We start from the raw sequence: 72,089 nt of genomic DNA on the forward strand, positions 1-72,089 counted from the left end.
GTACTGCGCCTGCGGGAGAGTTAATGAATCCACCCCAATGGGCAACAGCAGCTATGTCTGTGGAAGAAGATCAAAAAATAAATAAATGCCAATTGACTCTCCTTCGGCAGGAGGCAGGCAAATGGGAAATGCCAGCCTGAGGGATTTTCCTGGCAGATAAGATTTCCAACTCTCCCGGACCAGATGCCATTGCCACAAATGGTCTTTGCTCCAGGAGAACTGGCAACCCTAGTGTCAGATGAAAAATTTTCTTCACAGACCCTAGAAGAGGCTGAAAAGTTGACGAAGAATCAGCTCTGGTCTGAGCATGAGCAGCAGGTATAACAGGCCAGGGGAAGGGAGGTAAAGCAACAGTGGTTGAAGCATGAAGGGACATAGGAATCTTTGAAGCATCTGGTATGTCAATATCATGCGACTCCAGCTGCAACAGTGTCATAAGATTGCCTCTTTGAACTTGCAGCATTACCTCCTGCAAATGGAAACAAACTTCTTTGTTTAAGCAATTGGCTGAACAAGAAGTAGCACCGGGTGGAGTTGTGGACTCTGAAATTTTACATCGGTTAATTTTTGAATGAAGGTATTTTTTACGTAATTCTCCATTTGTAAGTTCAGCTTTCATGATCAAGGGATTGCACAAGAGTGCTTGTGATAGGTGAATTGAAAGATATGATTTCTTTTGGGAGTGTTTTAAGGTGCAAATACTTGTAATTAAAAAAATAAAGGGATCTCTGTACGCTTTGTATTCTGTGTTGTAATTGAAATCAATATACAGTAACTACTCGCTTAAAATCATCCCTGTTAATGTTGTTTCATTGTTCCATTGCTCATCAATTTGGGAACATGCTCATTTAAAATTGCGCAATGCTCCCTTCTAACGGCATTTGGCAGCTGCCTGCTTTGTCTACTGCTTGCAGGAAGAGCAGCCCATTGGAGCGAGCTGGTGGGGGCTTGGAACCAGGGTGGACCGGCAGCCCCCTATCAGCTCCCCACTCCCCTAAGTTCCCTGTGCAGCAGCTGCCTGCAGTTCAGCTGTGTCCCAGCCCCCACTGCCATGTGCTGCTCCTGCCCTCTGCCTTGGAGCTGCTCCCCAAGTTGCCTGCTTGCTGTGCCGGGGAGGAGGGAAGGAAGATGAGGGCTAATGTCAGGGTGTCTCCCTCTCCCCTGCTCCTGCATCCTGCTTACCCCATCTTCCACAGAGCAGGAGGGACACACCAGGGCTGCAGTCTCAGCAAGCTGATCTAATTTACAAGGAAGAAATTAAGTGAAAATGCCAGCAAGTTTTCCAAGCCAATAGCTTGCCTCAACAAGCTTACCAGTGAGCTGGAGGGGCAGGGCCAGCAGCCAGCAAGTGAATTTCTGCAGGTGAGACTTTTCCAGCCACCCAGATCCCTGCACAGAGACAGGACAGCTCCTGAATCCTGGGCACTGGAGTCCAGCACACACAGATCGCAGCAGAACTCGGTGTGTGCATGGCAGAGATGGGAATTATAACTCTTCTTTGCAAAGGTACAGATGTGCAGATGTTAGAGATGAAAAGCCCCATTCGCTCAGAGAAGCCATGGCTTTGGGGCCAGGGCAGGGTCTCTATTTCTGGTGTTTGCACCATCCCTTCTGATCCCTGTTGATGCCTGGCAGTTACCCTTTCACTGCTTTGCTTGTTTTCCCTAATGACTGTTAGAAGGGAGCATTGCACAACTTTAAACAAGCATGTTCCCTAACTGATCAGCAACAGAACAACGCAACATTAACTGGGACAACTTTAAGTGAGGAGTTACTGTATTTGCCTTCTGGTTTCTCCAATCTTTCAAATGCGATCTGAGCGCAGCCTAAAGTTTTTCTCTGCAACTAAGAAAGCCAGAAACTTCCTTTGTTTAGGAAAGGAAAGCCAAGAGTCTCAACTCATCACATGGTTCCAGGAGCTGAGGCTTTCACAAACACATCAAATACAGTGAGACTCCTTATAAAATCGTGAGTGTTGGAAACACCGCAGCTTCTTTACATTGAGCCAGAGCTGCCTTAGTGTACATGAGAATCAGGCCTTTGAAACATTGATATCAGCTTAACCTAGGGTTTGTCTTGTGAATTTCATATCACTGGACTTGGAAGGATTAGACTTTTATTGGTTGGTGTCTGTAAATGTTGATTTCATTGTGCACGCACAAACCAGTAAAAAAATTTACTTTGCATATTTTGACATGGGATGTTGAAAATCTCTATTTAATGAAGCTGTTACTTTTTGAATCTGTCTCTACTGTCATTAAATAGTTTTTGTCTGTCCCAAATATTGTCTGATCCCGCCCTAAATCTTCCACCACTGTGAACATTTAAAATGAGAACAAGTGGAATGAGATGCTTAAAACCCAGATTTTTCTGCAACGGTGAAAGTTTAAATCAATAAATATAAAATTGCTTAAAAATAAACATCTGTCAAAATTTTATATTACAAATGAATTCTACCAAGCCTGACTATCCTGCCTTAGACACACAGCTCCTCCTCCTGCAGGCTCATCCTCACAGGGGGATGCCTCTGATTGCAGGACCAGAGCTCTAGTGCTACATGTTTCAGTGACTACTCCAGAGGGAGCCATGGCCGCAGAGAAACCCCTGGAAAGTCTCCAGTAGGAAGCTCCACGTCCCATTTGTCTGCACTATTTCACAGAAGCTGTCACTCTGCAGTGCAGGCAGGTCAGACAGTGCTGGGAGGGATCCCATACAGCCGTCTCCTGTCTGCAGAAACTGTGCAAGGGAGAAATGTCAGGCCCAACAGGCAGCTGGGAAACATGGTAGAAATCGCCAGTCAGCTGAGTTTCCAGGGAGCAAAAGGAGCAGGAGGGAACAGGGTGTGGGGGGGGGGACACCAGAAGGCTCTGAAACTTCTGTGAAGAGGATCAAACTGACATCTGTCTGGTTTGCCATCTGTCCCGGGCTCAGAGAGCTCACACGGTGGTTCCCAGAGAAGGCTACCCAGGAGTACAAGGTAGGGAATTGCTGTCAAGTTTAATGGGTAATAACTTTGGATTTTAATTACAGGCTAATTTCACTGAAAGTTCCCTGACACAGGCATGACCCATCATTCAGCTCTGTAAACCCTTCATGGTATGGGAGATACTCTAACAAAATAACTGATTTGACAGAGTGGCAACAGAGGCAAGTCTTTAACCATACCTGATGTGGGAAAATGTCCTCTGAGATTCTGATGGGGATTCCTGAAAATCGTCATCATATACAGAATTCTACCAATCCCAAAGGATCAGACACATCACCCACCAAGTTAATGATACTTCATGTCTTCCCCAAATACCCGCTTACAGCCAATTCTTGTTAACGAACCTTCGATTTACTAAAAGAAGAAAAGACAGTATTGGCTCAAAGGTCATTAGACATAGAAACGTGAACAGAGACCTTAGGTCAGTTTCACCACAGAGATGGTGCGTTAGAATTGAAAAGAGTCCTTTTCAGAATCATTTTGTCACATTCTAGTCCAATGTCCAAATGTTCAATATCAGGGCAGTGCAGAGGGGACTGGAGATCTCAGTGTTACGGTTCAAATGCCCCCTGAATAAAGCTTAAGAAGATCGGAGATAAAAGGATCAGGCCTCAAGAGTTTAGAGACACATTTCTGCAGCCTCTCGACAGCAGGCAGCCCTTGGGTGAACAATAGCTTTTGGAAGTAACCTTCTATTTCGCAAACATCACAGGTAATAAAACTATACAGATTAACATCAGGTAATTATCCATAAGGCCATTCATAGACAGTTTACCACAAACTTTAAAGAGAGAGAGATATACAATGACGTTATTACACCCAAGTTTAATCTAGGTGTTATTTCCCTTTTGTGTGGATTCTCTGATGTGAAACAAGGGCTGACCTCAGTATGAAATTTCTCCCACAAATTAAGCATTGATGGGATCTCTCTCCGGTGTGGATTATGTGATGTTTAACAAGGCTTGACTTCCATATGAATCTTTTCCCACAGTCAAAGCACTTATGGGATCTCTCTCCGGTGTGGACTGCCTGATGTGCAGCAAGGTGTGACTTCTGTATGAAACTTTTTCCACAGTGTAAGCACTTATGGGGCCTCTCTCCTATGTGGATTCTCTGATGTGAAACAAGGACTGACCTCTGTATGAAATTTCTCACACAGATTAAGCACTGATGGGATCTCTCTCCGGTGTGGATTGCTTGATGTCTAACAAGGTCTGACCTCCGTATGAAAATTTTTCCACAGTGTAAGCACTTATGGGGCCTCTCTCCGGTGTGGACTGCCTGATGTGCAGCAAGGTGTGACTTCCGTATGAAACTTTTTCCCCAGATTAAGCATTTATGGTGTCTCTTGCCAGTGTGGACTGCATGATGTGCAGTAAGATTTGATCTGTGTGTGAAACTTTTCCCACAGTACAAACGTTTATGGGATTTCTCTCCTGTGTGGATTATCTGATGTTTAACAAGATTTGACTTCCATATGAAACTTTTTCCACAGTCTAAGCACTTATGGGATCTCTCTCCGGTGTGGACTGACGGATGTGCAGCAAGGTGTGACTTCTGTATGAAACTTTTTCCACAGTCTAAGCACTTATGGGGCCTCTCTCTAGTGTGGATTGCCCGATGTGCAGCAAGATTTGATCTGTGTGAAACTTTTCCCACAGTCCAAACATTTATGGGATTTCTCTCCTGTGTGGATTGCCTGATGATCAAGTAGGGTTAACCTCCATATGAAACTTTTTCCACAGTCGAAGCACTTATGGGGTCTTCCCACAGAGGTTCCCTGCTATTCCCCGTGCCCAGGAACTTCCTGCTGTTGATTCCCCTCCTCGTTCTCACTCACTCTCTCATCAACTGCTGGGAGAGAGACAATCCAGACAGAAGTCATTGTGCTGGGGAGAAATTAAGAGGAATATCACCGAGGGAAAAGCCAACATACTAAAGCTGCACAGATGGAGAAATTGGATTCTGCCTCCACTTCCCACTCAAACTTTCACAGAGAAGGAAAGTTGGGAAGGAAACTCCTGCAGGTAACAGGACACATGGAAAGTGATGTCAGTGATACCTGCTGACTGCAGCCCTGCCCTGGGGGAGATGAGGAAGGAACTAAGGGCACTTATTGAGACTAAATTTTGCGGATTTGCAACTTTTTCCTTCATTCCCCAGATGGTTTTAGTGTCAGTCCTCACCAGTTTGGGTGCCTCTTGAGATCCCTCTTTCCTCACTGGCCTGGAGATCGGCCACCCACGGCTCTTCCTCTCGTTCCAGCCGGGTGATTGGGTCAGGTTTGGGAAGGGGAAATCCTGTGCAGGGAGTGAAATCAGACCAGATCAGGAGGAGTGGAGGATTGAGAGAGCATCTGTCAGAAAGGACATTCCATGGGTAGAACCTGTCCCTGTGTTGTGCTGGGGAATGTGGAATCTAAGAGGAAGGGAACGTGGTCACTGAGTCGCCCTGGGGGAGGCAGACATCTGGCGAGGTGAGGGGAATTGTGACACACTCTCATCTCCAATGTTAAACCCCTGCCTATTTCTAAACCTGCCGAGTCCAGAGCCCTCCACATAGCTGAGCTATTCCCAAGGAGGAGGGAGAAGAGAGATTCTGTGAAAGACCGAGAAACAAACACAGACAGGACAATACATGGCTTCTCCACCTTGCAAGCTAGGAGGGCTGGCTGGGGTGATTTAGTACGCACCTTAGGTTTTGACACCCTGCTCTCATTGGAGAGCAATGAGGGAAGAACCTGACCGGTGTCAGACATGCAGACCCGCCTCCAGCTTTCAATAACCAAGGGGCCAGGAATCTCTTTGTGACAGTGTACCTCATAAGGCTTTATAGTTAGGTGCTCATAAATGTATGTATGATAAAATTGGAATAGGGTTTTGCTACATATGCCATGTAACATATCTGTGTAAAAGTTAGGATCTACTGGTTATGTTCATCCTAGTTGTGTGCAGGCACCATTTGTGTGTTCATAACTTCTGGCTCTATAATTGCTTGACTTCTAAGTAGCCTTAGTTAGAACATTTGGTCACTTCTTCGAAAAGGAATGTGCAAGTTCAATGCATAATCAGGAAGAACATAACAGACAAAAGAGCTTGGAAGACTCCAATCCACAGAAGAAGTCTACCTGAGGACGTTCAAGGTAGCATGTGGGTAATGACTGCTGCCTGCAGGTCCTGAATAATGCATGGGCAGGTGACTTGTCTATGTGATTCTGAATCTTCATTTTGTGACTGGATTCTACACAGGGTGAGGAGGGGGTCTCCACCCAGAAGAGAAAGTCTATTTAACCCCCTGGGAGACCCCTCCATTTTGTCTTCAGCTGGCTAAAGAAGGAGCCTCTTCCCCACCCCCCCAGGATACTTGAAGGAAACTGGAACAAAGGACAGGAACTACAGGGGGTGTGAGTGATTGCTAGACCCAGGCTAAAAGGAGATTAGTCTGTAAAAGGGAACATTCTGGAACTGGTGAGGATCTTATCTGTATTTAGTTTGATTAGACATAGATTTGTGCATTTTATTTTATTTTGCTTGGTGACTTACTTTGTTCTGTCTGTTACTTGGAACCTCTTAAATCCTACTGTCTGTAGCTAATAAAATCACTTTTGAGTTACTGACTCAGAGTAGGTATTAATACCTGGGGGAGCAAACAACTACGCATATCTCTCTGTCAGTGTTACAGAGGGCGAACAACTGATGAGTTTACCCTGCATAAGCTTTATACAAGATAAAATGGATTTATTTGGGTTTAGACCCCACTGGGAGTTGGGCATCCGAGTGTTAAAGACAAGTACACTTCTGTGAGCGATTTTCAGATAAACCTGCAGTTTTGGGGCAAATAATTCAGACCCTCGGTCTGTGCTGGAGCAGACAGGAGTGTTTGGCTCAGCAAGACAGGGTGCTGGAGTCCTGAGCGGGCAGGGAAAACAGGAGCAGGGGTAGTCTTTGCACATCGGGCGGCAGCTCCCGGGGGGGGGGGTTCAGTGATCCAGACCTTCACGCTCTTACCCAGCGAGGTCACCATCTGGTAGTTCTCCTGCATGACGTCCCTCTAGAGGGCATTCTGAGCGGAGTCCAGCAGAGCCCCCTGCCCCTGGGTGAAATACACAGCCACCTCCTCAAAGGTCACCAGCATCTGAAACAACAAAATTCCCCGTCTCAGCGCCTGCTGCCCCAGCCACAATTCCACCAGTCAAGGGGGAGGAGGGACAGAGAAGGAGAATCCTCCCCCCACCCTGCTCAGAGCAGCCAGGAGGCTTCAGGGAGTGGGTAGAAAGTGAGAGCTCCTTGTCCCCCCCCCCCAAGCACACGGAGAAGGGCAGGGTCTTCTCGTTTCCCACACACCTGCCAGCCACAGGTTGATAGAAGAAGCAGAGTTCTGAGACAAGGACAGGAATCCCAATAGCTTCCCTTGGTATTTTACGGCAGTCTCTGGCCAGTTGGCTCAGGCTCCAGCACTGGGAGTCAGTTTTCGCAGCCCTACCCAGCGGGGTGTTTCCTGGTTCTGAAACTGACCTCCCACACCACCAAAAGCTCCCTAAAAATCCCCTACCTGAGCTGGCTCCATCACAGCCATTTCCCTGCCCTGTCTCCTGGAAGACTCAGGGCCGGCGCTACCATTTAGGCAGCCTAGGCAATCGAGTAGAGCACCAGGATTATTGGGTGGGCGGGTTTTTGACTGAGGGGGCAGCAGGCGGCTCCGGCTGACCTGGCGCAGGAATACTTGCGGAAGGTCCGCTGGTCCGCAGCTCCACTCTAGCGGCTTCGGTGGACCTCCCGCAGGCATGCCTGTGGCAGCTCCACCGAATCCATGGACCAACGGACCCTTCGCAGAAAAGCGTGCGGCCGGTCAAACGGAGCCGTGGGATCAGCGCGGGGGGTGGCGAAATGGCCATGTGCCTAGGTCGCGAGAAACCCTGGCTGGAGCCCATGTCACTCCCCAATTCACCCCAGGCTCTCTCCCTGCAGACAGACGCGCTGATTCTAGGACTCTGCCATGCTGGGAAGAAACCCAGTTACTTCATTACCACCCCGGTCAGACCCCCTACCCCCCTATTAGAACTAACCCCACCAAGTCCCTTCTAAACCTCCCCAGAACAGCAGCTCTGAGCCAAACGCTGGGAAAAGAGCAGAATCAAAGGTGTCACTTTAGGGCACTGCCCCACGGTGTATCATAACTCCTCTAGCTCTCCCCCATCTCCCTCAGTCAGGCGGTGCTCAGCAGAGTCAGCAACTGGCTTTTCCTCCCTCAGCTCCTCCCCTTCTTCCCAGGAGAGCTGACTGCCCCGGGGGTGCAGGGAATGGAGCCGGGCAGGGCTGGGAGCTAGGAACCTCCCTCCCCACTTCCTGCTCCTGCTGCCCTTCCACTCTCTCTGCTCTTCCTTTTGATCTTCCTCCCTCACCCTGGGAGAACGGGCGATTGCCCCATTGCCGTGGGCCTTTGCTCTCATCAGGCAGCTCAGCTATGGACACCGGTAATGCGGGGGTTGAACCCGGCTGTGCCACTGAGGGAAGCAGCTCTGGGACTCACACATACAGGGAGTCCTTCCCCTTGTAGGCCAAACTCCCCAGCTGATCCCTGAAGCGGGCCCTTTGTGCAGTGTCATTTCCCTGCCCGGCTCCAGCCCTTTCCCCAGGTTTATCCATCATCTGCAGGCTCAGGAGCTGGTATGGTAAGAGGGGTTCCTGCCACTGGAGAAAGTGCCCCTGGGCTGGTCTCAGAGGGGTGGGATGAAATGGGAATGTTCTGAATGGTTTCTGTGAAAACTATGAGTACTCCCCACAGTGCCCCTGCTTCTGCCCCATCCAATCTCCGATAGCGTCCCCTGCTGCCCCCGCACAGTGCCCCAATCTGACCCAACAGCACCCCCTACTGCTCCCATATCAGACCTTCCCCAGCGCCCCCTGCTGCCCCACCAGTGCCCCAAACTGAAACACAATGCCCCCTGCTAGTGTCCCCATCCGACCTCCCACAGAACCCCCTGCTGCCCCCACACAATGCTCCAAACTGACCCCACAGCGCCCCCTGCTGCTCCCTCCCAACATCCCATCATGACCTCATCATGTCCCATACTACTGCTCCCATCCGACCTCCCACAGCGCCCCCTGCGGCCTCCACACAGCGCCCCAAACTCACCCCACAGAGTCCCCAGCTACTGCCCCACCCCACCTCCCACAGTAACCCCTGCTGCCCCCCACAGAACCCCAAACAGACCCCACAACGCCCCCTGCTGCTGCATCCCAACACCCCAAACTCAGTCTCCACAGCGCCCCCTGCTGCTGCCTCCCAACACCCCAAACTCAGTCCCCACAGCGTCACATGCTGCTGCCTCTTTATCATAGTATAATTCCCAATTCTGAACCTTAGCATCCGAAATATGAGTACTAGCATGAATTCCCCTAAGCTTAATTACCAGCTTAGATCCTGTAGTGCTACCACCAATCAGGACTTAGAGTAGAGTGCCTGATAAATTCTGGTCTCCCCCAAAACCTTCCCTAGGGACCCCCAAGACCCAAATTCCTTGAGTCTCACAACAAAGGGGAAAAGACCATTTCCCTCCCCCTCCTCCCCTCCAGGTACTCCCTCCCTGGGCTCCTGGAGAGATATACAGATTCAAGCGCCGTGAATCTAAACAAAGGGATTCCACACTCCTTGCTTCCTCCCAGATTTTTCCAGCCCTGGGTACACTAGGAGATCACTGTGATTCCAACTCCTTGAATCACAACACAGAGAAAACAGGTGGGTTCCGCTTTCTCTCCCCCTCCCTTCTCCTTCCCTGTTAAGTACAGACTCAATTCCCTTGAGCCTCAACAAGGGGAAAAATCAGACAGGTCTTAAAAGCAAAACTTTAAATAAAAGAAAAAAAGAATAAAGAAAATCACTATGAATTCAAGATGGAACATTACAGGGTCTGTCAGCTTATAGAAACAGGAGAAAAAGCCTCCTCCAGCAGAAATACAATGTAAAATACTTCCATCCAAATAGACATTGGCAAATAAAGAAAAACAAATGAAAAGACTGTACGCCTTTCCACCTTTGTACTTACAAAATTGGAATAGAAGATTAGAGAGCCAGTAGGTACGTGTGGTCACTCTCAGAGCCCAGAGAGATCAAAGCCAAACCCAAAAAACACAAACAAAGGCTTCCCTCCACCAAGATTTGAAAGTATCCAAACTGAACCCACAGTGCCCCCTGCTACTGCCCTCATCTGATCTCCCACAGCACCCCGTGCTGCTCTCACACACCGCCCCAAACTGACCCCACAGCACCCCCTGCTGCTGCCTCCCAACACCCCATACTGACCTCAGCATCCACCTTTGTACTTACAAAATTGGAATAGAAGATTAGAGAGCCTGTAGGTACGTGTGGTCACTCTCAGAGCCCAGAGAGATCAAAGCCAAACCCAAAAAACACAAACAAAGGCTTCCCTCCACCAAGATTTGAAAGTATCTTGTCTCCTGATTGGTCCCCTGGTCAGGTGTTTGGTTTCCTGTTTGTTAACCCTTTACAGATAAAAGAGACATTAACCCTTAACTATCTGTTTATGACATTAAGACTCCAAACTGAGTCCTCACAGCGCCCTCTGCTGCTGCCTTCCAACACCCGAAAGTGACTCCTCGCAGCACCCCCTGCTGCTGCCCCATCCAACCTCCCACAGCGCCTCCAGTTCACCCCCCACAGTAAACCAAACTGACTCCACAGCGCACCCTGCAGCTCCCCCTTCCAACCACCCGCAGCACCCCCTTCTGCCCCACCACAGTGCCCCAAACTGACCCCACAGAGCCCAATGCTACTGCCCAATCCAACCACCCACAGCCCCCCATGTTGCCCCCCACAGCACCTCAAACTGACCCCACAGCACACACTGCTACTGCCCCCATCCGACCTCCTACAGCGGCCCCTGCTGCCCCTCCAGAGCGCCCCAAACTGACCCCAGGGCACCACGTGCTGCTGCCCAATCTGACCTCCCACAGCACCTCCTGCTGACCCCCACAGTACCCAGACTGAACCCACAGTGCCCCCTGCTACTGCCCTCATCCGATCTCCCACAGCACCCCGTGCTGCCCCCACACACCGCCCCAAACTGACCCCACAGCAACCCCTGCTGCTGCCTCCCAACACCCCATACTGACCTCAGCATCCACCTTTGTACTTACAAAATTGGAATAGAAGATTAGAGAGCCTGTAGGTACGTGTGGTCACTCTCAGAGCCCAGAGAGATCAAAGCCAAACCCAAAAAACACAAACAAAGGCTTCCCTCCACCAAGATTTGAAAGTATCTTGTCTCCTGATTGGTCCCCTGGTCAGGTGTTTGGTTTCCTGTTTGTTAACCCTTTACAGTTAAAAGAGACATTAACCCTTAACTATCTGTTTATGACATTAAGACTCCAAACTGAGTCCTCACAGCGCCCTCTGCTGCTGCCTTCCAACACCCGAAAGTGACTCCTCGCAGCACCCCCTGCTGCTGCCCCATCCAACCTCCCACAGCGCCTCCAGTTCACCCCCCACAGTAAACCAAACTGACTCCACAGCGCACCCTGCAGCTCCCTCTTCCAACCACCCGCAGCACCCCCTTCTGCCCCACCACAGTGCCCCAAACTGACCCCACAGAGCCCAATGCTACTGCCCAATCCAACCACCCACAGCCCCCCATGTTGCCCCCCACAGCACCTCAAACTGACCCCACAGCACACACTGCTACTGCCCCTATCCGACCTCCTACAGCGCCCCCTGCTGCCCCTCCAGAGCGCCCCAAACTGACCCCAGGGCACCACGTGCTGCTGCCCAATCTGACCTCCCACAGCACCTCCTGCTGACCCCCTCAGTACCCAGACTGAACCCACAGTGCCCCCTGCTACTGCCCTCATCCGATCTCCCACAGCACCCCATGCTGCCCCCACACACCGCCCCAAACTGACCCCACAGCAACCCCTGCTGCTGCCTCCCAACACCCCATACTGACCTCAGCATCTCTGATACTATTGCTCCCATTCGACCTCCCACAGCGCCACCTGCTGCCCCCACACAGCACCTCAAACTGACCCCACCATGCCTCCTGCTACTGCCCCAATCCGACCTCCTACAGCGCCCCCTGCTGTCCCCCCACAGCGCCCCAAACTGACCCCACAGCAACCCCAGCTACTGCCCCATCCGACCTCCCACAGCAACCCCTGCTGCCCCGCACAGAACCCCAAACGGACCCCACAGCGCCCCCTGTTGCTGCCTCCCAACACCCCAAACTCAGTCCCGACAGCGCCCCCTGCTGCTGCCTCCCAACACTCCAAACTCAGTCCCCACAGTGCCCCCTGCTGCTGCATCCCAACACCCCAAGGTGATTCGCCACAGAGCCCCCTGCTTCTGCTCCCATCCAACCTCCCACAGCGCCTCCTCCTGCCCCCCACAGCACCCCATACTGAGTCCCCACAGCGCCCCATGCTGCTGCCTCCTTGTCATAGTATAATTCCCAATTCTGAACCTTAGCATCCGAAATATGAGTACTAGCATGAATTCCCCTAAGCTTAATTACCAGCTTAGATCCTGTAGTGCTGCCACCAATCAGGACTTAGAGTAGATTGCCTGATAAACTCTGATCTCCCCCAAAACCTTCCCTGGGGAACCCCAAGACCCAAATTTCTTGAGTCTCACAACAAAGGGGAATAAACCATATTCCTTCCCCCTCCTCCCCTCCAGGTACTCCCTCCCTGGGCTCCTGGAGAGATATACAGATTCAAGCGCCGTGAATCTAAACAAAGGGATTCCACCCTCCCTGCTTCCTCGCAGATCTTTCCCGCCCTGGGTACACTAGGAGATCACTGTGATTCAAGGAGTTGGGATCACAACACAGAGAAATCAGGTGGAATCCCCCACTTTCCCTCCCCCTCCCCTCTCCTTCCCTGTTAAGTACAGACTCAATTCCCTTGAGCCTCAACAAGGGGAAAAAACCAGACAGGTCTTAAAAGCAAAACTTTTAATAAAAGAAAAAAAGAATAAAGAAAATCACTATGAATTCAAGATGGAATATTACAGGGTCTGTCAGCTTATAAAAACCGAAGAAAAAGCCTCCTCCAGGAGAAATACAATTTAAAATACTTCCATCCAAATAGACATTGGCAAATAAAGAAAAACAAATAAAAAGACTGTACGCCTTTCCACCTGTGTACTTAGAAAATTGGAATAGAAGATTAGAGAGCCTGTAGGTACGTGTCGTCACTCTCAGAGCCCAGAGAGATCAAAGCCAAACCCAAAAAACACAAACAAAGGCTTCCCTCCACCAAGATTTGAAAGTATCTTGTCTCCTGGTTGGTCCCCTGGTCAGGTGTTCGGTTCCCTGTTTGTTAACCCTTTACAGATAAAAGAGACATTAACCCTTAACTATCTGTTTATGACACTAAGACTCCAAACTGAGTCCCCACAGCGCCCCCTGCTGTTTCCTCCCAACACCCCAAACTCAGTGCCCACAGCACCCTCTGATGCCCCCCACAGCACCCCAAACTGAGTCCTCACAGGGCCCACTGCTGCTGTCTTCCAACACCCCAAATTGACTCCTCGCAGCGCCCCCTGCTGCTGCCCCACCCAAGCTCCCACAGCGCCCTCAGTTGCCCCCCCACAGTACCCCAAACTGACCCTACAGCGCACCCTGCAGCTGCCCCATCCAACCACTCGCAGCACCCCCTTCTGCCCCCCACAGTGCCCCAAACTGACCCCACAGAGCCCAATGCTACTGCCCCATCCAACCTCCCACAGTGCCCCGTTGCCCCCACAGCACCCCAAAGTGACCCCACAGCACACACTGCTGCTGCCCCCATCTGAACTCGCACAGCGTCCCCTGCTGCCCCCCCAGAGCACCCCAAAGTGACTGCACAGCGCCCCTGCTGCTGCCTCTATCCGACCTCCCACAGCACCCCCTGCTGCTCCCCCATTGCACCCCAAACTGACCCCACCATACCCCCGCTCCTGCTGCCCCCATTCGACCTCCTACAGCGCCCCCTGCTGCCCCCACATATGATCTCCTACAGAACCCCCTGCTGCCTCCCACAGCGCCCCAAACTGATCCCACAGGACCACCTGCTGCTGCCCCCATCCGACCTCCCATAGCACCCCCTGCTGCCCCCCCACAGTGCCCCAAACTGACCCCACAGAGCCCAATGCTACTGCCCCATCCAACCTCCCACAGCGCCCCCTGTTGCCCCCCACAGCACCCCAAAGTGACCCCACAGCACACACTGCAACTGCCCCATCCAACCTCGCACAGCGCCCCCTGCTGTCCCGCCACAGCGCCCCAAACTCACCGCACAGTGCCCCTGCTGCTGCCCCAGTCCGAACTCCCACAGCACCCCCTGCTGCTCCCCCACTGCACCCCAAACTGACCCCACCATACCCCCGCTACTGCTGCCCCCATCCGACCTCCTACAGCGCCCCTTGCTGCCCCCCCAGAGCGCCCCAAACTGACCCACAGCGCCCCTGATGCTGCCCCCATCCCACCTCCTACAGCGCCCCCTGCTGCCCCTCCATAGCGCCCCAAACTGACCCCACAGCACCCCCTGCTGCTGTCCCCATCCGACCTCCCACAGCACTCCCTGCTGACCCCCACAGTGTCCCAAACTGAACCCACAGTGCCCCCTGCTACTGCCCCCATCCGACCACCCACAGCACCCCCTGCTGCCCCCACACATAGTCTCAAACTTACCCCACAGCGCCCCTGCTGCTGCCCCCATCCGACCTTTAGTGAGGAACTCCAGGGAATTGGGTCTGCAGCTCACCAGAGAATTGGTGGGAGGAAGAAGTCAGAGGGAGATCTGTGTGTGTTAGATTTCCTAGCCTGATTTTGCATTCCCTCTGGGTGAAGAGAGAAGTGCTTTCTGTTTTCCAGGACTGGGAACAGGGAAGGTGGAATCCCTCTGTTTAGATTCACGGAGGTTGCTTCTGTGTATCTCTCCAGGAGCACCTGGAGGGGGGGGAAGGGAAAAGGTTGATTTCCCAATAACCTAGTCCCAGATTTGGACCTTAGCGTCCAAAATATCGGGGTTAGCATGAAAACCTCCAAGCTTAGTTACCAGCTTGGACCTGGTACTGCTGTCACCACCCAAAAATTAGAGTGTTTTGGGGCACTCTGGTCCCCACAAAAACCTTCCCTGGGGACCCCAAGACCCAAATCCCTTGAGTCTCACAACAAAGGGAAATACTCCTTTTTCCCTTCCACCCCCAGGTGCTCCTGGAGAGCTACACAGAAGCAACCTCCGTGAATCTAAGCAGAGGGATTCCACCCTCTCTAATTCCAGTCCTGGAACAAAAAGCACTTTCCTCTTCACCCAGAGGGTATGCAAAATCAGGCTAGTACATCTAACACACATAGATGTCCCTCTGACTTCTTCCTCCCACCAATTCCCTGGTGAGCTGCAGACCCAGAGGTTTGGGCTGACCGCGGCTGCGCTGACCCAGGGGAATCCCTGGGCTGCAGGCAGAGGCTCAGAATCCCTCTCCCTCCCAGAGCAGGGGCTCCAGCCTCTGTAATTTTTCTTGTTGCCCGGCGGGGGAACCGGCGGCTGGGCAGAGCTGCGCAGCTCTGTGTAGGGCACGTGGCAGGGGCCCTGCGACAGCGGCGCAACACCAGGGCTTCGCTTCTAGAAGAAAGCCGCGACTGCCCCCTGGCTCAGCCTCCAAGTCAGCCCCAGCGAGGGGCACGGAGAAGAGAAGAGCCTCAGCAGTTGTTTGGTGGAGCGGAGGAAGAAAGAGGACCCTAGCGCTCATGCATTGGGCAAGGTAAGCAAGTGCCTCCCCAAAGGTCGGCCTAAGGTGCCTGTGCTCCTGCCCCCAAGATCCTTAGCTGGTCCCTGCTCCTGCTCCCCTTGTGCCTGGACGGCTGGAGAGAACAGCAGCCTGCAGAGCTGAGCTGTCCCAGTGCCCCCAGGCACCCCCCTGACCCCATCTCCCCACAGCCCTGACCCCAGCTCCGAGCCCAGTCCCTCTGAGCTGGAAAACCTCTGACCTCATCCCCCCAACAGCCCTGACCCCCAGCTCTGAGCCCAGCCCCTCTTAGCTGGACACCCTCCTGACCCTATCTCCCCACATCCCTGAGCCCAGCCCTTGTGAGCTACCTACAGCTGGCAGCCCAGGGCGCCTCCGGGGTCAGCGTGCAGCCGCGGCAGCCCGGCAGCCCAGCAGCCTGGGGCGCCCCGGGGTCAGCACACCACCGCGCGACAGCCCAGCAACGTGGGGTGCCCCCGGGGTCAGGGCGCAGCCGCAGCAGCCCGGGGCGCACCCGGGGTCAGGGCGCAGCCATGGCCCCCTGGACCCAGAGCCCAGCTCCCCACCCAGCCGTGGGCAACAACAGCACCACCCCCAGGCAACGACAGCCCATTGCTACCAACTATCACAATCACTCAGCAACTGCCCATTATGTAATTGCAAATGTATACATACCATTACAGCTTTTAATGTTTTTAAATAATGTATTTAGTTTATTTTCAAATTATTACAAATTAGTTTTTAATGTATTTCACTAGTTATTTTTTACATTTCCTAATACATGTTACTATAGTATTGCAAATGTTTTACGGAAGGGGCCCCCGATTTTGCTTTGCCCAAGGCCCCCTGAGTCCTCTGGGCGGCCCTGTCTGAGTTTTAAGCCCTGCTGCTGTGTTTTGCCTGCAACAGGCAGGCCTAAGCCTGTGAGTGACCCCCATAGCAGCTGCCTGAAGAAGTGCTTGGGGGAATCATGCAGAAGGAGCGTGATATTTGTTTGAGTTCTCTCCTCATGGAGGCTGTGCTCCACTTGGTGCAGGACAGCAGTCTCAGCAGGACTCTAGGCCCAGCACCTTGCCTCAGTTTGTGGATTTGTAGTGCACCCATCACCGGGCTCAGTCTGGCACCGCTAACCCTCACCAGTGCCCAAGAAGCAGTCAAAAAAGTTGGATGGACTGGTTAGCTTAGTTGTCATGCTGTTGCTTGGCCACTGTAGAGACCACTGAATGCATAGTATTCCTCTATGATATTCTGTCCGGAGCAAAATTGGCATGTTATGAGGTATTGCCTGTGAGGGACAGGTGTCTGTTTATGTATCCAGCCATCATGTCTTAGGTCTTCTGCGGGGGGAGCTTTTCCATCTTGCTTTCATTGGTGACATCTGTGAAGCTCTGGTAGACATCTATGAAGACAATACTCTGACAGGATCATCTGGCAATACATCACGAGTTGATGCAAAGGCTCTTACAAAAGCCATTTCTAGTTTCAAGTTTCTTGTTTCTCTTGTTTTGTGGTATGACATATTGTTTGAGATCAACATAACTAGCGAACAACTTCAGGCAAAAGAATTTGATACATGTGATGCCATTAATCAACTTGGAGAAACCAAGAAGTTTCTTGTGGGCCACAGAAGTGACGCAGCCTTTGAGAAAACATTGGTAGATGCAGGTGAACTTGTGGCGGAGTTGGATGTACCGGCACTTTTTGAACCAGATCCAATCCGTATTAGAAAGAAGAGGAAGCAGTTCACATATGAAGCAGATGACGAACCTTTTTATGATCCGAAAGAAAAATTCAAAGTGAACTTTTACTTTGCAGTCATTGACACAGCAATACATTCGGTTGAAGAAAGATTCACACTGATGCAGCAAATTAGTTCAGTATTTGGCTTCATATATGATGTTTACAGTTTGCAAAATAAAACACCAAAGCAAATTATGGAACATTGCTTGAATCTGGAGAAAGCTTTGCAACATGGTGAATCCAAGGATATTGATGCCTTTGACTTGTGCAGTGAATTGCAAGCTATTGCAAGACGAGTCCAAAGGAGTTCATCACCGCAAGATGTATTGAACTTCATATGGGAAAATAAGCTGACCGATAGTATCCCTAAGACAGTTATTGCTCTTCGCATCCTCTTGACTCTCCCAGTTTCTGTGGCCAGTGGTGAGCAAAGCTTCTCGAAGCTCAAGTTGATAAAAACATATATGCGAACATCAGTGTTGCAACAAAGACTTGTTGGGCTACCTACCTTGTCAATAGAACATGACATTGCTCACAGCATTGACTTGGAGGAAATTGTTTCTAAATTTGCTAAACTTAAAGCGTGGAAACATACATTCTAAATTATAACATGTTACTCTGTGACCGTGTATTGCATATAATGTATGTGACTTGGGAGGCGGGGGCGCAAGATGGAATTTTCGCCTAGGGCGCAAAATATCCTTGCACTGGCCCTGTCTGCAACAGCCTTGTATTCCTTGAATGCTCCTTTAGCCCCTCAATCATCCAGCTGATTATTTGGCTCGCTGCTGCCCCAAGCCTTTATTTTGGCTCTCCAGTGCCTCTGGAAGGCGGCTCCTCCCTGCCGAGCTGCTGCAGCGGCCCAAGCCCAGCAAAGCCAGTGAGTGGACTCGGGGCGGAACACACCGGGGTGGGGTGGAGAAGGTTCATGGGGGAGTGCTGTGCACCCTCCAGGGGAGTTCAGGAGGCGGGGAGGGAGGAACCTGGTCTGGGGACAGCCCCTGGACATGGCTGGCCCCTGGGGTCTATAAAGGCTTGTTGGGATTTGCTCCTCAAAGAACTGAAGTGCAAGGGGTGTGAGCGCAAGGTGAAAGTTTTGCCCAGGGTGCAAAATATCCTTGCACCGGCCCTGCCTAAGGGGGTGCGTGCACCCCAGGTGAAGAACCACTGCACTAAACTGATATCTGCATTTTCATTTAATTTTAAATGAAGCTTCTTAAACATTTTAATAAACTTGTTTACTTTGCATACAACAATAGTTTATAGACTTAAACAGAGAGACCTTCTAAAAATGTTAACATGTATTACCAGCACGCGAAGCCTGAAATTAGAGTGAATAAATGAAGACTCGGCACACCACTTCTGAAGGGTTGCTGACCCCCTGATCGAGACCATTCCTGGCAGGTGTTTGTCAGGTGCCTGACCCTCGACCAATCAATTTTTGCCCCCTGGCTTCCCCCTGGCTGCCCCCTCCTCTGATTTGCCCCCTTTGCCTCTTTTTAACCCCTGTAAAAAGCACTTGGCACAATCTTACACTTAGTAAGGGCGGATGAAGGGCAGTGGCTTCATCAGATGTTACTGAGCATACTCAGTTCACTGGAAGTAGCACCTTCCTACAGGGAGCACTTTTCTGTACTGCACCTGCGGAAGAGTTAATGAATCCACCCCAATGGGCAATAACAGCTATGTCTGTGGGAGAAGCTCAAAAAATAAATAAATGCCAATTGACTCTCCTTTGGCAGGAGGCAGGCAAATGGGATATTCCAGCCTGAGGGATTTTTCTGGCAGATAAGATTTCCAACTCTCCCGGACCAAATGCCATTGCCACAAACGGTCTTTGCTCCAGGAGAATTGGCAACCCTAGTGTCAGATGAAAAATTTTCTTCACAGACCCTAGAAGAGGCTGAAAAGCTGACGAAGAATCAGCTCTGGTCTGAGCATGAGCAGCAGGTATAACAGGCCAGGGGAAGGGAGGTAAAGCAACAGTGGTTGAAGCATGAAGGGACATAGGAATCTTTAAAGCATCTGGTATGTCAATATCATGCGACTCCAGCTGCAACAGTGTCATAAGATTGCCTCTTTGAACTTGCAGCATTACCTCCTGCAAATGGAAACAAACTTCTTTGTTTAAGCAATTGGCTGAACAAGAAGTAGCACCGGGTGGAGTTGTGGACTCTGAAATTTTACATCGGTTAATTTTTGAATGAAGGTATTTTTTTACGTAATTCTCCATTTGTAAGTTCAGCTTTCATGATCAAGGGATTGCACAAGAGTGCTTGTGATAGGTGAATTGAAAGATATGATTTCTTTTGGGAGTGTTTTAAGGTGCAAATACTTGTAATTAAAAAATAAAGGGATCTCTGTACGCTTTGTATTCTGTGTTGTAATTGAAATCAATATACAGTAACTACTCGCTTAAAATCATCCCTGTTAATGTTGTTTCATTGTTCCATTGCTCATCAATTTGGGAACATGCTCATTTAAAATTGCGCAATGCTCCCTTCTAACGGCATTTGGCAGCTGCCTGCTTTGTCTACTGCTTGTAGGAAGAGCAGCCCATTGGAGCGAGCTGGTGGGGGCTTGGAACCAGGGTGGACCGGCAGCCCCCTATCAGCTCCCCACTCCCCTAAGTTCCCTGTGCAGCAGCTGCCTGCAGTTCAGCTGTGTCCCAGCCCCCACTGCCATGTGCTGCTCCTGCCCTCTGCCTTGGAGCTGCTCCCCAAGTTGCCTGCTTGCTGTGCCGGGGAGGAGGGAAGGAAGATGAGGGCTAATGTCAGGGTGTCTCCCTCCCCCCTGCTCCTGCATCCTGCTTACCTCATCTTCCACAGAGCAGGAGGGACATACCAGGGCTGTAGTCTCAGCAAGCTGATCTAATTTACAAGGCAGTGTACTTAAGGGAAATGCACGTATCTCCCTCCATTACTGCTGCCTTGCAGAGTGAGAGAATTAACCCTTGAGAGCTCAGCCAACTGCTATTTCATCATTTAGCAGTAAGGGAAATATCCCACTCTGGTTCCTCCACCTCAACCAAGCTTCACAATCATCATCACTGTGTACCAGGATTAAATTGTTTGTTGAAAACATATATTTTGTGTTTGTGCGTGTGTGTGTGTGTGTGTGTGCACGCGTGCACAAAATGCCCCTGGGGTGGAGGCCAGGTCATGCCTAGCTGGAGAGGTACAGCTTCCCCCAGCTTTCCCTACCTGTCCTTCCATACAATTTTGGCACCTGATGTGGTCCTAAGGCCAAAAAGTTTGCCCGCCCTGCTAGAGAGCCTCCTACCTCTCACTCTGGCCCACGAGTTATTTAGCCAAAGTGCAGCACCATGATCAGAAGAGATTGAGGGGGATCCTCACATCAGAATATCTGAGACCCATGTGGTTAGGGTAGTCACCTGATATGTGGCAAGTCTCTATTCAAACCCTTCCTTCCCATCAGGCAGAGCAGAGGAGAGTAGAACCTGAGTCTCCCATACGCCAGGCAAGTGCGCTAACCACTGGACTCAGTGTTCTAAAGGAGCCTCTGCCAGCACCTCCTCTGGGTTTTGCCTGAACCCTGATTCAAAAGGGGGACTCAGCTCCAGCATTGGGCCCCACAGGCATGATAGGCTTTCCACTGCTGCCTCCTTGGAGGATCCCTCTGGGCTTTAGGTGTCTGGATGCCTGGAGTGAGGCAGCAGCACTGCCCAGGCCCAGAAGCAGAAATTTAGGATCCTTGAGAAATTTTACCATCGAAATGTTGGTGTTGAGTGTGTGTAGGCCCCTGCAGAGTTAGGGGCAACCAGGCAGAGGTTTTCGGGATTTCAGTGGCACCTAATTCTGGGAGTCAGTGCTCGAAACCTGGGCTTTAGGCATCTAAGTCCCATTGGGGAATCTAGCTCATGACCGCTTCGTGCCTCAGTTTCCCATCTGTGAACTAGGGATAACATCACTTACCATCACTGTAAAGTGCTTGAACTCTGCAGATGAAAAGTGCTATGTAAGCGCTAGGGGAGATGAGGGTGATGAAATAGCCCATGAGTCTCCACATGTCCATGACCTGCCATCACAGGGAAAGACAGAAGCTTAGATAAAGGCAATTGTTTCTCATTTTGACTCTCTGGGCTGGTGCATCCAGGACCAAGAGCAATTCCTGCTGGCTCAGCTGGGGGCACTAGACAGGAAGATTGGGAAGAAATTAAGTGAAAATGCCAGCAACTTTTCCAAGCCAATAGCTTGCCTCAACAAGCTGATCAGTGAGCTGGAGGGGCAGGGCCAGCAGCCAGCAAGTGAATTTCTGCAGGTGAGACTTTTCCAGCCACTCAGACCCCTGCACAGAGACAGGACAGCTCCTGAATCCTGGGCACTGGAGTCCAGCACACAGAGATCGCAGCAGAACTCGGTGTGTGCATGGCAGAGATGGGAATTATAACTCTTCTTTGCAGAGGTACAGATGTGCAGAGGTTAGAGATAAAAAGCCTCATTTGCTCAGAGAAGCCATGGCTTTGGGGCCAGGGCAGGGTCTCTATTTCTGGTGTTTGCACCATCCCTTCTGATCCCTGTTGATGCCTGGCAGTTACCGTTTCACTGCTTTGCTTGTTTTCCCTAATGATTTCCATGCATCCTTTACTGTCTCTGAATAGTCTTGTTTCTTTGGCCGCCTCCCTCTTTCCATTCCCAGGACAGGCTGGTTTATCCTCAGATCTCGGGGCAACCCCCTAGGGATCCACTGCCTGATTCTCACTCCTGCTCTCAGCGTTGTCAGCACAGTCACAGGCTGGTGCTGGCCTGGAGTTCAGTGGGCCGGACCCAGCCAGCCATTTTGATGCAGAACTCCCCAGTGTGCTGAGAGCTGCATTGATAACACCTGTAACCCATGTGCTCTGCTGTGCTGGGGCCTTTCCCAGATTGGATTCCGCAACTGCCAGCATGTTTTGCTCAAATCTCTTCGCCTGGTGCTGCTGCTGCAAACTCAGATCCCTTCCCTCATTCTGCATTTGCTGGAAGGAGGATCTAACTTACCATGCACAGAGCAATCGCCCTGTATCCCAGAGAACGACAGCCCCACCCCACTCTGTGACGTATTAGTCTGAGCGCTCTTTTCTCTCTCTTTCCCCTCTAGGACATCAGAGGCACCTCCACCAGACATGTGGCACCTTCTCACTCCTCCCTCACACTTCTTGAGACAGGGCAGAGCTTGGACACCAGGTGAAAGCCACCTCTCCCTTCAGCAGAGTGTGGACAGGAGCCACATTTCCGCTACTTTCACTTTGTTCAAGTTAACCTTGAGCTTCTCGCTCTGTGAACAAAATGGTGGATTTATCCCTCCTGTGGGAAAGATTAGGAACTTGTTACATCCCTGGGGGATTGGCTGCCTGTGGACACTAGGTATGGAATATGGGCCTTTCCCTGCTACGTTTCTGCTTACCATAGGCACTGACTTGGATTTGTCCCTGGAGGTGCTCCACCCCGCTTTGCCCTGTTATATCTGTGGGGGTTTGAGCTCCGGGGCATCCATGGGGTCAGCACCTCTGCTGCTTCCAATCATGGGACCGAGCAGTGATCAGGTATAAACAGTGACTTACAATGAGACTTAGCCACGTCCTGCTGTTAACGGGTAGGTCGGTAAGGCCTAAATTGACAGCAGTGGCCTAATTTTGGGGGTGTCGGTTTATCTCCTCGAAATACAGGAGTTCAAGGCACATGTTCTACCTGCATTTGCAACTGCAGCCGGAGTCAGTGGATGCTGTGGGTGCCCAGCCCCTTGGAGAACCAGCCCCTAAGCACTTAAGTCAGTACCCAAATTTGGACCCTAAATCAAAAGACATTCTTGACCTTTGGACCCAGCCCATCATTGTCCTCTGGCTCCTGGGCCGGCCAGCACAGCTGTTTGTGCCTCCTCCCCAGCAGCTGCAGGCACGGTTAGTGCTCCTGGGAGGGGCAGGAGGGAGTGGGGTTGGGGCAGGGACAGGCTGGAAGAGGAAGGGGCGGAAAGGGATAGAGGAGTGTGGCCAGGGTGAAGCTACATCTCTTGTCCTCTGCACCCTGGCAATGCCTCTGAAGTTAATCAGCAAGCTGCTGCCAGGGAGTTCCCTCCATCCTGAGCCCTGTTGTATGTCCTCCTTGCTCTATAGGGATGGGGTAAGTGGGGGGCAGGAGCAGGGAGGAGGGGGACACTGTGACATTAGCCCCCCTCTCTTCCTTCCCTTCCCCCAACACAGCAAGCAGGAGTCTTGGGGAGGAACTCCAAGGCAGAGGGCACGAGCAGCACATGGCAGTGGGGGAGGGACAGCTGAATGCCACAGCAATTGATAGCCTGCTGGGCAGCTGATGGACAGGGAACTTATGGGAGCTGATGAGGGGCTGCCAGTCCACCCTGCTTCCAAGCCCCCACAAGCTAGTTGCAAAAGGCTGCTCTTCCTGCAAGCAGTGGACAAAGCAGCCAGCTGCCAAACCGTTAGAAGGGAGCATTGCACAACTTCAAACAAGCATGTTCCCTAACTGATCAGCAACGGAACAACGCAACATTAACTGGGACAACTTTAAGTGAGGAGTTACTGTATTTGCCTTCTGGTTTCTCCAATCTTTCAAATGCGATCTGAGCGCAGCCTAAAGTTTTTCTCTGCAACCAAGAAAGCCAGAAACTTCCTTTGTTTAGGAAAGGAAAGCCAAGAGTCTCAACTCATCACATGGTTCCAGGAGCTGAGGCTTTCACAAACACATCAAATACAGTGAGACTCCTTATAAAATCGTGAGTGTTGGAAACACCGCAGCTTCTTTACATTGAGCCAGAGCTGCCTTAGTGTACATGAGAATCAGGTCTTTGAAACATTGATATCAGCTTAACCTAGGGTTTGTCTTGTGAATTTCATATCACTGGACTTGGAAGGATTAGACTTTTATTGGTTGATGTCTGTAAATGTTGATTTCACTGTGCACGCACAAACCAGTAAAAAAATTTACTTTGCATATTTTGACATGGGATGTTGAAAATCTCTATTTAATGAAGCTGTTACTTTTTGAATCTGTCTCTACTGTCATTAAATAGTTTGTTTGTCCCAAATATTGTCTGATCCCGCCCTAAATCTTCTACCACTGTGAACATTTAAAATGAGAACAATTGGAATGAGATGCTTAAAACCCAGATTTTTCTGCAACGGTGAAAGTTTAAATCAATAAATATAAAATTGCTTAAAAATAAACATCTGTCAAAATTTTATATTACAAATGAATTCTACCAAGCCTGACTATCCTGCCTTAGACACACAGCTCCTCCTCCTGCAGGCTCATCCTCACAGGGGGATGCCTCTGATTGCAGGACCAGAGCTCTAGTGCTACATGTTTCAGTGAATGCTCCAGAGGAAGCCATGGCCGCAGAGAACCCCCTGGAAAGTCTCCAGGAGGAAGCTCCACATCCCATTTGTCTGCAGTATTTCACAGAAGCTGTCACTCTGCAGTGCAGGCAGGTCAGACAGTGCTGGGAGGGATCCCATACAGCCGTCTCCTGTCTGCAGAAACTGTGCAAGGGAGAAATGTCAGGCCCAACAGGCAGCTGGGAAACATGGTAGAAATCGCCAGTCGGCTGAGTTTCCAGGAAGCAAAAGGAGCAGGAGGGAACAGGGTGTGTGGGGAACACCAGAAGGCTCTGAAACTTCTGTTAAGAGGATCAAACTGACATCTGTCTGGTTTGCCATCTGTCCCGGGCTCAGAGAGCTCACACGGTGGTTCCCACAGAGGAGGCTGCCCAGGAGTACAAGGTAGGGAATTGCTGTCAAGTTTAATGGGTAATAACTTTGGATTTTAATTACAGGCTAATTTCACTGAAAGTTCCCTGACACAGGCATGACCCATCATTCAGCTCTGTAAACCCTTCATGGTATGGGAGATACTCTAACAAAATAACTGATTTGACAGAGTGGCAACAGAGGCAAGTCTTTAACCATACCTGATGTGGGAAAATGTCCTCTGAGATTCTGATGGGGATTCCTGAAAATCGTCATCATATACAGAATTCTACCAATCCCAAAGGATCAGACACATCACCCACCAAGTTAATGATACTTCATGTCTTCCCCAAATACCCGCTTACAGCCAATTCTTGTTAACGAACCTTCGATTTACTAAAAGAAGAAAAGACAGTATTGGCTCAAAGGTCATTAGACATAGAAACATGAACAGAGACCTTAGGTCACTTTCACCACAGAGATGGTGCGTTAGAATGGAAAAGAGTCCTTTTCAGAATCATTTCGTCACATTCTAGTCCAATGTCCAAATGTTCAATATCAGGGCAGTGCAGAGGGGACTGGAGATCTCAGTCTTACGACTCAAATGCCCCCTGAATAAAGCTTAAGGAGATCGGAGATAAAAGGATCAGGCCTCAAGAGTTTAGAGACACATTCTTGCAGCCTCTCGACAGCAGGCAGCCCTTGGGTGAACAATAGCTTTTGAAAGTAACCTTCTATTTCACAAACACCACAGGTAATAAAACTATACAGATTAACATAAGGTAATTATCCATAAGGCCATTCATAGACAGTTTACCACAAACTTTAAAGAGAGAGAGATATACAATGACGTTATTACACCCAAGTTTAATCTAAGTGTTATTTCCCTTTTGTGTGGATTCTCTGATGAGAATCAAGGGCTGACCTCAATATGAAATTTCTCCCACAGATAAAGCACTGATGGGATCTCTCTCCGGCGTGGATTGCTTGATGTCTAACAAGGTCTGACCTCCGTATGTAACTTTTCCCACAGTCAAAGCACTTATGGGGCCTCTCTCCGGTGTGGACTGCCTGATGTGCAGCAAGGCGTGACTTCTGTATGAAACTTTTTCCACAGTGTAAGCACTTATGTGGCCTCTCTCCAGTGTGGACTGCCTGATGTTCAGCAAGGTGTGACTTCCGTATGAAACTTTTTCCACAGACTAAGCATTTATGGGGTCTCTTGCCAGTGTGGATTGCATCATGTGCAGTAAGATTTGATCTGTGTGTGAAACTTTTCCCACAGTACAAACATTTATGGGATTTCTCTCCTGTGTGGATTATCTGATGTTTAACAAGATTTGACTTCCATATGAAACTTTTTCCACAGTCTAAGCACTTATGGGGCCTCTCTCCGTTGTGGACTGCCTGATGTGCAACAAGGTGTGACTTCTGTATGAAAGTTTTTCCGCAGGCTAAGCACTTATGGGGCCTCTCTCCAGTGTGGACTGCCTGATGTCTAACAAGGTGTGACTTCCATATGAAACTTTTTCCACAGTCTAAGCACTTATGGGGCCTCTCTCCGGTGTGGAGTGCCTGATGTGCAACAAGGTGTGACTTCTGTATGAAACTTTTTCCACAGTGTAAGCACTTATGGGGCCTCTCTCCGGTGTGGACTGCCTGATGTGCAACAAGGTGTGACTTCTGTATGTAACTTTTTCCACAGTCTAAGCACTTATGGGGTCTTCCCACAGAGGTTCTCTGCGATTCCCCGTGCCCAGGAACTTCCTGCTGTTGATTCCCCTCCTCGTTCTCACTCACTCTCTCATCAACTGCTGGGAGAGTGACAATCCAGACAGAAGTCATTGTGCTGGGGAGAAATTAAGAGGAATATCACCGAGGGAAAACCCAACATACTAAAGCTGTACAGACGGAGAAATTGGATTCTGCCTCCACTTCCCACCCAAACTTTCACAGAGAAGGAATGTTCGGAAGGAAACTCCTGCAGGTAACAGGACACATGGAAAGCGATGTCAGTGATACCTGCTGACTGCAGCCCTGCCCCAGGGGAGATGAGGAAGGAACTAAGGGCACTTATTGAGACTACATTTTGCGGATATGCAACTTTTTCCTTCATTCCCCAGATGGTTTTAGTGTCAGTCCTCACCTGTGTGGGCGCCTCTCGGGATCCCTATTTCCTCACTGGCCTGGAGATAGGGCACCCACGGCTCTTCCTCTCATTCCAGCCGGGTAATTGGGTCAGGTTTGGGAAGGGAAAATCCTGTGCAGGGAGTGAAATCAGACCAGATCAGGATGAGTGGAGGATTGAGAGAGCATCTGTCAGAAAGGACATTCCGTGGGTAGAACCTGTTCCTGTGTTGTGTTGGGGAATGTGGAATCTAAGAGGAAGGGAACATGGTCACTGAGTCGCCCTGGGGGAGGCAGATATCTGGGGAAGTGAGGGGAATTGTGACACACACCCAGCTCCAGTGTTAAACCTCTGCCTATTTCTAAACCTGCCGAGTCCAGAGCCCTCCACATAGCTGAGCTGTTCCCAAGGAGGAGGGAGAAGAGGGATTCTGTGAAAGACCGAGAAACAAACACAGACAGGACAATACATGGCTTCTCCACCTTGCAAGCTAGGAGGGCTGGCTGGGGTGATTTAGTACGCACCTTAGGTTTTGACACCCTGCTCTCATTGGAGAGCGATGAGGGAAGAACCTGACGGATATCAGACATGCAGACCCGCCTCCAGCTTCCAATAACCAAGGGGCCAGGAATCTCTTTGTCACAGTGTATCTCGTAAGGCTTTATAGTGAGGTGCTCATAAATGTATGTATGATAAAACTGGAATAGGGTTTTGCTACATATGCCATGTAACATATCTGTGTAAAGGTTAGGATCTACTGGTTATGTTCATCCTAGTTGTGTGCAGGCACCATTTGTGTGTTCATAACTTCTGGCTCTATAATTGCTTGACTTCTAAGTAGCCTTAGTTAGAACATTTGGTCACTTCTTCGAAAAGGAATGTGCAAGTTCAATGCATAATCAGGAAGAACTTAACAGACAAAAGAGCTTGGAAGACTCCAATCCACAGAAGAAGTCTACCTGAGGATGTTCAAGGTAGCATGTGGGTAATGACTGTTGCCTGCAGGTCCTGAATCATGCATGGGCAGGTGACTTGTCCATGTGATTCCAAATCTTCATTTTGTGACTGGATTCTACACAGGGTGAGGAGGGGGTCTCCACCCAGAAGAGAAAGTCTATTTAACCCCCTGGGAGACCCCTCCATTTTGTCTTCAGCTGGCTAAAGAAGGAGCCTCTTCCCCACCCCCCCAGGATACTTGAAGGAAACTGGAAGAAAGGACAGGAACTACAGGGGGTGTGAGTGATTGCTAGACCCAGGCTAAAAGGAGATTAGTCTGTAAAAGGGAACATTCTGGAACTGGTGAGGATCTTATCTGTATTTAGTTTGATTAGACATAGATTTGTGCATTTTATTTTATTTTGCTTGGTGACTTACTTTGTTCTGTCTGTTACTTGGAACCTCTTAAATCCTACTGTCTGTAGCTAATAAAATCACTTTTGAGTTACTGACTCAGAGTAGGTATTAATACCTGGGGGAGCAAACAACTACGCATATCTCTCTGTCAGTGTTACAGAGGGCGAACAACTGATGAGTTTACCCTGCATAAGCTTTATACAGCATAAAACGGATTTATTTGGGTTTAGACCCCACTGGGAGTTGGGCATCCGAGTGTTAAAGACAAGTACACTTCTGTGAGCTGTTTTCAGATAAACCTTCAGTTTTCGGGTAAGTAATTCAGACCCTGGGTCTGTGCTGGAGCAGAAAGGAGATTTTGGTTCAGCAAGACAGGCTGCTGGAGTCCTGAGCGGGCAGGGAAAACAGGAGCAAGGGTAGTCTTTGCACATCGGGCGGCAGCTCCCGGGGGGGTTCTGTGATCCAGCCCTTCACACTCTTACCCAGCGAGGTCACCGTCTGGTAGTTCTCCTGCATGACATCCCTCTAGATGGCATTCTGAGCGGAGTTCAGCAGAGCCCCCTGCCCCTGGGTGAAATACACAGCCACCTCCTCAAAGGTCACCAGCATCTGAAACAACAAGATTACCCGTCTCAGCGCCTGCTGCCCCAGCAACAATTCCACCAGTCAAGGGGGAGGATGGACAGAGAAGCAGAATCCTCCCCCCACCCTGCTCAGAGCAGCCAGGAGGCTTCAAGGAGTAGGTAGAAAGTGAGAGCTCCTTGTCCCCCCCCCCCAAGCACACGGAGAAGGGCAGGGTCTTTTCGTTTCCCACACACCTGCCAGCCACAGGTTGATAGAAGAAGCAGAGTTCTGAGACAGGGACAGGAATCCCAATAGCTTCCCTTGGTATTTCACGGCAGCCTCTGGCCAGTTGGCTCAGGCTCCAGCACTGGGAGTCAGTTTTCGCAGCCCTGCCCAGCGGGGTGTTTCCTGGGTCCAAAACTGACCTCCCCCACCACCAAAAGCTCCCTAAAAATCCCCTACCTGAGCTGGTCCAATCACAGCCATTTCCCTGCCTTGTCTCCTGGAAGACTCAGGGCCGGCGCTACCATTTAGGCAGCCTAGGCAATCGCGTAGAGCACCAGGATTATTGGGTGGGTGTGTTTTTTACTGGGGGGGCAACAGGCGGCTCCAGCTGACCTGCCCCAGGCATACCTGCGGAAGGTCCGCTGGTCCGCAGCTCCACTCTAGCGGCTTCGGTGCACTTCCCACAGGCATGCCTGCGGCAGCTCCACTGAAGCCATGGACCAACGGACCCTTCGCAGAAAAGCCTGCGGACGGTCAAACGGAGCCGTGGGATCAGCGCAGGGGGTGGCGAAATGGCCATGTGCCTAGGTCGCGAGAAACCCTGGCTGGAGCCCATGTCACTCCCCAATTCACCCCAGGCTCTCTCCCTGCAGACAGACGCGCTGATTCTTCTCTGCCATGCTGGGAAGAAACCCAGTTACTTCATTACCACCCCAGTCAGACCCCCTACCCCCCTATTAGAACTAACCCCACCAAGTCCCTTCTAAACCTCCCCAGAACAGTAGCTCTGAGCCAAACGCTGGGAAAAGAGCAGAATCAAAGGTGTCACTTTAGGGCACTGCCCCATGGTGTATTGAAACTCCTCTAGCTCTCCCCCATCTCCCTCAGTCAGGCGGTGCTCAGCAGAGTCAGCAACTGGCTTTTCCTCCCTCAGCTCCTCCCCTTCTTCCCAGGAGAGCTGACTGCCCCGGGGGTGCAGGGAATGGAGCCGGGCAGGGCTGGGAGCTGGGAACCTCCCTCCCCACTTCCTGCTCCTGCTGCCCTTCCACTCTCTCCGCTTTTCCTTTTGATCTTCCTCCCTCACCCTGGGAGAACAGGCGACTGCCCCATTGCCATGGGCCTTTGCTCTCATCAGGCAGCTCAGCTATGGACACCGGTAATGCGGGGGTTGAACTCGGCTGTGCCACTGAGGGCAGCAGCTCTGGGACTCACAGATACAGGGAGCCCTTACCTTGTAGGCCAAACTCCCCAGCTGATCCCTGAAGCGGGCCCTTTGTGCAGTGTCATTTCCCTGCCCAGCTCCAGCCCTTTCCCCGGTTTCTCCATCATCTGCAGGCTCAGGAGCTGGTATGTTAAGAGGGGTTCCTGCCACTGGAGAAAGTGCCCCTGGGCTGGTCTCAGAGGGGTGGGATGAAATGGGAATGTTCTGAATGGTTTCTGTGAAAACTATGAGTACTCCCCACAGCGCCCCTGCTGCTCCCACATCCAACCTCCCACAGCACCCCCTGCTGCCCCCACACAGTGCCCCAAACTGACCCCACAGCACCCCCTACTGCTGCCTCCCAACACCCCATAATGACCTCATCATGTCCCATACTACTGCTCCCATCCGACCTCCCACAGCGCCCCCTGCGGCCCCCACACAGCGCCCCAAACTGACCCCACACCGCCCCCAGCTACTGCCCCATCCGACCTCCCACAGCAACCCCTGCTGCCCCCCACAGAACCCCAAACAGACCACAGAGCGCCCCCTGCTGCTGCCTCCCAACAACCCAAACTCAGTCCCCACAGCGCCACCTGCTGCTGCCTCCCAACACCCCAAGGTGATTTGCCACAGCGCCCCCTGCTTCTGCCCCCATCCAACCTCCCACAGCGCCTCCTACTGCCCCCCACAGCACCCCAAACTGAGTCCCCACAGCGCCACATGCTGCTGCCTCCTTGTCCTAGTATAATTCCCAATTCTGAACCTTAGCATCCGAAATATAAGTACTAGCATGAATTCCCCTAAGCTTAATTACCAGCTTAGATCCTGTAGTGCTGCCACCAATCAGGACTTAGAGTAGAGTGCCTGATAAACTCTGGTCTCCCCCAAAACCTTCCCTGGGGACCCCCAAGACCCAAATTCCTTGAGTCTCACTACAAAGGAGAATAAACCATTTCCTTCCCCCTCCTCCCCTCCAGGTGTTCCCTCCCTGGGCTCCTGGAGAGATATACAGATTCAAGCTCCGTGAATCTAAACAAAGGGATTCCACCCTCCCTGCTTCCTCCCAGATCTTTCCTGCCCTGGGTACACTAGGAGATCACTGTGATTTCAACTCCTTGAATCACAACACAGAGAAATCAGGTGGGTTCCGCTTTCTCTCCCCCTCCCTTCTCCTTCCCTGTTAGGTACAGACTCAATTCCCTTGAGCCTCAACAAGGGGAAAAATCAGACAGGTCTTAAAAGCAAAACTTTTAATAAAAGAAAAAAATGAATAAAGAAAATCACTATGAATTCAAGATGGAATATTACAGGGTCTGTCAGCTTATAGAAACAGGAGAAAAAGCCTCCTCCAGCAGAAATACAATTTAAAATACTTCCAGCCAAATACACATTGGCAAATAAAGAAAAACAAATAAAAAGACTAGACTGCCTTTCCAGCTTTGTACTTACAAAATTGGAATAGAAGATTAGAGAGCCTGTAGGTACGTGTGGTCACTCTCAGAGCCCAGAGAGATCAAAGCCAAGCCCAAAAAAACACAAACAAAGGCTTCCCTCCACCAAGATTTGAAAGTATCTTGTCTCCTGATTGGTCCCCTGGTCAGGTGTTTGGTTCCCTGTTTGTTAACCCTTTACAGATAAAAGAGACATTAACCCTTAACTATCTGTTTATGACATTAAGACTCCAAACTGAGTCCTCACAGCGCCCTCTGCTGCTGCCTTCCAACACCCCAAAGTGACTCCTCGCAGCGCCTCCTGCTGCTGCCCCATCCAACCTCCCACAGCGCCTCCAGTTCACCCCCCACAGTAAACCAAACTGACCCAACAGCGCACCCTGCAGATCCCCCTTCCAACCACCTGCAGCACCCCCTTCTGCCCCCCCACAGTGCCCCAAGCTGACCCCACAGAGCCCAATGCTACTACCCAATCCAACCTCCCACAGCCCCCCTGTTGCCCCCCACAGCACCCCAAACTGACCCCACAGCACACACTGCTACTGCCCCCATCTGACGTCCTACAGCACCCCCTGCTGCCCCTACACAGCACCCCAAACTGACCCCAGAGCACCACTTGCTTCTGCCCCCATCCGACCTCCAACAGCACCACCTGCTGCCCCCACACACCGCCCCAAACTGACCCCACAGCACCCCCTGCTGCTGCCTCCCAACACCCCATACTGACCTGACCATCTCCGATACTACTGCTCCCTTCCGTCCTCCCACAGCGCCCCCTTCTGCCCCCACAGCGCCCCAAACTGACCCCACAGCGCCCCCAGCTACTGCCCCATCCGACCTCCCACTGCAACCCTTGCTGCCCCCCACAGAACCCCAAACAGACCCCACAGCACCTCCTGCTGCTGCCTCCCAACTCCTCAAACTCAGTCCCCACAGCGCCCCATGCTGCTGCCTCCTTGTCATAGTATAGCTCCCAATTCTGAACCTTAGCATCTGAAATATGAGTACTAGCATGAATTCCCCTAAGCTTAATTACCAGCTTAGATCCTGTAGTGCTGCCACCAATCAGGACGTAGAGCAGAGTGCCTGATAAACTCTGGTCTCCCCCAAAACCTTCCCTGGGGACCCCCAAGACCCAAATTCCTTGAGCCTCGCAACAAAGGGGAATAAACCATATCCCTTCCCGCTCCTCCCCTCCAGGTGTTCCTTCCCTGGGCTCCTGGAGAGATATACAGATTCAAGCGCCATGAATCTAAACAAAGGGATTCCACCCTCCCTGCTTCCTCCCAGATCTTTCCCGCCCTGGGTACACTAGGAGATCACTGTGATTCCAACTCCTTGAATCACAACACAGAGAAATCAGGTGGGATCCCCCACTTTCCCACCCCCTCCCTTCTCCTTCCCTGTTAGGTACAGACTCAATTCCCTTGAGCCTCAACAAGGGGAAAAATCAGACAGGTCTTAAAAGCAAAACTTTTAATAAAAGAAAAAAAGAATAAAGAAAATCACTATGAATTCAAGATGGAATATTACAGGGTCTGTCAGCTTATAGAAACAGGAGAAAAAGCCTCCTCCAGCAGAAACACAATTTAAAATACTTCAAGCCAAATACACATTGGCAAACAAAGAAAAACAAATAAACAGACTAGACCGCCTTTCCAGCTTTGTACTTACAAAATTGGAATAGAAGATTAGAGAGCCTGTAGGTACGTGTCGTCACTCTCAGAGCACAGAGAGAACAAAGCCAGAACCAAAAAACACAAACAACAGCTTCCCTCCACCAAGATTTGAAAGTATCTTGTCTCCTGATTGGTCCCCTGGTCAGGTGTTCGGTTTCCTGTTTGTTAACTCATTACAGATAAAAGAGACATTAACCCTTAACTATCTGTTTATGACACAAAGACTCCAAACTGAGTCCCCACAGCGCCCCCTGCTGCTGCTTTCCAACACTCCAAAGTGAGTGCCCACTGCACCCCCTGATGCCCCCCACAGCACCCCAAACTGAGTCCTCACTGCGCCCCCTGCTGCTGCCTTCCAACACCCCAAAGTGACTGCTCGCAGCGCCCCCTGCTGCTGCCCCATCCAACCTCCCACAGCACCCCAGTTGCCCCCCACAGTACCCCAAACTGACCCTACAGCGCACCCTACAGCTGCCCCATCCAACCACACGCAGCACCCCTTCTGTCCCCCGACAGTGCCTCAAACTGACCCCACAGAGCCCAATGCTACTGCCCCATCCAACCTTCCACAGCACCCCATGTTGCCCCCCACAGCACCCGAAACTGACACCACAGCACACACTGCTGCTGCCCCCATCCGACCTCCTACAGTGCCCCCTGCTGTCCCCACATTACCTCCTACAGCGCCCTCTGCTGCCCCCGCACTGCCCCCCAAAGTGACCCCACAGTGCTCCTGCTGCTGCCCCCATCTGACCTCCCACAGCACCGCCTGATCCTCCCCCACTGCACCCCAAACTGACCCCACCATACCCCCGCTACTGCTTCCCCCATCCGACCTCCTAAAGTGCCCCCTGCTGACCCCCACAGCACCCCAAACTGACCCCACAGCGCCCCTGCTGCTGCCCCCATCCGATCTCCTACAGCGCCCCCTGCTGCTCCCCCACTACACCCCAAACTGACCCCACCATATCCCTGCTAGTGCTGCCCCATTCCACCTCCTACAGTGCCCGCTGCTGCCCTGACATATGACCTCCTATAGGGCCCACTGCTGCCCCGCACAGCGTCCCAAACTGATCCCACAGCACCACCTGCTGCTGCCCTCCCCATTGTCCAAAACTGAACCCACAGTGCCCCCTGCTACTGCCCTCATCCGACCTCCCACATCACCCCCTGCTGCCACCACACACTGCCCCAAACTGACCCCACAGCGCCCCCTGCTTCTGCCTCCCAACACCCCATACTCACCTCACCATCTCCGATACCCCAGCTCCCATCCGACCTCCCACAGCACCCCCCGCTGCTCCCCCACTGCACCCCAAACTGACCCCACCATACCCCCGCTACTGCTGCCCCCATCCGACCTCCTACAGCGCCCCTTGCTGCCCCCCCACAGCGCCCAACACTGACCCCACAGCGCCCCTGATGCTGCCCCCATCCCACCTCCTACAGCGCCCCCTGCTGCCCCTCCATAGCGCTCAAAACTGACCCCACAGCACCACCTGCTGCTGTCCCCATCCAACCTCCCACAGCACCCCAGTTGCCCCCCCACAGTACCCCAAACTGACCCTACAGCGCACCCTACAGCTGTCCCATCCAACCACCCGCAGCACCCCCTTCTGTCCCCCCACAGTGCCTCAAACTGACCCCACAGAGACCAATGCTACTGCCCCATTAAACCTTTCACAGCGCCCAATGCTGCCCCCCACAGCACCCGAAACTGACCCCACAGCACACACTGCTGCTGCCCCCATCCGACCTCCTACAGCGCCCCCTGCTGTCCCCACATTACCTCCTACAGCGCCCTCTGCTGCCCCCGCACTGCCCCCCAAAGTGACCCCACAGTGCTCCTGCTGCTGCCCCCATCCGACCTCCCACAGCACCGCCTGCTCCTCCCCCTCTGCACCCCATACTGACCCCACCATACCCTCGCTACTGCTGCCCCCATCCGACCTCCTAAAGTGCCCCCTGCTGACCCCCACAGCACCCCAAACTGATCCCACCATATCCCTACTACTGCTGCACCATTCAACCTCCTACAGCGCCCTCTGCTGCCCTGACATATGACCTCCTACAGCGCCCACTGCTGCCCCCCACAGCGCCCCAAACTGATCCCACAGCACCACCTGCTGCTGCCCTCTCCATTGTCCAAAACTGAACCCACAGTGCCCCCTGCTACTGCCCTCATCCGACCTCCCACAGCACCCCCTGCTGCCCCTACACAGCGTCCCAAACTGACCCCACAGCGCCCCCTGCTGCTGCCTCCCAATACCCCATACTCACCTCACCATCTCCGATACTACAGCTCCCATCCGACCTCCCACAGCACCCCCCGCTGCTCCCCCACTGCACCCCAAACTGACCCCACCATACCGCCGCTACTGCTGCCCCCATCCGACCTCCTACAGCGCCCCTTGCTGCCCCCCCACAGCGCCCAAAACTAACCCCACAGCGCCCCTGATGCTGCGCCCATCCCACCTCCTACAGTGCCCCCTGCTGCCCCTCCATAGCGCCCCAAACTGACTCCACAGTACCACCTGCTGCTGTCCCCATCCGACCTCCCACAGAGCCCCCTGCTGACCCCCACAGTGTCCCAAACTGAACCCACATTGCCCCCTGCTACTGCCCCCAGCTGACCACCCACAGCACTCCCTGCTGCCGCCACACATCGCCCCAAACTTACCCCACAGCGCCCCTGTTGCTGCCCCCATCCGACCTCCCACAGCACCCCCTGCTCCTCCCACACAGCACCCCAAACTGACCCCACAGCGCCCCCTGCTACTGCCCCCATTCCGACCTCCCATAGCGCCCCCTACTGCTCCCCACACAGCCCCAAACTGAATCTCACAATGCCCCTCGCTGGCCCCTCACAGCCCCTCAAACAAACCCCCAACATCGTCCCTTGATGGCCCCCACAGTGCCTTCCGCTGACCCCCACTTCCCCAAACCAACCCCCCCAGTGTCCCCTGCCATTCCCAACAACACCCCAAACTGACTCCACACAGCACCGTTTGCTGGGCCCCTCAAATGCCCCAACCCAATGCCCCCCACCACTGCCTCCATCCCTGCTACCTCCCCCACCGCTGGCCCCTGCAGCAGTGTGACCCCCCGCCATAGTGCCCCCCATTGAGCACCTGAAATGCCCCCTGCAGCCCCCAGAACTGCATACAGAACAACGCCCCCTATTGGCCCTGTGCCCTGGCCCGCCCCCTGCATCATATCTCCCCCGGCCCCGCCCCTGACATATGGCCCCACCCCCTCCAGAACAGCTCCCCTGACGCTGCCCTCAACATGTGGCTCCGCCCCCTGCAGCACAGCTCCCCTGGCCCAGCCCCTGACCCGTGGCCCCGCTCCCTCCAGATGGCCCCGCCCGCAGCGCGCCCTGACCCGCTGTCGCCCCAGGGGAGCCGCAGAGCGTGATGCTCGAGGGCACCAGGCTGCAGACGACGCTCGAGGGGCTAATCCCTGGGGCCAGCTACGAGGTCAGTGTCATGGTCGTGCGAAGCTTCGAGGAGAGCGAACCACTGGTGGGCTACGTCACCACGAGTAAGGCCCGGACGCCTGGGTCCCCTCCCTGCCCCGGGGCCAGTGCTGGATGCCTGGGTCCCCTCCCTTCCCATGCAGGGCAAGTGCCATACCCTGCCACCTGCATCTCTGGGTCCTGTCCCCTTGCCACCTCTCTGGATGCCTGCATTTCCCCCCTCCATCGGCCAGACGCCTGGGTCCCCTCGGTGGGTTGCTCTTGCTGACGCTCCGTGCTCTCTCCGCAGTCCCCGATGGCCCCTCCGCCCTTGCCGCGTCAACGTCACTGACATCTCAGCCCTGCTGCGCTGGTGCCCGCTCCGGGCCCCCGTCCAGAGCTACGAGCTGAGCTACGGGTGCCTGGGGTCTGCGTCACAGCCACTCTTTAGCCTGTAACACATCTTTACAACTCAGCCTGCACGATAGTTATTTATTACCACAGCGTTTTTCTTTCTATACTAACCAGCGGGGCTTTGGTAGAGTTAGTAGGTGGCCTGCACGTCTAAGAGACAAAGGTGTTTCAAGGCACCTTTCCCCTTTACTTCCCCTCACACAGCTCAGGCAGCGTTTTCTCTCCCTGGGCTCCAATCAGACCAGCTGTGTGCTTGTTTTACATTCTGGAATTTCAACCACCAAATGCATTTCCTAAGCCTCTCTCTGAAAGGGAAAAACTCTTGCCAAAGCAGAAGCCTCAGCTTTAAACGTCCTCTCCAATAGTTTCTGTGAAAGATTTTTCTCAACATTTGAAATTGTGAGTAGCCTAGAAAAGACGTGTGGCAATTGGAGTTGATGAGCTGCTTTGCCCTCCCATTCAAGATGACTTTTGTCTCTCAATAGCAAATAAATTATGGGAGAAAGTCTGCTGTCACATTCATGGCACAACTGCTTCTGAACTTACAACAGTGGGCAAAATCTGGCCCCAAATCAGACTAGCTTCCTAACATGGACACTTAGTAGAGTACAGAAGAACCTGCCAAGGGAAGCAGTGTGGAAGCGCCAGCTCTGGAGATGTTTTGAATGAGACTGGACCAAATCTCGGGAAATGCCTGGCAGGGAAGAACTCTGCACCATCTAGCGGCAGAACTGGTTTTAACGGAGGCGCTGTGTACGCTGCAAATGGAGGTGTGGCTGCAGCTCTCCCAGGCATCCCTAGTTAGACACACAACTAGAAATCAGCTGTTTTTTAAAAACGAAAAACCAGCTCTCATTCACTGCGTGGAATTTGTGGATGCTCAGCACAGTTGAAAAGAAGATCATTCGTCTAGGTGATTACACTTCTAACTTATAGGCACCCAGGTATGGCTATTTTGGGCAGAGACGGTACAATATTGAAATAATAAAAAGACACTGCAAAACAGTGTAAACCTTGGCCGCACAAGTGGACATGCAATGAAGAGAGGAGGAAGGCGCTGCAACACACAAGAAGAACAGGCCCAGGCCATCACAATATGCAAGAACAGGCCAGCACCTATGTTCTGTGAAGACCGTGCACCAAGGTCTGACTGAGGCATGGCTTCTTGGACCATTAAACAGATGAGTGCTTAGAAGAGTGGGAGGTGAGTCAACTTGCTGTAACGAGCATGATAAAGATACCTGAGGGCATGCTGCCCTTGCTCAGAGGAAAGGGAACAGCCCTCCAAAACCCAGCCTGGGCTGAGACAGCAAGATGCCCCAAGCTAAGCATGCTGCTGGTTCCTAGGCACTACAAACATTGTGTAGGCATCGCCAGTCGAGACAGAATTTGAGCCTTTAGCTGGCAAGATGTGGAGACAATGTTCCACATGGAACAGGTGGCTTCATAAATAGTTGTGCTTGTGATATTTAGGAAGTGGTCTCCTGCCAACACATCCAATCATAGGACAGGAAGAAACCTCGAGAGGTCATCTAGTCCGGTCCCCTGCACCCAAGGCAGGATTAAATATTATATAGACCATTCCTGACAGATGTTTGTCTAACCTGCCTTAAAAATCTCCAATGATGGAGATTCCACAACCTCCCTAGGCAATTTATTCCACTGCTTAACCACTCTGACAGTTAGGAAGTTTTTCCTAATGTTCAACCTGAACCGTCCTTGCTGCAATTTAAGTCCATTGTAATTATGCTGTTGATAAAATGAATTAGTCTAGATTTTTATATTTTCATTCAGAACCCTAATGTGTAATGCCTAATAAGAGAGAAGAAGAAATTTGTAGCCTATCTGCCAGCCCCATATTTCAACAGTCCCTACTCTACTGTAGGAGCAAATTCAGATTGCAATTATTTTTCCTAGGGAGCAATTAAATGTTGCAACCAGTATTAAGAATAAACACAATTCCACTAACAGGCAACTCTCAGACGACCAGTTCAGGTTCAGTGCACATGAACAGCCATCAATACCACCCAGAGCCCTGGCAAGATAATGAACCTTGCATCAACCCAGACAGGCAAGCTACGCAATCCATGGACATACAACGCCTCTAACAGCAAGTCACATCCAACAAGCAATTCAGAGCAACTCTTACAGCTCATATAGGCACATATTTTAGAACTAGTTACAACATTAGCCACACTCTGTCTTTAAAATGTTTAGATCGGCTTCATCATAAGCATGTATTCATGCATTTTGGAAACAATTCTGGAAACACACTGGAATAATCAGTATATGACATTCAGCTCAACTAAATTGCCATGGTAATTAGCAATTTATTCTTACATTAGTTCATTCCAGTGTGACCCATACGAATGAGATACACTTTCCCTTTAAAACAAATGCTTTATATTTTATCTTTAGAAATGTTTTCCTTTTTTTTTTAAAACTTTCAACCACTGTCAAAAGTTCTACAGATTCCCCCTTAACAGCATCATTCCTGGCAGTTCTCCAAGTGCACTCCCTGTTCCCAGCTCTAGAACCATATATTTGTTAAAGGGACACTGACAATTTGAAATCTACCAATTTTTTTAAAAAACAGGTTCAAATAAGTTTCATACACTACCCTGGCCCTGAATCCTCATGCCAAAAATAATGGTTTTACAGTTGCATATTCCTCTTTTTAAAGGTGTTGTTCTTTTTCCCGTGGCTCTGTGAAAGACTCACACAAACAACAGAAGAAACTGACTATATGGCCCAGCAATTAAAGCATTACATTGGGGCTCAGGGTGATCTGGGTTCTAGTCCTGGCTCTGCTGAGGGCCTGGTGGATGATCTTGGGCAAATCATGTCCCCCTCTCTGTGCCTCACTTTCCCCATATGTAAAACAGAGATAAAGATACTGTTCTCTGTAAAAGGCTTTGATATCTACTGATGTAAAGTGCTATACGGAGCATTATCATCAAAATGAAATTATATATTTGATATAACTTTTTGAATAGTCAAGGCAAGCATAAGAACATAAGAACAGCTGTACCGGGTCAGACCAAAGGTCCATCTAGCCCAGTATCTGTCTACTGACAGTGGCCAATGCCAGGTGCCCCAGAGGGAGTGAACCTAACAGGCAACGATCAAGTGATCTCTCTCCTGCCATCCATCTCCATCCTCTGATGAACAGAGGCTAGGGACACCATTCTTTACCCTTCCTGGCTAATAGCCATTTATGGACTTAGCCACCATGAATGTATCCAGTTCCCTTTTAAACATTGTTATAATCCCAGTCTTCACAACCTCCTCAGGTAAGGAGCTCCACAAGTTGACTGTGCGCTGTGTGAAGAAGAACTACTTTTTATTTGTTTTAAACCTGCTACCTATTAATATCATTTGGTGACCCCTAGTTCTTGTATTATGGGAATAAGTAAATAACTTTTCCTTATCCACTTTTTCTGCATCACTCATGATTTTATAGACCTCTATCATATCCACCCTCAGTCTCCTCTTGTCCAAGCTGAAGAGGCCTAGCCTCGTTAATCTTTCCTCGTATGGGACCCTCTCCAAACCCCTAATCATTTTTGTTGCCTTTTTCTGAACCTTTTCTACTGCTAGAATATCTTTTTTGAGGTGAGGACACCACATCTGTACACAGTATTTGAGATGTGGGCGTACCATGGATTTATATAAGGGCAATAATATATTCTAAGTCTTATTCTCTATCCCCTTTTTAATGATTCCTAACATCTTGTTTGCTTTCTTGACAGCTTCTGCACACTGTGTGGACATCTTCAGAGAACAATCCACAATGACTCCAAGATCTTTTTCCTGACTCCATGTAGCTAAATTAGCCCCCATCATATTGTATGTATAGTTGGGGTTATTTTTTCCAATGTGCATTACTTTACATTTATCCCCATTGAATTTCATTTGTCATTTTGTTGCCCAATCACTTAGTTTTGTGTTCAAACAGAACAGTCTTTTTTTAATAGTCTCTCAGTACAATAATTTTACTTGCAACAAATGTAAACAGTTGTAAACTCAGACAGAAGGTGTTTTCAGTTAATGGTGTCATTTTAAGGTATAGGACATCTTTGAAGATGGTCCTACTTAGGTAATAATTGGAGATATACCAATCTCTTAGAACTAGAAGGGACCTTAAAGGGTCATTGAGTCCAGCCCCCTGCCTTCACTAGGAGAACCAATTTTTGTCCCAGATCCCTAAGTGGCCCCCTGAAGGATTGAACTCACAACCTTGGGTTCAGTAGGCCAATGCTCAAATCACTGAGCTATCCCTCCCCCCTATATACTTAAGCAATTCAACATTTTCCTCTCTAGTTTCTTGGGTAAACTATCCTTATGCTGTTCCATCCAGCACTGCAAAAGCCAGAATATTACTTCTCATATGTTCATCGCAGACTAAGAATTCCAATCACAAGATAAGGGAAGTGCATTGCCCAATGTGCATTCATGCACAAAATATTTCTTCAATACTTTTCAGTATGTTGCTTTAACAATTAGCAGTCTTGATGACTAACTCTACAAAGAAGGTCTGGTCTCATGATGAACTTGTATTACCTGTTGACAACAATCAATAATCTCATCTCAACAGATCTAAAATGGGAAAATAAAAATAAAAAGTTGGTCCTCTGGAAAGTCTGAAAACAGGTCAATCATAAATACTACTTTATTCTTTGCCCCCATAATATACAGCTTAGCAAAGCCCAAATCCAAAATCTCAAACTTCAGTCCCTGAAATCTGAAGCCATGTACATATACAAGAGCTACATACAGCAAATCCAGCCAGGGCGCTCGATTGGCAACCAGATAATGTGGCTCACTAGGCTGTTCTTCATGAGATTGGTTTTAAAAAATAAGCAGTAATACAGTTACAACATGACACTTCACGTTTCAGGGGGAAAAAACCTCACTCAATTGCTAGAAATTCAATGTGAAAGAGAGAGGAGGTGGAGTTAAGTGAAACAAAACAATTTTTGTCCCTCTTCAGGAAAAAAAAGAAGAGAATACAGGGCCACTGAACTCTCCCTTTAGTTAACACAAGTAGGCTGTGTCTACAGATTTCTGAGTAGGACTCGGACTCTGAGGGGAAGTAGCCAGGAAAACCAGCCATTGTGTAGGGGCACTAAGGTATATCCAGGGTGACACTGATGAGCTCAGAGGGGGTTATTGTTTTGCCTGATGTATTAAAGACATGGAAGGGAGAAGCAGTCAGCTGGCCACCTTGTGGGCCTAAACTGGCAATTCTCTATGGCCTGGTCTACACTGGGCAGGGAGAGAAGGGGAACTGATCTAAGTTATGCAACTTCAGCTACACACATAGAACCAGACCTCCCTTCGCTTCTTATAGACCAGCATGTTCTTTCAGCTTTCCTGCGGAACGTGCCCTGCACATTCAGAGGAGCAAGACGGGCACACAGCCTATGGATCTGTTTTCTGGGAGGGTGTGTACAGTACACAGCCATTTAGAATTTGGCTCTTGCTGTCTGTATTTTAAACCCAATTACTAATTCCTAGCCAGACAGACCTCTCACGCTACACTACGCCACGCCATCCATCCAACCCCAGCCCTTCCTATCATCCCCACACTGCACCATGATGTCCAGCTTCCCCCTCACACCTGCCCCACTCACCCACCATGGCTCCTTCCCTCTTTCCACCTCAGTCTCGGCTGGTTAAACTGTACTAGGAACTCCCTGCCATGGGCCAGGCTGTCCTCAAACCACCAGGGGTGATGACAGAGGCCCCAGCCATGAGACCCCTTTCATGTCAAAAGGCTAGAGCAGGAAAGAGGGGGTGGGCAGGGGGTTTACAGGACAGAGGAGCTGGAGTAGACTTTTAGGCGGGGTCTAGGTCAGTGGTTTTCACCCTATGGTACGTGGCTCCCTGGGGGTCTGCAGAGCATGTCTGAGATGTCCAACACGGTCTGCACCTCCATTTGAAATGCTTGGGACGGGCCACAAATGAAAAAGGTTGCAAACCACTGAGTTACAGGACAGGATGTTAGAGATCAGGGTGGGTGTTGGGGAGGGGTATACAAATGGAGGAAGTGGAGGGGTCATGGTATTCGGGAGGGTCTGGAGAGAGTGCCGAGGGGGTCAGAGGTAGGACTGGGGGCTAGAGGAAGGGGCTAGAGAGGTATTGGGGGACCAAAAGTTGGTCTGGGAACTAAAGGAGTGGTGGTGGGGGCTAGAAGAGGGAGGGAGTGGGAGGTATTTCGGAGGCTAGAAGAGTGGGGGAGGATGGGAGGTATTTGAAGGAAGGAAGCTAGAAGAGGAAGGGGCGGGAGGTGTTTGGGGGTGGGACTAGAAGAGGGGTGAATTTGGGGGGAGAGGAACAAGAAGACGAGGATGGGAGGTATTTAGGGAGAGGGGTTCTAAAAGAGGAGGGGTGGGAGTGATTGGGGGCAAGGGACAAGAATGGAGGATGGGAGATATTTTGACGGCAAGGGGCTAGACAAGAGGGGTAGAAAGCATTTGGGGGCAGGGGGAAAGAGAGGGGGCAACAGGTATTTGAGGCAGGAGGTAGAAGGTGGTGGGAGGTATTTGGGGGGCGGGGTAGAAGGGGGCTGGCAGGTATTTGGGGAGGGGCTAGAAGGGGGGATAGGAGGCATTTGGAGGCCAGGGGCTAGGCAAGGGGGCAGGAAGTATTTCAGGGGCAGGGAGTATTTGGGGAGGGGCGTGTGGAGAGTATTTGGGGGCAGGGGTAGAAGGGGGTGGGAGGCATTAGGGGAGGGGGCCGGAAGGGTATTGGGTAGAAGGGAATAGAAGGCATTGGGGGGGCTGGGGGTATTTGAGTAGCTCAGGAGGCCCCCTTACCGCCTTAACCCGCTCCTGCCTGCACCACGCGCCGATCAAAAGCCTCCTGAGCAATGTCTCAGGGTCACCTGACGCCCCTCCCGATACAGCCAATAGGAAGAGGAAACAGAGCCCTGACGAATCGAAGTGCAAGAAAAATCACCCCTGCTCCCTTGTGTTTGAGTGTAAGGGTGGGGGCTGCCTCGAGTGATCCTACCCCCTCGCTCCAGGGTGCAGGAGGGACCAGACCCCACCCCAGGGTGCAGCGGGGGTGGGGGCCTGTAGTCACAGACCCCGCCCCCGGATGCAGCAGGGAGGGGGGTGCAGACACACAGGAGCTGGTGGCACTTTGCACAGCTACTGCTGTGATGAGTTGGCGAGTCTCAGCCTTGAGGACCAGGTGCTCCTGCTGTCACCCACCTCCCAGCCCCGCAGCTTTTCTACGGGGCGCCTCCCTCTACCCCCCCCACCTCTCTTAGAACCACGTTGTGCCCCGGAGGCCTGGGGGCTGCGGAGTCAGTGGCAGTGGTTCTGTAGGGGGCCATGCTAACAAACTAACCCCTCGCACCAGACTCACTCGATCCTTCCTGAGGACTTTATTCTGGTGAGGGGGGCCCTGATTTCCAACCTTCCCTGGGGGAACCTCTCCGAATGGGCTCTCTGCTGCGGAGCCCCAAGACCCTCCCACTCCCCACTAGCGGGGGCTGGGAGTGGGGTAAATGCCCCTGAGGCAGTCACATTCCCCCCCCACACCCCACCGGCTACATGCTGGGAATCCAGGCTGGGAGGCAGGGGGCTCTGCCGGCCGTGGGGTTCCCTGCAACCTGGTGGCATTCACAAGGAGAACCGAGATGGCCTGACACCCCAACTCCTGTACGAGCTCCCGCCTGTGCCTACCCCCCATGCCTACTGCCTCTTCAGCAGCCCTCCCTATTGTCTCCCCAATCCCTCCCCCCAGCTGTCACCCCTCCCCCCCAGCTCCCGCACCTGTGACATCCCTCTTCTCTACACTTTCTCCCTGCACCTTGCCCCATTCCCTTCCTAGGTCCCAGCTTCACTCCCTCATATCTCTCCAACCCCACCTTGCCCCATCATAGCCCTTATCCCCCTCTAGTGCTCAGGCCCCTGCTCCCCGGGGTGGGCTTGAGAGGCCCCCTCTCCCCAGCGGCTCCACTCACCAGAATTTGAAGCTGCTGGCTTTGAGGAACGTGGGCCTGGGCTGAGCCAGCTGCTTTGGCAGATCCTGATGAAAGAGAGAAGAGCGGGGAAGGCTGAGAGGCCCCTCCCTTTTCGCACAGGGGGGTACCACAATTTGCCCCAGTGTCACCCTCCCACACACAAAGTAGACATCAGCTCCAAGCAGGCCGTGCTCCATCTCCAGCCCCGCAGGGATGAGACCAAACTCTACCAGTTCCCCCTACCCCACCACCTCCATCAGCAGTCAAGCTGGGTAATCACCGCCTTCTCTCATGTGAGGGTTGCAGAATTCCCTGCCCCCTGCAACACCAGCCTCCTCGCCATGTACCCTGGAGTGGGGTTGGATAAGGGGGGATTTATTCTTTCCATTCCTCAGATCTAGCCCTCAGCCCCGGTCTGCCCATACATGATCCAGGGTCTGGAGCATTTGGCTGCTTACCCAGGGGTACAAAGGAGCTGCCAGGAAAAGGGACTAGATTCTCCAAGGCTCTGCATCCATTCATACTGGTACCCGTCTCACACATGGGGAAACTGAGTCACCAGGGAGGGCGATATGGGCTGCACCAGGTCAGACTGGGAGTCTGTGGGAGAGCCAGGAATAGAAGCCCGGAGTCCTGGCTCCATGGGCAGCTTGGGGCTCCTCCATTCGGGGAGGCTGGGCTCTCCCAAACTGCGGCCTTGCCCCAAGGCTCACTCCCGCTCAGCATCCCCTGGGCCCTTCTACCCACCGCCCATGCCTGGCTCTTAGCCTCCCCTGGTCTAACCACTAGACCCAGCGGGGCTGGAACAATTTTTATTGTGGGAGGAGCTGAGAGCCAGTGAACAAAACTGTAAACCCTGTCCAGGATGGAAACCACTTCAAGTCAGGGTGTGCAACATGACTGGCCCTCACTCCTTTCCCAGAGCTAGCTCTGGGACCCAGATACACTGGCTCCCAACCCCCACTCTAACCACTAGAAACCTCTGCCCTCCCAGAGCTGGTGATAAGAACCAGGAGTCCTCGCTCCCCGCCCGGCTGTGGGCTCAACTGAGCATCGCTTACCACCAGCTTGGAGGGGATGAGTCATGGACGGCGTGTACCATGGGCTGGGGCAGGCTGTGTCTCCCCAAACAGCCCAGTGTCGCCCTGCCCATGCTCTGCCCAGAAGGTCCCCTCCTGCTCGCCCTTTCTCCTTGGCCCCAGCCCAGGCCGGCTGGCTGCTCCTCCCCAGAGCAGCGTGCTGGAGCTGCGACTAGGGTGGCCATGGCCAGCCTGTGGCTGGGACTTGAGGTGGCTGCGGGGTACCTGGGGATGCCCAGCATGTGCTTGCGAAGGAAGGGCTGGGGGGGGCTGTGCGCTGCCTGCTCGGCCCTCAGGAGCTGGATGGGCTGTACACTGTCTGCCCACCCAGCATTTGGGGACTTGGGCTCACGGGTGGAGGGGCGGGGCATGTGTCCTCCACCGAGCATGCTAGGGGAAGCCACAGGGGGGAATTCTGGTCTCCGGTGGGGGAAGGGGGCCAGGAAGGGGCAGGGCCGGTTGGGGGGAATTGGATGCTCCATAAAACAACCAATGGATCAGATATAATGGCCCAATCTAACCTGTATCCCCCCCAGCACAACATCAGATTTAATTGGGCCATCTAGTCTGGTATCCCCCTCCCCACAACAATATCAATGGGCCCATCTAGCCTAGTATACCGCACCGCACATGAGATCAATGGGCCTATCTAACCTTGTTATCCCCACCCCATATCAGATCGATGGGCCGATCTAGCCTCTATTCCCCCACCCCAACATCAGTTCAACTGGGCCTCATCTCAACTGGTATCTCCCCACATCAGATCAGTGTGCTCATCTAGCCTCATATCCCCCACTCCACATCAGATCAATGGGCCCATCTAGCTTCGTATCCCCCACCCCACATCAAATCAATGGGCCCATCTAGCCTCGTAAGTCCCCCACATCAGATTAATGGGCTCATCTAGCCTCGTATCCCTCACCCCCATCAAATCAATGGGCCCATCTAGCCAGGTATTCCCCATCCCACATTGGATCAATGGGCCCATCTAGCCTGGTATCCCCCTCTCCAACATTAGATCTATGTGGTCTGTGGCACGCAACCTTAAACAGCTGAAGTTGGTTAACATAATCAAGTTTGTGCTTGTTTGTTTCACATGTATCTTGTTTTTAGTAACCCACATGGAATACACAGATTAACTTAGTTCATCTCCAGTGTAATAGGAACCAAATCTTCTATAACACAAGCTCTGCATCTGGTTTGGTTTTTCCAGTTCTTTAGCACATATATGCCTGATTTTGACACTTTTTCAGTTGTTGCACAGACATTCCTTTTCACTGAATTCATGCAAGCGCATTACTAACTATTGTGTAAGAAATGTAGTGCTTGACTGCTAAGAAGCACTGCAAGTCTTCTGTAAGAAAGCATCTTGCTCTCCCCAGCTGAGCTCTCTTTCAGTAAGATAAGGGGCTGTGTCTGAGGTTGGGAGCCCAGTGTGGAGGTTGCTCCAGCATGGCCGGCAGCAGGGCAGAGCAGGGCAGGGCAGGGCAGGGCAGTGGGACCAGGAATAGCATGGGGAGTGGGTGGCTCCTGTATAGAGAGGAAGTGTGGGCTGGAGGCATGGTCAAGATGGACACTGTCCTGATGGGAGAAGCAGGGGCCTATCAGCCTGGTTTTCCCTCTGCCCTGGATCCCTGAGCTCCTCCACAGACCTGAGAGGGGGCTGCCCAATGCTGTAGTGGGCCAAGGTGGACAAGTATCCCAGACAGTGAAGAGAGGAGCAGCCTCTCCTGCAGGGTCAGTGAAAATGAAGCAGGGAACGGTTGGGCCCAGGGAGCTGAAAGAAGAACTTAGGGCCTAGCTCTGGTGCAGATCTTACAGCCCAGGCTATGCCTTGAGTGTGAGGAGACAGTCGCAGCTTGGGTTGGGTGGATATGGTGGTTCAGATCAGGGGGCTGGGGTTGGAGGAATGGCTGGAACTAGGGATCAGAAGTCAGTCTGGGTTTGGGGTGCAGGGTTGGAGCTGTGTCTTTGGGATGTATTGCATGTAGGGTACAGAAATGGGTATTTGGGGACAGTCTTACTTTTGGTTGCGGGTCTGTTCAGCTGTGGCACTTTTGGAGCACTGGGAGTTGGAGGTGGAGTAGTTGAGGGAATGATTTGATGTTGACATTTTAGACTGTGGGTAGGAGCTGGGGTTTGGGCTGCACTCCTGGCATTTCACCAGAGGGTCTTGTGTTTTTGTCTGAAAACCTGATCCTTCTTTCACTTTTCCCTTTCAGATCTTCCTCGCTCAGCTTGTACACGTGGAAAAAAAATCAGAGCCCCAGGAATTCCGCTTAGGTGTCCGCAGGGCAAGGTGGGCCCTGAAATCCCTCAGCTAGGAGGCCACTTGCAGTGGTTTGTAGCCCCCTTCCCTGCCTTCTTCTAGGAGGCAGCAGAGAGCACCTGACACTGCTGCAACAGGAGAGCGAAGACGCCCAGGCAGAGGAGGATCGGCAAGGCGAGGAGTTGGTGATAGATGCCTGGAGCCCCTGCCTCTCAGGTTTGCCTGGGGTCACAGTGCCTGAGTGACATGGTAAACCCATGGCTCATTCTACCAGCTGCAGTGTGGAAACCAGCCCCCGTAGAGCCCATGCAGAGTGCAAGGTTAGGCATGTGCAGGTAACACGCTGGCCTTAAGGTGCAAAAGGCTGCTGTGAGAGGGAATGTCAGTCTGCCTACTGGCCCAGAAAGACCCTGCCTAAAGGCTGGTAAGATAAATCCATGGCCCAGTTCCTTTCTAGCACCTTGGGGAGAAAGGAGAGAAGATGTGGGCTGGAGAGATGACGATTTTGTCTCAGGCCCAGTTGATGAGAAAAGCCCTTCCTCTAAGCAATGTCCAGCATCCCCCGCCCTGATTCCTCCTCTGTCCTGGCCAAAATGAACTTCCTATCACCAACAGAAAGAGTTCCTGTCCTCTGGTAAAAACGTCCTGACTTCTTGGAGGCACATTTATGGTTCTCTGCCATTTCCAAGCCACCCTCTCCCTGTCATGGCAGAAACAGATGGAAGCCAAGAGGCAGAAGATTGTCTAGGAGGGGAACAGCTGCCTGGGTTCGTGGCAGGACTGGGGCTGGAGAAGTTTCTGCTGGAAGAGCTAGCCGGAACCAGAGCCACTGTGAAGAGAAGGGATGAGGGTGACTCCAAACTCTCCTGGGAGATTTCCCTGTCCTAGGAGAAGGGTGGAGAGAAGGGGCAGTAGCCACTGACCCAATCCCTGAAGGTCAGAGTGTTTTATTGCCATGATAATATGCAGCATTTCTATGGGAGCTTCTCAGCCCTAGTCCCCAAAGCATTTCACAAGGGGGGCTCAGTGGCATTATCCCTATGTTACAGAGGGGGAAAGCAATGTTATTGTCACTCACTCAGCGTGACAGTCCTTGTTGTCCAGTAAGGCAGCCAGATTGGACTCCAGGGGGAAGGAATGTCCTCTTTTTCTCATGATACTTTGTTGCCACGTGGTAAAGGACAATTGTTTCCAATCTAATCCTGGCATCCTTGGGGCTGAAAGCAGTGCTACTGAAGCAGGGAGTGGTGTTCTGTGAACAATTTGATTTAGGCCATAGCTCTCCATAGCTTTCTTCTCTGGAGTGAAAACCAACAGCTGTGTGCCTGCTATTTCCATCAGAGTTATTGCCAAATCCTTCACCGTGCTGAAAGTACACTTCCCTGGAGTAGAATCATGTAGGAAACCACCAAAAGTCTCAGCAGTGCTAGACTGGAATAGCTTCTGCAAACATAGCCAGTTTATTCCTTTAAACTGGTGGCACAGGTGTCAGTTAGGAACCAGGCATAACCCTAGGTCACAGTCTCCGTTAGCTACCTGAGATGGGGGTTCTAAGCAAAAAGAGTTCTTTATTTTCCTGCAACTCTCTCAGCTTCAACACTGATAGTATTTTAAAAATCTTTGCAGTTCCTGCTAGGGGTGAGCGTGACCTCACCAAAACCACCCTTTTCTTCCCTCCACATTGTCATAGTTAGGGACAGCGTTTCCCAAACCACTGGATTAGCTAGGAGATGACTTCAGGAGTAATCTCCTGTAGAGCTGAGCCACACCAGGGTTCAATCCAGACTAATGAGCATCTCTATTACCCCTTTCCTGAAATCTTGGGTGCCTTACGATGCCTTCTGAAGTTGCTTCCACCTGGGCCACTCCCAAAGAGCCTTCCAGCAGGCAAGCCACACTCTGAGTCTCTGTGTGTAACTGCAGCCCGCCAGCCACACTGGGGTTACACTTTGTCTCTCCCCAGCCCTGTTTCTACTACACGGTGACCCCCAATACACCCCCAGTCCCAGGTTTCCCAGAAATGCAGCTCCTGGGCAGTACAGAATCTCTCAAGGCCAATAAACCTTTAGGAGAATAATATGGAAGATTATTTCAAAGAGTTATTCAGAAACATCAGTTTAAACACACTGGCTTAAAAAGAGAGAAACTATATATTACAACGACAAAGAGATTTTATATGCGTACAAGTAATGAGGCATAACAGTCATTAATTGGATACAAGAAAAAGAAAGATAAAATGCTTACCAACATATACTTCAGAAATTATCTTAGTTTCAAAGCAAATTTTTCTAAACACATGCTTCAGTAGTCTTACTGACCCAGCTCCTTAGGGCGGGACCTCTCCATCAAAGTTAAACAGATGTGTTATTTTGTCTTCTCAGGTCTGGAGAATGCAATAGGCAGGAAGAGATGTGTTTTGTGGGTGTCTGCCCCTTCTGTCCCTGGGAGAACCTGGTGACTAACAATTGCTTTGCAGTGGGAAGAAAAGATTAATTGTGATACCCCAAATTCATTTGGGCTACAGAACAATGACTGAGGTCATGTCAAGTCTTGAGGAAATCTGCTAAATAAACCTGCCTGCTATATAGGGGAAATTTTCTTTAATTTTAAAAATAGTTATAATTTTCCATCAAGACAGCTAATACAAGTTAGCTAACTCCATGGAACAGCCTAGTGGAATCAAGACCCAGGTAGATTTAACATCCTCCCACCATCACTCCTCAGCTGCAGGGAGAGGGGTCACTGCACCCCCAACTTACATGCATCTTGACCTCCTATACCCAGACACCCCCACCAAGCCTTACCCTGCATGCCCAAACTCCATCCCACTGAACCTCAACCCCTTCATCTGGAGCCTCCTGCCCCCAGATCCCAAACCCTGCACCCAGAACCCTCCCACTGAGCTCCCTGCTCTCAACCTCCCTGCACCACCGAATCCCCACATCCACACTTCCATCCCACTGACCCCCAACTAACTGCACCCATACCTCCACCAAGCCCCACTCCCCCAGCACCAACACCCCCCCTGCTGAGACCCCCCACACCCAGTCCCCTCCACTGAACCCCAACCACTTTTAGCTGGAAGCACCTGCAGAGTGCCATTACCCTTCCACCTGGAATCCCCCCCAACAAGTCTCTGTTCATCCAGATCCCCCCCCACATCTACACCCCCCACTGAGCTGCTGCCACCCAGATTGTCCCACACAGAATCCTCTCACCCCACACCTGGATCCCTCCACACTTGGTTCCTCCTGGTTGAGCCTGCCTGCCGCACACCTGGTGGGCCCCAGGGTGTTTCTGGGGCAGGCCTTGTGCTGTGTCAGGGTTGGGTGCAGCCTCACCACTGATTCCGTGTCCCGAGGGTGGAGAGGCTGCAGGGTGATCTTCCATCTGTGGAAAGCCAGTGGTTTGTGCTCTCCACTGCCAGGCTGGAGCCTCCCTTGTGTGGATTCTCTGATGGCTAAGAAGCTGTGAGGGCCTACTGAACTTTCCCGCACACTCAACACACGTGTTAGTTCGGTCTCCCGTGGGGATTCTCGCCTGGGTCTTGGTTTCCTTGAGGCCTCTGTGAGTTCCCCTACAATTAACAGATTTTCCAACTTTCTCTGTTGGCTGCTTTCTCTGCTGATTCATTGGCCTCTCTTGACTTTCACAGGTTTTTCCCTGCTCACATTTCCTGCGCACACCCCCTTTCTGTCTTTGCAATCAAGTCCCATGTGATTTAACTTGCTCATCATCTTCCTGCTGAGCCTTCTGCTCCAAGGTCTCACTCACCCTCCAATCACCCGTGGCAACAGAGAAAAAAAAGTCAGAAACAGAAATGGAAAAGATGAGAACAAATGAAAAGAACAGCTGGAGATGAAGACAAATGAAGGACTGAATTTCTCCAAACTCTTCCTCAAAGGGAAGAGAGGAAGGGATCAAGTCTACATCCAGTCCCCTCTAAACACTCAGGGAAAAGGAAGTTTGGGGAGGAAGCTACTGCCAGGAGACAGTCAGGCTAGGTAGGAAGCCAAGAGCAATATTTGCCCTGAGGATATGACACTCGCTGCAGACAAGCCTGAACCAAGAGAGCTCCCAAGATCTTTGTTGGGAATCCCAGCTGTTTCCTTCTGGCGCTGAGTTCATTTCATGATTACTCACTCCTATTAAAGTGATATAACACCTATCACCCTCCTGTCTCTCATCCAGGAAATATGTTTCTAATCACTTCATTATGACTCTGTCAGTAGCAATTTTGCAGGAAATGACAGGTGCAAGGAGATCACAACAGGACTTGACACAGTGGGGGCATATGACTTTAACAGTGACTTTGAAAACATGAGATTTAAAAATCGGGTGGAGAGTTAAGAGTTTAAAAAAATCAGTGTGATGTTTTTGCACGGTATAATTTAGAAGCCAAGATTCCTTCTTATTAGCACGAGTTTTGATAAAGACTTGTTGGCATCTCATGGAAAATACTGCATGTTATGCAGCTCATCCCTGTCATATTTTTATTCCTTTTTACCTGCATGAAAGCAAGATTTTAATTAAGAGCTCCTTCTTCTATTCATATTGCTTACTTCTTGCTGGAGGTTTAAAGGGCAGATCCTCAGCTCATCAATCAATCAGAGTAGCTCCAGTGTGAGGGTCCAGATCCATTACAATCCTGTTGTGTACAAATGTCCTTAGTAATTGCAAAACAGGAGAGAAGGGAATGCTGGAAATACCACAGGCAGATCCCAATCTCTTTGAACAGGAAGAGGCTTTGAAGGGTCATTGAGTCCAGCCTCCTGCCTTCACTAGCAGGACCAGTTTTTGCCCGAGATCCCTAAGTGGCCCCCTTAAGGGCTAAACTCACAACCCTGAGTTTAGCAGGCCAATATTAAAACCACTGAGCTATCCTTCCCCCCCTGCAGTTCCCACTTTACCACATGTCTGAGAAAAGATGATAATGAGTAAGACACAAGAGGTATTTATTATAATTAAAATGACTAGTTCTTCTTCGAGTGCCTGTTCACGTCCATTCCACATTAGGTGTATGCACACTGCATGCACGAGCGTCAGAGACTTTTTCCCTTGCAGCTCCCGTCGAGGGGCCCCCTGAGTGGCGCCACTGAGCCGTGCAGATATTCTCCCGCTGGCCTGACCCCTTCCAGTTCCTTCTTCCATGGCAGCATTGGAACAGTCTCTTTCTCTCTTATGAGATGCAATCCCTTAGCCTTATTGTTACAGAGCTGTTATCAGTTCGTTAGCAATCCCTCGTTGTGGATGCTTAGTAGATTAGGTGCTTAGAGGTTTCCAGCACCCACCCCGGGACATGGGGCATGTTGCAGGCCCACGGGTTTACAGCTTGTGCCACGTGCCACAAGCCTCTGTTGGTTAGTTACCCCCAGGACTCCTGTCTACATTGCCTGGGGGAAGCACACCAAACGGAGCGGTGTAAGATTTGCAAGATGTTCAAGCCAAGAACAAAGAAAGAAAGAGAGAGAGAGAGAGAGAGAGAGAGTCTTTTGTTTGAAAGAGTTGTTGATGAAGGTCATGCTGCAGCTACGAGGCCCGAAGCACCCAACATCGGCTCCAGCTTCCTCGGTGCCGAGTGCCCTAGATTCATCAAGAGACCAGGTGCCGGCCAAGCACCGGATGCTGTCAGGCTCAGAGCACCAAAGTAGGCCCTGGCATGGCTCATCCTCCCCGGTGCAACCCAAGACACAGCCAAAGAAAGGGCACGGACGTTCCCCGCAAAGGAGACCAGCACAATCCAAGGCCCCAAGCACCAGGAAGAGTGAGATGGACGCTGTACTGGTGCTGTCACTGGTGGTGCTGGCGCAACTTGTCCCACTGAGTCCAGCTCCAGGTGAACTCAGTGCGGACGACAGGTTCAAGAGAGTAATAGATTAACCCTCCATGCCTGACACCTTTGAGGCGGGGAAGGACCTCATCAGTCCTGGCGTTTGTCCCGGTCAAGCTCCGAGTCCGTGGACTCCCATTTACCCTTGACTCAGAGGGAAGTCTCTGTACCGGAGGTGAGTCAACATGCAGAATTCATGGAAGGGGCACGCTGCTTTCTGGAGCCCCCCAGAGGCTGGCACCAGGAGAAGAGGGGCTGGCCATTGCCAGGGGCTCACCGAGGACACCGGTCCTGGTCCCAGTCTTAGGAGCACCGGTACCAATCCCAGTTCCAGTCCAGGTACCGAGAGCATCGGTACCAGTCCCACTTCTGATCAGCCAGAAGCCAATCGTGGCCCTTGCATTCGTCATCGCTGGAGTCCAGCACCAACTTGGACCGATACAGTTACCCACATTGGACAGTAGGGAACCCCAGGCTGGTTGGCACCCCCAATAGGGGCTGCCAGGACACTGGCCTTACCACTGACGGCAAGGGGCTCCCTCCAGGGCCAGATACACAGTGCAGTGGTCCCGGTCCCTGCACCAATGCTCTCCCATGTGAGAAACTACAGTGTCCGCACCACCTGCATCTTCATCGGGCAAGAGACCGGAGAGACTGGCACCAAGTGCGGTGCCGCCCCAAGGTCATCTGCCCTGACCCAAGCCGGAAGCCCCTCCCTTAGGGAAGGGGGACCAGGGAGACCAGCAGGAAGAAGCTGAGCAGCTACTGACCTCCTTGCCATCCCCAAGCTAGTCCATATCTGGTACAGGAACAGAACAGTTTGCACTCAGATAAAAATCCTTTTGAAGTAGATTAGAACTGTTCCCTGAGTAAGGACTACAGAATTTGGACCTAGGTAAGATAATAGTTGGAGATATACCAATCTCCTTGAACTGGAAGGGACCTCAAAAGATCATTGAGTCCAGCCCCCTGCCTTCACTAGCAAGACCAGTTTTTGCCCCAGATCCTTAAGTGGCCTCCTTAAGGACTGAACTCACAACCCTGTGTTTAGCAGGCCAATGCATAAACCACTGAGCTATCCCTCCCGCAAGATGGGGTGAAGTCCTGGCACCAACAAAGTCAGTGGCAAAACTCCCACTGACTTCAATACAGCCAGGATTTCACCCCTGAAATCCAGATACTCTAATATTCAGGCTCAGATAGACACCAAAAACAGTCAGATAGGAATCCAAGCTGTCAATCCATCAAACCTGGATCCTAATTTCAAACCACTTGAATTCTGGATCCAGGTTTATCATCTCCTTCCATTATGAAGAAAGAAGCCAGGTGGAAAATACAGATTTGGCGCTCTAATTTGAACACTCTTCAATGTTTGGATCAAAGGTTTTGGTTGGAGCACACTTCTATAATATATCATGAGAAAAGACTGCCTCATATTCAGAGAGATACTGATGAGGAATTAAACTGAAGGCTAGGCACAGAGCAAAACAGATAACTGATCTGTAAATGCTGATTACAGTAGGAACTTTGGTTTATAGCTCCTGGCTTCTGAAGTGGCAACAGGTTTGGAGGAGTTGGCCAACAGGCTACTTTACCACAGGCTGCGAGTATGATGAAGACAATTACGGTAGAGATCAGGAGCAGCTGTAAGGGAGGTATCTGGTGGTACTAATGTAGTTTAAAGTGTCCCCTAAGTTAAAGAGTATTTTCTAAAAGTGCAATTTAAATAAAAGATGTGGGATTTCTGAAATAGTTAAGCAGCCATAGCAAACAAAAGTAAAAGTAAAAGTACTTGTGGTATTTCGTTGTTAGTCCCTTAAATTTCAGAGCCTGTGATCCAAATGACCATTCCCCAAATGGTCAATACCTTGCAATATGGGTTTTGTTTGGAGCTCAACGTAAGTTCCCTATCAATAAGGTTGCTAACTACTACTAAGGAGGAAAAAAAAACAACCCCTGAAGCTCTATCAGCCTGTAACTAGACAAGCCAAGTGTGAAGGTGCTGTATGAGCCTATGGAAGAGTTAAAAGCCAAGTTATTTTCATGCCCAAACTTGGACTACACATTAAAGGAACCTCTCCCCTCCCCCCGATCACTACATATGCCAATTACATACGTGGTAGATTGTACATATTTCCAAGTAGAACATACTGGATGTTTCATGTCCCCTTCTAGCCACTGCTCTACAGGGAGAACAGCAGCTTATTACAACTATGTAACAGTTACTGCTTTAGCTAAAGTGAAAAAGGCTTGTGCTTTTGGTGCTGAATATATCAGGTTCAGTCCTCCCTGACAGTACAAGGGATGGTAGTGGTGGATATCATGATACAAGGCAAAGTAAAGGAGTTCCATATTCTGCTCAACAATGACCATTAGGAGAAGAGTTGAGCACCTCCGAGGAGTCCCATTTAGACTTTGGCTGAAATAGATGGTGTCCGTGATGGACTGAGTTGCTGTCCGACATAGAAAAGCATTTGATGTCTCCATGATACAAACAATGGAATGTGTTATAAAGATCAGGCAGGTTAAAAATGCACTCAAAAGAGCACATCAGTCACATGTCTCTAAAGGTTAAAGAACTAAAAAAACCGGTTGCAAGGAGGAGTGGTTTGTGTAGAGGTCACCTCTTTCCCCTCTCCTTTCCTATGGGGGGAGGGGAGGGGAAGAGAGAGAATTTTTGCGCCTTTCTGAATATTACAACGTGCTCTTTGAAACAAGCAAGTAGGCAGAAGAAAATGGAAAACTACATGTCAAAAGATATAAGTGTCAGGGAAAAGACCACCACCTTGTTAATTTGATTAGACAGCCGGAGGCTCCTTTTATTGATATATTATTAATACATGTGTGCACACACGGAGAGTCAGCATATTCCCTAGCAAGGGTTAAACTGCTTTTTTGTACTCATTTTCGCCAGCTCTTATAAAGCTTAAAATCCCAAATTATTATATTTTGCTTACACATAAATTACAAACTTATTTGGCTATTACATGGCATATACTGAAAAAATACAATTAATATTGTTCTTATATGGCATAACATATTTAAAATTGCAAGCCTTATTTTTTTACTTCCTTATAGATGCTTACTTGATTGTTACGAGACCCTGACAGTTTAGTTACCCCTGCTTGCGGTCAGGCTGACAAGCTTCGCATGGCTTCTGGGATTTAGTGTCTGGTGTTTAGTTTCCAATTCCAGCCAGATGTTTTTTATGCTGATACCTAGTTATACTTTTATGCTAACATATGCATGTTAATAAGTTATTCAGTGCGGGGAATTTCAAAGCAGCTATTAATACATGTTAAATACTAGGGCAGTGATGGGCTGGTTATTAAGGCATTTTTTTTAAGTTTTACCCTTTGCAAGCAGCATGATCATGGTTTGTGTATAGCGAAACTGTCTCCTGGGAGTTCAGTTCCGCAGTTGTTAATATAGCAACTTATTTCCTATAAAGTTAGTAATTTTATGACCCTATACTTATGGAGCACTTATAGGCAGTATACCTTTGATTTATACTTTGAATTATACTATACCTTGATTTATACCTGGGGGTTGTTTTTTCCTATTATTTTCTTCTTTTTGATGCCTTTATTTTATATGGCATTAAACTTTCTACTTTGGATATTTATTAAGTTTTGGACCTCCGGATGAGGATTTTTTAAGTTTGGAATGCTAGCATAGGTGGCTTCTTCTGGGGAAGCATCCAGCGTGGCATACTGCAGGTGATTTTCATTGGCAAGAGTCAATTCTATTAATGGGTTCAGGGGTATTATTAGCGGTGGAGTGTATGAAGTGGGGCTTGAGTTTGGGCATTTAGAGCAACGTGTATTACAACAGCAACAACACCAACAGCAGAGGCACAGAGTGATAAGTATGCCAAACCCTAAAAGAGCCCATACATACCAAGGGTGTTGGGATGGGTGTAAGACTTTTGTAACTTGGCAGCGAACATTGCTTTCCACGCAAAGCGAGGCGACCAAATGGGCGGTCTGGAGTGCCTTTAGGTTATTTCGATATATGGTTTTAAGATAATGGATTTGTGTTTGCAATTCAGCTATAGATTGGACTTCTGGTAAGAGGGACAATAGTGTGTGAAAGCGATCAGGTACTACAGATGTCCAGTCAAAAGGAATTTTGAACTGTAACGAAACCTGATACGTTTTATCTGTGGGCCAATAGATAGCATGGGTACCTGAATTTGTAAGTAAGTTAAAGGCTACATCATGTATGACAGAAGAGTTAACATAGACATAGCTCTTATTTGCTTGCAAGAGGGTGTGGGAGGCTAAATCTTGTAGATGTCCGATACCTTCCCAACATACTTGGTGATGAACTGTGACTACCTCTTCGGGATTTAATTTTTGAATGCTTTGAAGTTGGGGAGGTTGTACAGGCCAATAGGTCCAGAGGCTACCCAGGCCTATCCAAAGGTTAGGAGTTATAGCTGGGGCACTGACCAAGAAGCGGTTAGGGCCGCCGGGAGGCTTAATTTTCCACACATCCCGGTGGATTACCCAGTCACACAAGCATCCACACCATGGACCCGGGAGGATACGGTATGCAGGAGCCCATACTTCATTCACGGGTCCATAGGCCCGGAAGGAACATTATGTGCACCAGCACCTTCATCCAGAAAATTTCCAAGTGTGTCTTCATGGCCACAAATTGGGTGGGACGCCTGAAGTGTTAGGAAGGGCAGTGGGCCAGTTTTGCTGTTTAAGGTCCTTTTCAATAGAGGCGAGGATGATGTTAAGATAATTCTGTATGTTTAAACATGCCTGATCCCACTGCAATGCCTTCCCTCCCACAGCAGCATGTTGGATCATTTGCTTAAGCAGATCCTGGGTAACAGCACTCAGGGCGGAGATTATGTGTAACTCACCTATCCCGGCCTTTTGCTTTGTCATCTGAGCCCCAGACATAAAACCTGCAGCCTGTTCTAACTGACCTTCATGTAGCTGTGTTTTATAAATAGTCCAAGCTGAGGCCGCAGTATTAGTTCCCAGTATCAGGGTATCAGCTACATTTCTTTTTTTTTTTACCCTTTTGAATTCACATTTGCTGCTGTAGCAGGCATATGGCAGCTCCCTTGCAACAATTTGGATATGTGCCAGTAATTTGAAAATGGGTCAAAGGAAGAGAAACCCGATTGGTGCCTAGGGTGGCATTTAACACGGTCCATTTAAATCCTGAGAGATTAGGTTTTTCTGTAGGCTTACACCATAATCGTTGGTTATGTACCTGGATACCTTGTTTGGCCATGGAAATGTTAACTGAGTGGGAAGGGGTGTATTGTATTAAAGTGCAAGTTATATTTTTGGTAAGGGGAATGTTTTTTACACAAGCAAAGGTTACTGAGGTGAGACATAGCCTTTGTACGAGAACACCAGCTTTTGTAACTTGGGTAACTAGAAAACACTCTGGTCCTTGTTCGTTATGGGTATAACAAATGCCAAGGATCAACATAAAATTTACATTGATTTCCCATCCTGTTATGTAATGTAGGGTCTTATAAGGGGGGGCGCTGTAATTGGCGGCAGTAGTTCTGTTTATATAAGCAAGGCATACTTTTCCGAATGTATTTCATTTGATTATGCGTTTGTATAAGTGGCCTTGCATTTAGGAAAACTATTTGGTTGCACAATAAGAGAACAGGTCACTAGAAAAGGATGGTCGGGACCATTGTAAAATGGTGGAGGTGCTTGGTAGGTGCGGGACGGGGTTTGGAGTTCGACAAGGGTGAATTGTCTGGGATTGTGGAGTCTGTGAGTTAAAACCGGGTGAGGGAGGAACAGTAGGGGGAGCGAGAGAAGGGTGTGAATTATTTAACAGTTCGGGGATAGTAGTACATTCCTTTGGAACATAAGGTGGTGGGCAACGGGCTGGGATGGGAATAATATAGCTCCAATTAATACCACAGTGGTAATCATTAGCTTTGCAAGTTCCTTCTTGCCACCAAACAATGTTATGCCTTTTATACCACGGCCAGTTCTTCACATCCTTTACAGTGAGAGTCTTTGGCCGCTTTCTTTTTGCGATTTCTCGGGTTTTTTTTTCTTTCTTTTTTGGTGACCGCAAAAGTTCGTACGTCACGTAGAGGAAAACTTGATCTGGTCTCAGTCTCTGGTATCAGTGTTAGCAAAGAAGGCACTGAATTAGTTTTGCGAAAAATTCCTGAGAGCACAAGAGAGTCATAAAGGTTCAAGAGGAACATGAGGACTATAAGGGCGGAGATAAGCCAAATGGAGGGCATCAGCCATCTCCGTATCAGGGCTGTTTCCTTAATCTTAGCTCTAGGGTCACCCATTGTACCCTTATACAACCTGCCGGCTCCTGAGGTGGTACTTGGATTTGGTTCCGGGTGTACTTGTCGTTGTTGATGGTTGAGTTCCCAGAACAAACGGGGCAGTTGTAGGTTCTAGAGATGGTGTTACCTTTTTACAATGGGATGCGTGTATTCAATTAGGAAGTCCTCGGCATTTCACCGCAGTATGTGTAGTTAGTAGAACCTGGTACGGGCCTTTCCACTTGGGCTCTAAGGATTACTTTCGCTGGAAAACCTTGCAGCAGACCCAGTCTCCAGGTTCCAGAGGGTGGCAGGCAGCCTCTGGTGAATCCGGTAGGGCGCTTTGGACCTGTGAGTGAACAAATCTAACATGGCGAATTAGTGCCTTGCAATATTCTAATACTGTTTTATTACATAATTGTAAGTCCACAGCCTTAGGGTTTAAAGGCGGGGTTACAGGCATGCACATTGGTCTAGCCATGAGAATCTCGTGGGAGGATAGTCCATGTTTGCACATAGGGGTGTTTCTTATTTGCATTAACACCAGTAGTAGTGCATCTGGCAATTTAAGGCCCGTTTTTGCACACAGATTTTGCCAGTTTATTTTTCAGATTCCCATTTCTATGTTTCACTGCCTCAGCACTCTGGGGATGGTGTGCACAGTGTAGATGCTGGTCTATATGGCGAGCTTTGCAGATTTGTTTCATAATTTGGCCGGTAAAATGGGTGCCTCTATCACTATTTATGGAGGCGGGAAGTCCAAACCAGGGAATGAAATCTTTTAGTAGTTTCTTTGCAACTGTTGTCGAGTCTGCCTTCGCACAGGGATACGCTTTCACCCACCCCGAATACATACAGACACATACCAACACACATTTATATGAACAGCACTTAGGAAAACTTATAAAGTCTAGTTGGATATTTACAAACGGTCCCCACGGCGGCAGATGTGCCTCTTGGGTGGTTCGAACTGGTTGTCCACTGTTGCAAGCTAAACAAATAGAACAGGAACGACAATATTGCTGGGCTATGCTCGTAAACTTTGGAGCATACCAGTATTTAGCTACAGATGCAATCATTCCTTTTTTTCCCACGTGAGCCAGCCCATGGGCTACACGGGGAAGGTGAGGAAGGAAAGCCAGGGGCGCTACCAGGCGGCCGTCTGGTGCGCGCCACAAGGCACCATCCGGATGTTTGAACAACTGGACTGTCTCCAGTGGTTTTTTTCTTCTTCCGGCGCCGATTCCTGCGTAAGGGTTAGATCTTGCAGGGAGACGACTGGAGAAGGAGACTGAGACATACAAAGAGCGACTACTTCAACGGGAGCCGGAGACCCGGAAAGGGCCGCCTGCCTGGCAGCAGCATCCGCCAGGGCATTTCCTCGAGTAACATCGTCGTGGGGTTTCTGATGGGCAGGACATTTAACTACAGCTATGGCAGAAGGCTACTGAAGAGCAGACAAAAGAGCACTGACATATGGGCCGTGACTGATAGTCACTCCAGTAGAGGTGAGAAAACTCCTATATTTCCGCAATTGTTCATAATTATGTACTACTTTAAAAGCGTATTTAGAATCGTATAAATAGTGACGGACATGCTGGGTGCCAAGCAGCAAGCTCTAGTAAGGGTGAATAGTTCAGCAACTTGGGCTGATTTCACTGAGGGAAGGGAAAAAGCCTTTATAATACTCTGCTGATCACAAACAGCATATCCCACCACTAGCTGGCCTTTTGAATTCCTTAAACAGGAACCATCCACAAAATAAATCAACTTTGGATTTTGCAGGGGAACATCCTGCAGATCAGGTCTAGGGGCAGATAACTCAGCAGTTATGGATAAGCAATCATGTGGTTCCCCATCGTTTGTAGTAGGTAGAAGAGAAGCAGGATTAAGTACTGGAGATCTAATTAAGGTAACATTTTCAGCATTTAAAAGAAGCATTTCATACTTTGTAAGCCGAGAGTTTGAAAGATGCTGAGTTTTACTTTTAGTCAGAAGAGCTGTAACAGCATGGGGAACTGCAACAGTCAAAGGACTGCCTAAGACAAGTGAAGCAGAAGCTTCGACTAATATTGCGGCGGCCGCTACAGATCAAAGGCATGGGGATAATCCTGCTGCCACAGGATCTAATGAGGAGCTAAAATAAGCAACGGGTCTGTTTTTCTCCCCGTGTGATTGCGTAAGGACTCCTTGAGCCGAACTCTCCTTTTTACGGCAAAACAAGGAAAAAGGTTTTTTATAGTCTGGGAGGTCTAAAGCAGGGGCTTTGGCCAAGGCGTTTTTGACTTGTTGGAATGCTTCCTCTGCTTCTTGGGCCATGGAATGGGATTGGTGACCTTATTGAGGGTTAAATCTTGTAAGGGCCGTACAAGGGATGCGTATCCGGGCAGGGCTGGTGCAACCATTTAGGTGAACTAGGCGGTTGCCTAGGGCGCAAAGATTTTAGGGCACCAAAAAGCGGCACCCCCCAAAATTTTTTTAAATGGTTGCAGCCGCTGCTCCTGGAGAGGCAGTCTGAGCTGCCCGCGGCAGCAGCTACTACAGCCGGCAGCCCACGGCACCCCCGGGGTCAGCGCGCTGCCGCGCGGCAGCCCAACAACCAGGGGCCCCTGGGGTCAGGGAGCCGCTGCGGCAGCCCGTCAGCCCAGGGCACCCCCGAGGTCAGCGTGCCGCCGCGGCAGCCCAGAGGTTTCGGCTGACCGTGGCTGCGCTGACCCAGAGGAATCCCTGAGCTGCAGGCAGAGGCTCAGAATCCCTCTCCCTCCCAAAGCAGGGGCTCCAGCCTCTGCAATTTTTCTTGTTGCCCGACGGGGGCGCCGGCAGCTGGGCAGAGCTGCGCAGCTCTGCTTAGGGCCTGTGGTAGGGGCCCTACGACAGCGGCGCAACACCAGGGCTTCGCTTCTGGAAAAAAGCCGCGGCTGCCCCCTGGCTCAGCCTCCACGTCAGCCCCAGCGAGGGGCACGGAGAAGAAAAGAGCCTCAGCAGTTGTTTGGTGGAACGGAGGAAGAAAGAGGACCCTAGTGCTCATGCACTGGGCAAGGTAAGAAAGTGCCTCCCCACAGGTCGGCCTCAGGTGCTTGTGCTCCTGCCCCCTTGGTCCTTAGCTAGTCCCTGCTCCTGCTCCCCTTGTGCCTGGATGGCTGGAGAGAACAGCAACCTGCAGAGCTGAGCTGCCCCAGTGCCCCTAGGCACCCCCCTGACCCCATCCCCCCCACAGCCCTAACCCCCGAGCTCCGAGCCTAGTCCTTCTGAGCTGGAAACCCCCTCGACCTCATCTCCCCACAGCCCTTACCCCTAGCTCCGAGCTCAGTCCTTCTGAGCTGGAAACCCCCTCGACCCCATCCCCCCCAAAGCCCTGACCCCAGCTCCGAGCCCAATCCCTCTGAGCTGGAAACCCCCTGACCCCATCCCCCCAACAGCCCTCACCCCCAGCTGTGAGCCCAGCCCCTCTGAGCTGGACACCCCCCTGACCCTATCTCCCCACATCCCTGAGCCCAGCCCTTGTGAGCTGGGCACCCCTGGACCCAGAGCCCAGCTCCCCACCCAGCTGTGGGCAACAACAGCACCACCCCCAGGCAACGACAGCCCATTGGTACCAACTATCACAATCACCCAGCAACTGCCCATAATGTAATTGCAAATGTATACATACCATTACAGCTTTTAATGTTTTGAAATAATGTTTTGAGTTTATTTTCAAATTATTACAAATTAGTTTTTAATGTATTTCACTAGTTATTTTTTACATTTCTTAATACATGTTACTATAGTATTGCAAATGTTTTATGCAGGAGGCTCCCGATTTTGCTTTGCCCAAGGCCCCCTGAGTCCTCTGGGTGGCCCTGTCTGAGTTTTACACGCTGCTGCTGTGTTTTGCCTGCAACAGGCAGGCCTAAGCCTGTGAGTGACCCCCATAGCAGCTGCCTGAAGATGTGCTTGGGGGAATCATGCAGAAGGAGCGTGATATTTGTTTGAGTTCTCTCCTCATGGAGGCTGTGCTCCACTTGGGGCAGGACAGCAGTCTCAGCCGGACTCTAGGCCCAGCACCTTGCCTCAGTTTGTCGATTTGTAGTGCACCCATCACCGGGCTCAGTCTGGCACCGCTACCCCTCACCAGTGCCCAAGAAGCAGTCAAAAAAGTTGGATGGACTTGTTAGCTTAGTTGTCATGCTGTTGCTTGGCCACTGTAGAGACCACTGAATTCATAGTATTCCTCTATGATATTCTGTCCTGAGCAAAATTGGCATGTTATGAGGTAGTGCCTGTTATGAGGGACAGGTGTCTGTTTATGTATCCAGCGATCATGTCTTAGGTCTTCTGCGGGGGGAGCTTTTCCATCCTGCTTTTATTGGTGACATCTGTGATGCTCTGGTAGACATCTATGAAGACAATACTCTGACAGGATCATCTGGCAATACATCACGAGTTGATGCAAAGGCTCTTACAAAAGCCATTTCTAGTTTCAAGTTTCTTGTTTCTCTTGTTTTGTGGTATGACATATTGTTTGAGATCAACATAACTAGCGAACAACTTCAGGCAAAAGAATTTGATACATGTGATGCCATTAATCAACTTGGAGAAACCAAGAAGTTTCTTGTGGGCCACAGAAGTGACGCAGCCTTTGAGAAAACATTGGTAGATGCAGGTGAACTTGTGGCGGAGTTGGATGTACCGGCACTTTTTGAACCAGATCCAATCCGTATTAGAAAGAAGAGGAAGCAGTTCACATATGAAGCAGATGACGAACCTTTTTATGATCCGAAAGAAAAATTCAAAGTGAACTTTTACTTTGCAGTCATTGACACAGCAATACATTCGGTTGAAGAAAGATTCACATTGATGCAGCAAATTAGTTCAGTATTTGGCTTCATATATGATGTTTACAGTTTGCAAAATAAAACACCAAAGCAAATTATGGAACATTGCTTGAATCTGGAGAAAGCTTTGCAAGATGGTGAATCCAAGGATATTGATGCCTTTGACTTGTGCAGTGAATTGCAAGCTATTGCAAGACGAGTCCAAAGGAGTTCATCACCGCAAGATGTATTGAACTTCATATGGGAAAATAAGCTGACAGCTAGTGTTCCTAACACAGTTATTGCTCTTCGCATCCTCTTGACTCTCCCAGGTTCTGTGGCCAGTGGTGAGCAAAGCTTCTCGAAGCTCCAGTTGATAAAAACATATATGCGAACATCAGTGTTGCAACAAAGACTTGTTGGGCTATCTACCTTGTCAATAGAACATGACATTGCTCACAGCATTGACTTGGAGGAACTTGTTTCTAAATTTGCTAAACTTAAAGCGCGGAAACATAAATTCTAAATTATAACATGTAACTCTGTGACCGTGTATTGCGTATAATGTATGTGATTTGTGGGGGGGCGCGCAAGATGGAATTTTCGCCGAGGGCACTAAATATCCTTGCACCGGCCCTGTCTGCAACAGCCTTGTCTTCCTTGAATGCTCCTTTAGCCCCTCAATCATCCAGCTGATTATTTGGCTCGCTGCTGCCCCAAGCCTTTGTTCTGGCTCTCCAGTGCCTCTGGAAGGCGGCTCCTGCCTGCCGAGCTGCTGCAGCGGCCCAAGCCCAGCAAAGCCAGTGAGTGGACTCGGGGCGGAACACACCGGGGTGGGGTGGAGAAGGTTCATGGGGGGGTGCTGTGCACCCTCCAGGGGAGTTCAGGAGGCAGGGAGGGAGGAACCTGGTCTGGGGAGCAGCCCCTGGACATGGCTGGCCCCTGGGGTCTATAAAGGCTTGTTGGGATTTGCTCCTCAATGAACTGAAGTGTAAGGGGTGTGAGCGCAAGGTGGAAGTTTTGCCCAGGGTGCAAAATATCCTTGCACCGGCCTTGCCTCAGGGGGTGCGTGCACCCCAGGAGAAGAACCACTGCACTAAACTGATATCTGCATTTTCATTTAATTTTAAATGAAGCTTCTTAAACATTTTAATAAACTTGTTTACTTTGCATACCACAATAGTTTATAGACATAAACAGATAGACCTTCTAAAAATGTTAACATGTATTACCAGCACGCGAAGCCTGAAATTAGAGTGAATAAATGAAGACTCGGCGCACCACTTCTGAAAGGTTGCTGACCCCCTGATCGAGACCAATCCTGGCAGGTGTTTGTCAGGTGCCTGACCCCTCGACCAATCAATATTTGCCCCATGCTCAGAATCTGGCTGCCCCCTCCTCTGATTTGCCCCCTCTGCCTCTTTTTAACCCTTGTAAAAAGCACTCAGCATAATCTTACACTTAGTAAGGGCGGGATGAAGGGGAGTGCCTTCAGCAGATGTTACTGAGCATACTCAGTTCACTGGAAGTAGCACCTTCCTACAGGGAGCACTTTTCTGTACTGCGCCTGCGGGAGAGTTAATGAATCCACCCCAATGGGCAATAGCAGCTATGTCTGTGGGAGAAGCTCAAAAAATAAATAAATGCCAATTGACTCTCCTTCGGCAGGAGGCAAGCAGATGGGATATTCCAGCCTGAGGGATTTTCCTGGCAGATAAGATTTCCAACTCTCCGGGACCAGATGCCATTGCCACAAATGGTCTTTGCTCCAGGAGAATTGGCAACTCTAGTGTCAGATGAAAAATTTTCTTCACAGACCCTAGAAGAGGCTGAAAAGCTGAAGAATAATCTGCTCTGGTCTGAGCATGAGCAGCAGGTATAACAGGCCAGGGGAAGGGAGGTTAAGCAACAGTGGTTGAAGCGTGAAGGGACATAGGAATCTTTAAAGCATCTGGTATGTCAATATCATGTGACTCCAGCTGCAACAGTGTCATAAGATTGCCTCTTTGAACTTGCAGCATTACCTCCTGCAAATGGAAACAAACTTCTTTGTTTAAGCAATTGGCTGAACAAGAAGTAGCACCGGGTGGAGTTTTGAACTCTGAAATTTTACATCGGTTAATTTTTGAATGAAGGTATTTTTTACATAATTCTTCATTTGTAAGTTCAGCTTTCATGATCAAGGGATTGCACAAGAGTGCTTGTGATAGGTGAATTGAAAGATATGATTTCTTTTGGGGGTGTTTTAAGGTGCAAATACTTGTAATTAAAAAAATTAAGGGATCTCTGTACGCTTTGTATTCTGTGTTGTAATTGAAATCAATATACAGTAACTACTCGCTTAAAATCGTCCCTGTTAATGGTGTTTCATTGTTCCATTGCTGATCAATTTGGGAACATGCTCGTTTAAAATTGCGCAATGCTCCCTTCTAACGTCGTTTGGCAGCTGCCTGCTTTGTCTACTGCTTGCAGGAAGAGCAGCCCATTGGAGCGAGCTGGTCGGGGCTTGGAACCTGGGTGGACCGGCAGCTCCCTATCAGCTCCCCACTCACCTAAGTTCCCTGTGCAGCAGCTGCCTGCAGTTCAGCTGTATCCCAGCCCCCACTGCCATGTGCTGCTCCTGCCCTCTGCCTTGGAGCTGCTCCCCAAATCGCCTGCTTGCTGTGCCGTGGAGGAGGGAAGGAAGATGGGGGCTAATGTCAGGGTGTTTCCCTCCCCCCTGCTCCTGCATCCTGCTTATCCCATCTTCCACAGAGCAGGAGGGACACACCAGGGCTGCAGTCTCAGCAAGCTGATCTAATTAACAAGGCAGTGTACTTAAGGGAAATGCACGTATCTCCCTCCATTACTGCTGCCTTGCAGAGTGAGAGAGTTAACCCTTGAGGGCTCAGCCAACTGCTATTTCATCATTTAGCAGTAAGGGAAATATCCCACCCTCTGGTTCCTCCACCTCAACCAAGCTTCACAATCATCATCACTGTGTACCAGGATTAAATTGTTTGTTGAAAACATATTTTTTGTGTGTGTGTGTGTGTGCGTGCGTGCGTGTGTGCGCAAAATGTCCCTAGGCGGTGGGGGCCAGACCATGCCTAGCTGGGGAGGTACAGCCTCCCCCAGCTTTCCCTAGCTGTCCTTCCATACAATTTTGGCACCTGATGTGGACCTAAGGCCAAAAAGTTTCCCCGCCCTGCTAGAGAGCCTCCCACCTCTCACTCTGGCCCAGGGGTTATTGAATTATTTAGCCAAAGTGCAGCAGCATGATCAGAAGAGATTGAGGGGGACCCTCACATCAGAATATCTGAGACCCACGTGGTTAGGGCAGTCATCCGATATGTGGTAAGTCTCTATTCAAACCTTTCCTTCCTGTAAGGAGGCACCCTGGCTCCCTACCGCGCCTGAGGGGGACGAGCCAGAGCAGGCGCCCCAGTGGGCGGAGTCAGCACGGCCTGTCCCCGCCCCCTGGAAGTCAAGGGGCGGGACAGGAAGTATAAAAGCCCGGCCCCAGCCCTCAGTTGGGGGCAGGCTGCCGGAGAGGACAGACGCTGGTGCCCGGGCTCCCGCCGGGCCGGACCTGCCACGTGCCCACTACCCAGAGGAGTTCTGCCCGGATCTGCCTCGCGCCCACCACCCAGAGGAGCGCTGGCCGGACCTGCCCCGCGCCCACTACCCCGAGGAGCGCTGGCTGGACTTGCCTCAGACCCGGTACCCGGAGGAACGTCAGCCTGACCTGCCGTGTGCCTGATACCCCGAGGAGTGGCCTGAGCTTCCCCACGACCGGTACCGAGAGGAACCCATGGTCTGGGACCCACCAGATGACACTGGCAAGGACCAGGTACCCAGAGAGGGGGAGGTTGGAAGTGGCCCAGGGATAGCTGACCTTAGTTTGGCTCCTGAAGAGCCCGAACCCATGTCAGTGTGTTGCGGCCAGGATCCCCACTGACCGCAGCGGGTCTTGACCGCTGCTAGGGCCCCGGACTGGAACGCAGTGGAGTGGGAGGGCCTGCGTTCCCCCAGCCACCCGCAACCGGGTGGCAGACTCCCCCTCTTCCCGCCTATTGCCACTGCTCTGCCCTGACCCAAAGGGCCAGAGCTAATTAGACTTGTGTTTGGTGCCCCGCCCGAACCAAGGGCTGGGCCCCTTTGACTTTGCCACCACTCTGCCCTGACCCAAAGGTCCAGAGCTAATTAGACTTGTGTTTGGTGTCCCGCCCGAACCAAGGGCTGGGCCCCTTTAACTGTGCCACTGCTCTGCCCTGACCCAGAGGGCCAGAGTGAACTAGACTTGTGTTTGGTGCCCCGCCCGAGCCAAGGGCCCGGGCTGATACTGTGTTTGCTCAGCCCCTGCTAAAGGCCTGAGCCTGAACTATTACTGCGCGCCCTGTCCAAGGGCTGGGGCTTATTTACTTTGAGAGCCCCGACCCCGGCTAGAGGGCCGGGGCTCTACCTTGTTTACACACCTTATACCCCGCTCAACACCTGCCGAGGGGCTAAGCTGACCCGGACTGCAGTGCGTAAGGAGGCGCCCTGGCTCCCCACCATGCCTGAGGGGGACGAGCCCCGACACGACCGGCTTACACGTGGAAGCACCATTGGGAGGTACACAGCGCCAGGATGTGGGCGCGGACCCTGAATGCCGGTGAACGGGGGGCCGCGGGAGAGGGAGCTCCCTCCCCCGAGATGGACCTGTCCCACCTCGCCACCCTTCTGACCGAGAACCAGGATCGGCAGCAGGCGGCGCAGGCACGATGGCAAGAGGAGCAGCAGGCTGCCCAGCTTCAGCAGCAGCAGCAGCTCGTCGAGCAGCTGGGGACTCAACAACGCCAGCTGATCCAGGACCTGGTTCAGCAGCAGCAGGAGTTCCAGCTGAAATGCCTCTAGCACCTTGCAGTGGAGAGGGGGCCCCGGGAGGGGGTCCAGTCGGGGGGCACCGATGGCGGCCTGGGACCCCGCCCACCGATCCAACTGACCAAGTTGGGCCCGGGTGATGACCCGGAGGCCTTCCTGGTAACCTTTGAGCGGGTGGCCACCGTCGTGGGGTGGAACCCTGACCACTAGGCCTCCATCCTGGCGCCGTACCTGACAGGAGTGGCTCAGGCAGTCTACCGAGGCCGCCCAGGACTATGGGCAGGTGAAATCTGCCATCCTGGACGCCCTCGATGTGAGCCTGGAGACGTTTCGACAGCGGTTCAGGGGCCTGACGTATCCCACGGGGGCCCGGCCTCGTATGGTGGCCCAGGAACTGTGGGAGACCTCCCGGCGGTGGTTGCAGCCCGACCGTCGAACGTCAGAAGAGCTAGCCAAGCAAGTGATCCTCAAACAGTTCACCCACATCCTGCCACCGCAAGGAAGGGCCTGGGTCCTCCGTCATCGACCAGCAACACTGGCCGCCGCTGTCACCCTGATGGAGGACTCCCTGGCGGCAGAAGCCCCGATGGGCCCGATAGGCCGACCAACCCCACCAGGACCAGAATGCCCTGACCCCGGGAAGAAGGCAACACCCACCCGGGCTGCAGCCCCACCAGCACGGCCGGCCCAAGCCCCAACGCCCGCTCCCCGGAAGGTGCCCTGGAACTCCGCCAGGGACTCCCCGAGGACCCGGCCCCGAGTCGGACGACCCGACCTAGGGCCTTGTTTCTCCTGCGGCAAGTCGGGACATCTCCAGAGGGATTGCCCCCAAATGGAGTGTACCTTTGGCCAAGTCTGCTCCGGGGAGGCTCAGGCCCAGCGCCGACAACCCGCCAAGATTACGGCGCCTGTGATGGTGGAGGGATCCTGCGGTGGCCCTCCTCGACTCCGGTTGCGGACAGACCTTAATCCGCAACCACTTAGGTCCCCCAGCGGATGCACGCCTGGGGGAAATTCGGTTACAATGTATCCACGGCGACGTACGGCCGTACCCCAGCGCCTGGGCGCAACTGACAATTGACGAGGAGACCCGACGGATGGTGGTAGGTCTAGCACCGAGTCTGGCCTATCCAGTAATCCTGGGCCGGGACTATCCCGGGTTTCCGGCCGTCCTACGCCGACATGCCGGGGGCAGCCTGGGTCCCGTACCAGCCTTGGAAGGAGAAGCCTCAGGAGGGAAGGACGATGAGAAGAGGCCCCCAGAAATGGAGAAGGATGAGCTGGACCCCCCGGAGGACCCCTCCGCCGAGGATGGGGACGATGCTTCCCCGGGCGAGGCCAGGGATCCCTCAGCCCCCACGG

The 72,089-nt window shown here is 51.0% G+C and overlaps 1 long non-coding RNA gene across 2 annotated transcripts; it reads left to right on the forward strand.

Moving 5' to 3' along the window:
- The first annotated feature begins 3,968 nt into the window (after nt 1-3,968).
- LOC127033685 (uncharacterized) lies at nt 3,969-26,750 on the forward strand. Of its 2 annotated transcripts, XR_007769168.1 has the most exons (4): nt 4,014-4,030; nt 4,199-4,282; nt 26,343-26,594; nt 26,679-26,750. It is a non-coding gene; the product is annotated as an uncharacterized LOC127033685 (long non-coding RNA). The 2 variants fall into 2 exon arrangements; XR_007769169.1 differs by lacking the exon at nt 4,199-4,282 and having other exon boundaries at nt 3,969-4,030.
- Nucleotides 26,751-72,089: the final 45,339 nt, after the last annotated feature.

This window comes from Gopherus flavomarginatus, chromosome 13 (assembly GCF_025201925.1).
Source record: "Gopherus flavomarginatus isolate rGopFla2 chromosome 13, rGopFla2.mat.asm, whole genome shotgun sequence".
In the NCBI taxonomy this organism is placed as follows: domain Eukaryota; kingdom Metazoa; phylum Chordata; order Testudines; family Testudinidae; genus Gopherus; species Gopherus flavomarginatus.